Genomic DNA, 72,089 nt, shown 5'->3' on the forward strand with positions numbered 1-72,089 from the left:
TATGAGAGTTTGCTTTTGGCCTGTTTGGGGGTGTTATACTTCTTGGCGGGTGGGTTGCCGGGTCTTGGGGCATTCCTGGGAAGGTCTAATACCGGGTAGAAGTGGTTGGGACTAAATCCAGGCCGATTTTTTTTTGGGCTATTTCTGACATTTTGCTCTATGTAGCGTTTTCGGGGGCCTGTTTGGGGGGCTTCCTGGTGTTTGCGGGTGAGTTTCGTGGTCTGGGAGCACTGCTGGGACACTCTAATCTTGATTGCATTTGCTTTTCAGGAAATCCGTCGTGCCAACCCCGACTTATGGCCCAGCTACGCAGCGCGTTTGGACCGAAGGCCCAGAAATATTGCAAGTATGAGAGTTTGCTTTTGGCCTGTTTGGGGGTGTTATACTTCTTGGCGGGTGGGTTGCCGGGTCTTGGGGCATTCCTGGGAAGGTCTAATACCGGGTAGAAGTGGTTGGGACTAAATCCAGGCCGATTTTTTTTTGGGCTATTTCTGACATTTTGCTCTATGTAGCGTTTTCGGGGGCCTGTTTGGGGGGCTTCCTGGTGTTTGCGGGTGAGTTTCGTGGTCTGGGAGCACTGCTGGGACACTCTAATCTTGATTGCATTTGCTTTTCAGGAAATCCGTCGTGCCAACCCCGACTTATGGCCCAGCTACGCAGCGCGTTTGGACCGAAGGCCCAGAAATATTGCAAGTATGAGAGTTTGCTTTTGGCCTGTTTGGGGGTGTTATACTTCTTGGCGGGTGGGTTGCCGGGTCTTGGGGCATTCCTGGGAAGGTCTAATACCGGGTAGAAGTGGTTGGGACTAAATCCAGGCCGATTTTTTTTTGGGCTATTTCTGACATTTTGCTCTATGTAGCGTTTTCGGGGGCCTGTTTGGGGGGCTTCCTGGTGTTTGCGGGTGAGTTTCGTGGTCTGGGAGCACTGCTGGGACACTCTAATCTTGATTGCATTTGCTTTTCAGGAAATCCGTCGTGCCAACCCCGACTTATGGCCCAGCTACGCAGCGCGTTTGGACCGAAGGCCCAGAAATATTGCAAGTATGAGAGTTTGCTTTTGGCCTGTTTGGGGGTGTTATACTTCTTGGCGGGTGGGTTGCCGGGTCTTGGGGCATTCCTGGGAAGGTCTAATACCGGGTAGAAGTGGTTGGGACTAAATCCAGGCCGATTTTTTTTTGGGCTATTTCTGACATTTTGCTCTATGTAGCGTTTTCGGGGGCCTGTTTGGGGGGCTTCCTGGTGTTTCTGGGTGAGTTTCGTGGTCTGGGAGCACTGCTGGGACACTCTAATCTTGATTGCATTTGCTTTTCAGGAAATCCGTCGTGCCAACCCCGACTTATGGCCCAGCTACGCAGCGCGTTTGGACCGAAGGCCCAGAAATATTGCAAGTATGAGATTTTGCTTTTGGCCTGTTTGGGGGTGTTATGCTTCTTGGCGGGTGGGTTGCCGGGTCTTGGGGCATTCCTGGGAAGGTCTAATACCGGGTAGAAGTGGTTGGGACTAAATCCAGGCCGATTTTTTTTTGGGCTATTTCTGACATTTTGCTCTATGTAGCGTTTTCGGGGGCCTGTTTGGGGGGCTTCCTGGTGTTTGCGGGTGAGTTTCGTGGTGTGGGAGCACTGCTGGCTATATATACTTTACTTTGCAAGAGGTTTGAAGCAAATCCATGGTGGCTGAGGGGACTTAGGGCCTAGCTGCAGAGCGCGCGCGGAGTGATTTGGGAAATTTGTGAAAAAGTGACTAAGTCCCCATTTTTGTACTTTTGCTCTTTGGCTGTTTGGGGGTCTTCTACTCGTTTTCTCCTGGGTTGACGGCTCTGGGGCCATTGCTGGGAAGCTCTAATACCGGATAAAAGTGTTTTGGACCAAATCCCAGGCGGAATTTTTTTTGTGTTTTTGATGACTTGCTTGCCTTTGAGGTGCTCTTAGGGGGGGTTCCGTCTGTTTGCGGGTGAGTTTCGTGGTCTGGGAGCACTGCTGGGACACTCTAATCTTGATTGCATTTGCTTTTCAGGAAATCCGTCGTGCCAACCCCGACTTATGGCCTAGCTACGCAGCGCGTTTGGACCGAAGGCCCAGAAATATTGCAAGTATGAGATTTTGCTTTTGGCCTGTTTGGGGGTGTTACGCTTCTTGGCGGGTGGGTTGCCGGGTCTTGGGGCATTCCTGGGAAGGTCTAATACCGGGTAGAAGTGGTTGGGACAAAATCCGCGCGGAAAAGCCTTTAGTTTTGGCACTTTTTGTAACTTAGGGTTCGTTAGGGTTAGCCCTAGCAGCAGGATTGCATGTGTTTCGGGGTGTTCTAGATTTTTCAAACTGAGTTCTGGGGTCTTAGAGCACTCGTGAGAATGTGTAATTTTGGTTGCAAGTCATTTGAAGAAAATCCATGGTGGGAAAGGGGGGATTTGGCATAGTTAAAGAAAGCCTTTGCCACTATTCTTAACTTAGGGTTCGTTAGGGTTAGCAGTATTTCTATTGCATGTGTTTGAGTGGGGGGGATTTCGAGTCTTGGAGCGATGCTGGCTATGGCTACTTTTGCTTGGTTGCTTGCAAGTGGTTACAATGCAATCCACGGTGGGTAATGGGTAATTAGGGTACTTCGGCCTACTTTTACTTTCAAAGTAAGTTTTGTCACCAGTTTTCTGCTAGGCCTCGTTTTTTGAGATTTGATTGGGGGTCTTCTACATTTTTGCGACTGGCTTTAGTAAGGGTCTGGGTGGAAGCACTGCTAGGAAGATCTAATTTTGTTCTAAAACACAGTTTACAGTACACCTAGCTTGAGGGGCAAGATCCGATACATTAATTTGCCCATACATCCTTCAAAAGGTGACTCAGAGTACGCACTTTCAAAAACATTGTACTGTCTACTAGGAAAAACAAATTGTGACTTTTTGCACTCCACAGCCTACATGCCTTATATTTATTTATCAGTGGTGTTGTAATATTATATCACTTCCTGTTTTTCGTTGAATAATTACAGGCCGGGTTTCAGTCTCTGCAATGGGGAAAAAAGGATGGAGTCAGGCTTCACAGTAGCGAGCCACAATTCAGCATCAGGCAGGCAGTGGACAGGGTGTCTTCTGGTGACCAACATCGATGGACGAAGCGTCGGCTGCAATGGAGGAGTGCCGCTAATAGGAGGATTTTTTTTCTGCGGGCAACTTACTTACCACTTCCAACAGGACCACTACAACCACATAGATACAGTATCCCTTGCCTTTTTCTCTGACTGTGACTGCATTTCTTGGCTCTCTCTCTGCTTCTACATTGATCCCTTAACACATCACTTAGTCCACTCCACTATCACATCTGCACCACACATAGTCATTTGTAAGTGCTCCTACGTAATTCGCAAGTCGCAGCACGCCCCAGGCCGTAGAGGACTGGGATGGCCCCAATGATGAAGCATGTCACCAAGGGGCAACCCTGGTGAGTGAGGGGACACCTAGAAAAAAAGCAATTTCTCCTTTTCTATCTACTATACCTTCTGTCAGGTTACGCAGCCCCTAAGCGCCTACCGTACTATGAAACTACATTTCCCATGAGTAGGCGGGAGACTTGCAGACTATTTAGTGAGACTATATGAGAGTACCCTTGTATGTTAGGACAGCACTTCACTGATGCCTGTCTTGTCTTCTGTTACAGGTATCCTTTCCCTGCTGACCCTACCTTTACCCATCCCACATTTTTTATTTTAGTTTGTTATTTTTCTCCCCCGCCTAATGCCTCGAACACCCTGTGTTTACACTTCTGGGTGTTGGTGACATTTGGAAGTGGAACCATATTTGCATCGACTGGATCACGGGGAGTAAACCTGACACCTTCCAGACCAACCCCATTGAGTGTTGTTGTGAATGGATTTATAGTGACCAGCAAGGCTCTCAGGTATCTGGCTACAGAGACCTTATGTTGAATATAGTTATCAATATTTCCACCCACGCCCTGTACTGTCGCATTCTTTCTTCCACAGTTGTCGAAAGTACTAATTACTTTTAACTGACATGCATGCAGTTACAGTAGTGTATGCACTTTCAAAGATTGATGGATAGGTTTGTACCCAAAGATTTGTTTATGTTCACAATTGTTCGTCCATGCTGTGCTACTTTTTCTTGTCTCCCAAAACCTTTCCCAAAAACCCCCGTACCCATCCATTTTTCAAACCCTAACCCTCTTCCCCCGGGCTGTGTGGTTTTGATTGATGTGTGACTAAATTACAGCAATAAATCCACACACTTGCTGGGGAGGATAAGGTGATAGCAACAGGCTGGTGAAGAAATCCGATGATATATTCTTACTCTGCTTGACAAAGACCCATGGCTAATGTCAAAGAACTTCAACCGAATTAGTTATACTTTAACATTTGTTAGGCTACAACGTGGCACTGTTCTAGTGTACTTCTGTCACCTGCTATATTCTGTATTGTACCTTTGTATTGCTCAGGAGCACAAACCAGATTTCATTTTCTTTTTTTCATAGGCAAGCAACTGCCACTGTGTCACACCACTAGTACCACCGCTATGAGGAAATTTTATCCGCCCAGGATTGCCAACCTTATTTGCTGTTTCCCGTGGAGCCAGCCCTGGGCCTAGCCCTACTTGCAAACAGAAATTACAGGTAAGATAGGCGTTTGGTTGGAGGTAGTATAATGGAGTATTAGGAGAGACGAGAGATTTGATTGACGGTAGTACTACTAAAGTCCTAGGACTATTCAGGAAAACAAACTTACTGTTATGTTAAACCCCCACCCACCAGACTCAAAAGCGTAAAAAACAGGTATGGTCAGATAAAGTTTCAAAAAGTATATTTTTATAGCCCTAACAAAAGAATCTCCCGCAAGACCCTCCCTAACCCCAACGATTGTCCTTCAAAAGTCCCCAAAAATCACAACTCCCAATTCCCACCCCCCAAAAGTCTCTAAAAAAGGGGCAAGGGACACTATGGCAGGGTGCTGTTTGGAATTAGCAGCCAGGGCATCATGCTCCTTGCGGAGGGTGGCAAGTTCGAAGCGGAGGCCCTCCACCACGTTCTTATAATTATGGACCTCCTGCTCCAGGTAGGACAGTCTGAGGGATAAGCGGCGCCGGTGTGCCTTGCAATTCCTGTGAGGGGCAGCTGCTTTCTTTGCTGCTGGGCGGTGGCGTTTGGCTTTGGTAGCCCGGCTCCGTACCGCTGGAGCACTGCGCTGGCTGGCAGCCCGCACGGAGGAGGAGGCAGCTGTCCCAGTGGACGTTGTTGTTGTTCCAGACTGCGTCTCCTCCTCCTCCAGGGCCACCAGCCGCCGATATTCAGCAACAGTGGCATCCAGCCTCCGTTGCCGGGCCATTCGAGCCTGCTCCTTCCTCCTTGATGGTGTCTTGGATTTGGAAGGAGCAACTACATGAAAAAAGAAAGACATAGTCTGTAACCAATGCTCCTTAAGATTAACACAAAATGATTGAGCAGAAAGTTGTCACAGTACAAGTAGCAAATTGAAAGCACAGTGCATAACTATTGAGGACAGTATCTATGTAACCTCCGACTTCTTCATCCTTGCTCTAACATTAGTGGGAGTTTAAGGAACAAATTCTACGAGCACTATGGACTTCTATTACAGTCGACTATGACAGTACACCACTCTTATTCTTCTTCTTCTCTCTTGTTTAGGACAATTGGTACGTTATCTTATGCAAGCCGGCATAATGCCAGCGCAGTGAACTTGCACCCGAGAAAAACAGACGCACACCATGGTGAGTGAGACAGACTTGCGTTACTGTACCGGTCTAGTACATGCAGGTGGTGAAGCTCTTACTTTTCTATTACGGGTGGCACTGAGAATACTCTGTTAAAAGGGCTACTGCTTAATTAATTTAGCTTTCACCCTACAGTGCAAATGAGTATTAGAAAAGGAAAATGAAGAAGCTAAATTATCTGATTATCTATCACTTCACATGGGATGTATTTGATGACATATGGGATGACTTTAGGTGCTTTGCTTATTATTGAGTGAACAGTGATACCCCCACACATGAATGACGTACTACTACTAAACTAAAGTTATTAAGGGAGGTAGGGAGTGCCCACCGTAATAACTGGATATATGCTGTGCTTGCAGTTGCAATACAAACTACTGCTACTATTCATGGTAGTCTTTGGACAACGTTACAACTTCTTTTCCTTGCCTTTCCTACACTGGAACGGACGTGCGGGTGCGGTGTTACATGCTCTTCAAAGTAACACTTAGTTCATCCAGTGACCGTCTACTCTCTCTAGATTCACATATGCTATCTAAGAGTCAGATAGTACCATGAATGATCCAGGCATCCATCCATTCAAAGTATATTGCACACATACAGTTTCTGTCTCACCCACCCAGGCTGTTCTCCTTCCACCCATCCTTGCTTCATCATTCACCCAGCCATGCACCATACCATTTTCTTACCTTCCCAGCCACCTCGGGGACCAAGCAAACACATATCATTCTTCTTTGCCAGTCATCATTACATTTCTCGTGCTTCCACACTTACTTACACCCTTCTTTCGCTTTTCGTTCATCCCATCCATCAAGTTCACCTCAGATCTGATTGGGATTCTTCTCGCCAAAAACTTCACAGCTAAGTCGAAGTACATTTAGAGGAGGCTACTACCTGCTTTTTTTATAATACACCCGTGCAGAAAGCACACTCTGCAGTCTTCAATCTCAATGACTAAGGAATGTATAGCTTACCTCTGCCCGCCACCACCGTGTGAACCCTCACAGGCATGTCCTTTTCCGGCACTTGCACCGCCTCCTCCCCAGAGTTGTCCTCCTCGTCCAATGCCACCACCTCCGCGCTGGCCCCGTCTCCAGATGTTCCACCTACAAAGTACATTTAATAATGTTAGAATACACCACTCACTACTATATAATATTTGGTCTAGGAGGAAGAAAGAAATGTGAAAAAAGTGTACAATTTAATAATTTTTGACTGTCTACTCTAGAGTAAAAAGGTCCCTTTTTCCAGGGAAGGCTGTTGTCTTGCTGCACTTTTTGGCACAACTGATGAATGTTTGCTTTTTACTTTTTAACACGCACCACTTTTTCTCCTAACAGACAGAACCTTGACTTCTAAGAACACGAGCAGGATCAAGTTCAAACCAGGTGAGAGCTCGGCTCGACCACAAGAAATGTGTCCAATTAATCGTCAGCACTAAGCACTTTTCCATTTTCAGTTACACGTTCACTTTTATGACAAACTTGAATTTAATAAATGTGTTTACTTTTAATAAAGCTTTTAAACTTAAATAGAGTCTGTGGTTTTTGGTCATCCAGACTAGAGTGGATGAGCTAAAGGTTTTCGAATTTTTGCAAGCATGAGTCCGTGCCTCTGCCATCGGTGACTTTGGGAGCTAAATGACTCTGCCACACTATCTAGTCAGTAAGGAGATTGGGGCCGGGGTTCAACTACAAAGTCTGTTATCACTGAGGTATGTGGAAAGTCTAACAGTTACAGCACCTATTATAATTGATAAGCTAAGCGATGCATTATTTAGTGTCCATAGTTCTGTTTGTGCAGATTTGTCCCTGCAACAGTAGTAGAATGGATTGTCCTATCCAAACCAAAAGTAAAGTAGTATCTTATTATTTCTTGGTGGTGGTCATTCACCTTTTTATTGTTGGCAATGGTCAAAGCATAAACATTTAGAATACTTGAAAAGACAATATGGACAATCCCAGAGGACTACACTCAGTGCATAGAGCTATTGCTGACTAGAATGGGAGTCCAATGGAAATGCCAAATGTGCAATCTTAGTTAGCTACACAGACAGACTAATAAGAATAATCTAGTAATACCACACGGAGTCATAGGGATAAGAATTTAGATCCTGTCTACAAGAAGATCAAAGACGATTTAGAAAAAATCGAATGAGGAACGCTAGGAAAAAATAAGTACTCTATATTAAAATTAAAACTTACTGGGGCCAGCAAAGGAGCCCTCGACTGCCCGGTCCTGGCCTGCATCGACAACAGCACCCTCCTCCTCCTCCTCCTGTGTCCTCCTCTTGCCCCTGGGGGAAGCTGATGTACAACATGAAAGAAAGAAAAACAGAAAACATGGATGATATTTATTTCTCAACCAAATCAAACATTTAAAAAAGAACTAACAAAGTAACAAAATATTTTTGCGAAATAGCAAATAGGGAACGACTCCACGGGATATATTATTGACCAATCTCATGTGGTCGACTACGTCATTACTTTAGTATTGCTTGATTTGCGGACCGTCGAATTGGAAACTACCCTATGTAACTCACTAAACAAAGTACTAAAAAGGTTTGCCTAGGATTGGCAGGCAGCAGTCCGCAGCACGCAAAGTGACAGCCAAAGTCCATTGTGATTGAAGATCAGCGACAACACTAAAGTTTCCTACTACATTCACCAGTCATTAAAATACTCAAACTATTAATCCACCACCACTATTTCTTCTTATCGCCATGTGTACAAAGGAAGGACTGGACTTGAGTCTGTAGGGGCTGATTTATAAGGCCCTTGCGGCTCTTTTGCTCCATTGTTGCGTGACTTTTGTGACGCAGCGACAGCACATAAGAGGCGCAATGGTGCGGCGTATATTAACAACGTGACGCATCTGGGAGATGCATCACGTTGTAAAGCCCTGCGCCAATAGGGGTGTTCCGGCGCAAGGGAGGGCGTTCCTGCGCAGGAACGCATCCTAAAAGTGGCTGAGGGAAATCTACAAGATTTCAATCAGTCACTTTGAGGACAATGATGCGTGACTCAAACCCTGCGCCTGCTTGAAGCAGACGTACGGCTTGACGCAGCATTGGGGAGATAGGGCACCCCAGAGAATTGATGGAGCTGCACCATCGTTGCGACGCAACTCCAGCAATGCGCCACCTTTACGGCACAGATGCGTAACGCTTTGGTGACGTTTTGGGCCCATGGCGCGCCGCATTGTAATACGGCGCACCATGGGTGATGGTGGCGTGACGCACAATTACTGGCGCATCCCTGCAACTTTGCAGGGATGCGCCGGTAATTAAAAATCTGAACCTTAGTGTGTAGCATTGCGCAGTTCTTTCAACTACACTCATACATAATTTCACAGGCCAATGAAATGAACACAAAATCTAAAACAAATAAGCATAGTAGCAACACTACTGAGAAGGAGAGCAGTGTACCTGAAATGCACAGAAGATTTTGAAATAAAATGTACCTACAATGTAATGAGCAGCATTATTGCTCTTGTAAAAAAAACAAAAATTTGCAATATAATAACACAGCAGGAGAAAACATAGTAGTAAAGACATAGCTACTACTACTCACCAAGCCCGGGGATCTCAAGGCCAAGGAGGTCGAGCAGATCTCGCTCACGGGTCAGGACATCCGTCCAGCGGTGGGTGGCCTGGTTGTAGGTGCGCCAGACCCGAGAGTGGTGGTAAATGGCCTGGCACACCTTCTCCCACCGCTTCCGGCGCTCCCGGGCCCCGTACCCGGCACTGATCTTGCCGCCTCCCATGATGGTCCTGGGGAGGCGGCGCTGAACATAAAAAATGAGCTGGCCCACCTCCTCCGGGGTAAAGATCTCCCGTGGCATCACTAGCTCCCCCCTCAAACGCCCGCACGGGAGCCGGACACGGGGTGCGGGACCCTTCCCCTTCTCGGGATGCTTCCCGGCTCCCTTCACCATGGTCTGGGCGGAAAGGAATAAAGAAAATAGAATAGGGAAGAGAAGAAAAGAAAAGAGTTTACAAAAGTAGTTTAAAATTAACCAAAAGTAGCAGTAAACACAAAAATATAGGGCTAGAAAAATAGAGGGATAGATAATAAGTAAAATAGATAAAAAAAAACTTCAAACAAGCAAAGGATGGCAGAGATTGACAGAGGATACAAAGACCATGCCCAGAACCATAGCAATGAATGAGAAACAAGATGGCCGCGCCCGTTCACGACCGCGCGGGTAAGTTCGCGCGAGATTTTCCTTGCGAACACGCGCGAGACTGTACTGGCAAACCGCGGACTTTGCGAGATTACACTTCGCGCCCGGAAACGGAAATACGTCAGGCAAACAAGATGGCTGCGCCCATGCACGACCGCGAGGGTAACTTCGCGTCTTGCGCTACGAGCGGCTCGCAAAAACGCACAAAACCTTGCCAACTAACACGCTGCAAAAAAAACAAATTGCATATTCGCACGAATTTGCGGCTTCCGAATCCGATCTTGCGCGTGTTCGCACCCCGCGAACCCCGCGAAATTGCAGAAAAACGAGTTTTTCAAAAGTGAAAGCACTCGGCAGGGGCAAGAGTTCAAACTCATCATTAGTAACAATTCCCGGTAGTGCTTCCTGACTGGGGCCCCTCCAGAATTCAGTTGCTAGTTGCAACAATTGTATGACCCTGCTCTGACCCTCACAGCAGGCTCATACAATAGCTACAAGTAGGCCACAAAGAAGGTCCTGGGGAAAAAAAATGCACTGCAACAGAAAGCAAAATTACAGATAAGGAAGCAGGTGCCAGACTGGAATTTTAAAACAGTGACACATTAATAAACTAACCCCAAATTAATTCATCTGAGTTGAAGCAGGGATGGTGTGCTTGCTTTTCCCCCCCATAATCTACAGTAATGATGAACCAGAGGGTGGCATTGATGTAACAGAGGGTTGCAGTGGTGAAACAGAGGGTGCTGGGAACCTGTGATGATGAACCAGACGTAGAAACAACATAATTCGCGACCGTTGCGCGACGAAATGTAAGTTCGCAATTGCGAACTGGTACGAAACCCTCGCGAACTGGCAGAAATCCTTGCGAACACAAAAAAAAAAAAAATCCGCAAATTCGCAAGAATTCGCGGATTTTGCGGATTGCGAGTTCAAAAATCCGCAAATTCGCGAACGCGAGATCCGCAAAATTCGCTCATGCTTACTCGTAACCCACTTCTCTAAGATCTTTATCGCGAATGGTAACAGCGAGATAGGCCTATAATTGGCTGGACAGAGGGGGTCCAAAGTAGCCTTTTTTAGCAAAGGTGTTACAATAGCCAATTTCCAGCAGTCTGGTACAGTTGCAGTAGCAATAATTCAAACTACAAAAGTGCCACGTTTCATTAAATGTTTTTCTTGTTTGCTTTTAGGTGCACAAGAGATATCACCCACAGTACTGCCAGACAGAAGGCCGGCCCAAAGTGACACCACACCATGCCACATGAATCTTCCTCTGCTTCTGCTTGTGCAGCTTAGTGCCAACTGACAGAGTTTGAAGATGGCCCCAGAGAAAGGTGTTCCTGCCAAGAAAGTAGGCATAGAGGACGAGAAGAAGATGCAGATTGCCACCACTGGCGTTCCACCCTCCACCTTTTTCAGGAAACATGGTTGCATGCAACATTGTACTCCAGGCACCAAGCTGGTAGCAGGAATTTCACATCAAAGACACAACCCCAACCTGAAACCATGTCTCTCAGTGAGACAGCCACTACAATCATGGCGATGAGCATTGAGTCTGCATTAGATTCGTCTCAGGCGCAAAATACCAAGTTACTACAGGAAACTGAGCAAAGTGGACAACAGGAGCCGCAACCAGCAAAAATTCTTCCAGAAGGAGGAGCAAAACAGGAGATTAAGCATCCTACTTAGCAGATGTAGCTCTTGACCCATTGGCTTCATGATCTCCAGCAAGAAAAAGGAAGGTTACTCTACCATTTTCTCCAAGCTCCCTTCTAATTATATGGACTTGGATTGGACCCTGGCTGAGTCCAAGACCCGCAATGAGAGACAAAGTAAAAGGAAAATTCCTGAAAGCCTTCAAATTATGGAATGTGACAATGATGAGGATGAGCCAGTGATTGTCAGTATGGAAGGTGGCTCAGAGGACCCCGAGATGACCCATCTTATTCAACCTGCCCAGAGAGATGTGGCTCTGGTTCCAGCACCACCACCAGCTTCCATATTTGTAAGGCTCCCACTGAGACCTGCATCCTCTACTAACTCAGTCAACATACTTACTGCAGAGAGGCAAACAACATCTACGCATTGGCAGTGGCACATTAAAAAACGTTCCCCTCTTCTTTTTTGATTAGCAAACAGGACTCCCAAAAGGGCAATCAGCGTTCCCACCAGAAGAAGGAGAGGGAGAAAAAGAAGGAGTTCTCTGAAGGCCCCAAAATAATTCACAGGGGAAATGTTTTCATTCCCAATCTGGCCACCAGAAAAAGAGCTTCCCTGATAAGAATCCTAATGCTATGAGCCCCTCAAGTAGGAGCATTACATGGGCGATCTCATTTACCCAAAAAGAGCACAGCCACCCACTGGAGTTAAGACACCAGGGGTGGCAAGTATAGTGCAGTTTGTCCCAGTAAGTGGGGTGGGGGGCTCAGTGAGGTTAAATTAGTGTCCCTGGGTGATATCGATATGGTTTCTAAAACCCAAGTGCCCTACAATGCTGCAACATATAAGCAGTGGGATACCATCAATGGACAAGGTGTTGAGGCTCTGAGGGACACAGGAGCCAGCATGACTATTGTAGGGAGTCAGTTGGTGGCCCCAGAGCAAGTTATGCCCAATGCATTCCACCAGGTTGTGGTGGCTGATAACCGTGAGGGTCACTATCCAGTGGACCTTGTTTCATTTGAGTGGGGGGGTCTCAGGATCTGAAAGTTGCTCTGAGCCATGCTATGCCTGTGGGCTGTTTGTTAGGAAATGAGGATGAGCTCACTTCCTACCACCAAGTCTGGTCCACCAGGCCCCATCCGAAGTCTGTTTCAAGCATCTGCTGAAAACCTGGCTGTTCACCCAGCCACGCTAGTTGCCACCCTCTTCCTGCCTCTACGATCATGACATCTTGTTCTCACAGCGCCGGGACACCTCCTCGTGAGCTAACTGATCGCGCTATACAAAATTCTGTATTATTATTATTATTATTAAGTCTGTGGCTGCCCAGGAAGGTAGTCAAGGAGGTCTGGAGTGTGGAAGAATGGCCCAGATGTCGGCCCAAAAGAGAGATGGGTAAGGGGCATGGGAAACTTGCTCCAGAATGTCTCCCAGCTGAGGTGGATGGGGCACAGAGGAGGCCGCCCTGGAGCCCACTGAGAAGGACATTTCCTTCTTCGGCCTGTCTGAACTTGCTAATGGCAAGTAGGGGGTGACCCACCAGGAAGGAGTTCTGCAAGGCATAGAGAGATTGCCAAACCCTGGAGGGCATGAGGCAACAGGCCAAAGTCCAGTCAGCAGGTGATGCCTCAGGGAATCACTGCATTTAATGAGAGGGAGACATTCTGTAAAGTGAGCCTATGGTAAAGTGAGCCTAAGGCACCTGTGCATGGGGCAACAAGGGCTCTAGTCATTTCCAAATGCTACATGGCCTTCCTACTGGATCTGGCTCATGAACACTCCTGGCAGGACATCTAGGGCAAGACAAGACCTTTTCCAGGCTTATACTTAATTTTTATTGGCTAGAAAGTGTGGGTGATGGAACCAGTGGAGCTCAGGGCCCTCCAAGATTGGTGGACTGGGCCCTATGAAATAGTTGAAAGGAAGGGGGAGGTCATCTACCTGGTAGACCTCAAGACACCCATGCAACCCCACAGGGTGCTTCATATCAACCGTCTCAAACCACACTTTGAGAAGCCTGATCTCTCAGCCTCCAAAGAGAAGGATGGGTCAGTGGAAGCTGTGAAACTCTCCCCTACCCTGACTTCAGAAAGGCAGAGGGACTGTCACCAGTTGCTGGAACTGTTCTCTTCTCTGTTTTCCCTCAATCCTGGGGCTACACACCTCTGTACCCATAATGTGGATGCAGGAGACAGCCTCCCTGTCAAGAATAAAACTTACAGGTTGTCTGAAAAAGTGAGGGCCAACATCAAAGATGAGGTTTCTAAGAGGCAGAAGTGGGAGGTGATTAAACCCTTCAGTAACCCTTGGTTTAGCTCTGTGGTGCTGGTATCATAAGCTGCCAACTCCAGCCCCCTTCCCCCAGCACTACACCAGAACTCAGGTCCTATCTAGATTACAGGGGTCTGAATTCAGTCACCAAGAATGATGTTCATCCTACCCTCTGGCTGATGAGCTGATTGATAGGTTAGGGACTGCCCAGTTACTGAGTACCCTTCATCTTACTTCAAGGTACTGGCAGATTGTCCTAACTGAAGGAGCCCAGGAGAAGGGGAGACTGTTTCACTGTTTCACTTGAGAGGGCCACTATCAATTCTGAGTGATGCCATTTGGAATAAAGAATGCCCTGCCACCATCCAGAGGCTGACAAACCGGGTTTTGGCTGGTATAGAGGCCGTCAGTGCTGCTTACTTGGATGACATAGCTTTCTGCAGTACCAGCCGGAAATACCACCTTTTTCACGTGCAGGAAATGCTTCAGGCCCTGCAACGGGCAGACCTGACTATCAAGGTCAGCAAGTGCCAGATAGGGCAAGGGTCTGTTGTGTACACCTGATGGACAGAGGTAAGGTGCAGCTCCTCCAGGCCAAAATAGAGACACTCATGGGCTGGGTGAACTCCCCCCCCCCCAAAATGTAAAATAAAGTGAGAGCCTTCTTAGGCCTCGTGGGGTACTACAGGATGTCTGTCAAGGGATATGGCAGCATGGTTGCCTCCTTGACAGAGCTGACTTCAATGTGCAGCCCAGAAATGTGATTTGGACAGAGGCATGCCAAATAGTATTGACTCCCTAAAGCAGGCCATGTGCACAGTCCCTGTGTTCAAGGCCCCAGACTTTTCCAGGGAATTCATTGTACAACATGGCATATGGGCAGGGACATTGTACCCCATGGCATGGGGCAGTTCTATCACAGCTAAATAATGAGGGCCTAGACCAACCTGTAGTTTCCATCTCTAGAATGTTTCTTCCCAAGGAATAAGGTGGAGTGCTATTGAAAGGGATGACTTTGCTGTGATATGGGCACTGAAGAAGTTGAGGCCATACCTGTTTGGAATTCATTTCCTGATTCAGACAGACCACACCCCTCACTTGGCTAACGCAAAGGAGAAGTGCAAATTTAAAATTGTTTTGGTGGTCGATCTCCCTACAGGGAATGGACTTTACGGAGTAGCAGATACCTGGGGTAGGCCATGCCAATGCCTATAGTGTTTCCAGGTTCTTTCACTTTAGTAATGAGAACTCCAAAGAGGTTGGGCAGCTCTCCCCACTTTCAGCTGGGAAAGGGGGGAACAAATGTTAGACATGACTGCCATAGGGTGGTTTTTCCACAAACTCTTTGCCTGCTTGCCTCCAATTTTGTTGCAATCTTTTTGTTGGCCTTAGGACTCTGATAATTGCCAACCAGCGTTAAAGTGCATGTGCTTCTAAAGCATGACTTATCCACAACTGGCCTTTTTATCTATAAGTCCCTCGTACAGTGCGCGTCCCTTGTAAAGTACGCTACCTGAGTCCAGGGCCTGTAAATTAAATGCTACTAGTTGGCCTACAGCACTGATTGTGCCACCCACACAATTTGCACTTTAAACATTACATAGTCCTGGCACTGCAAGCCTGTGTGTTCAGTTTACACTCTCTCCGTTGTGACCAAGATCAAGGCACTTTTGTACAGCTGGCCATGAGTGGTCAGCCTAAACTTTTTACTTTCCCCAGGTCCAGTGCGACCATAGAACTCCATAAGCACTTATTGCTTGAAAGTGCTATTTTTCACCTTTAATCTTTAAAAATTCTTATCTTGACATCTACTTATTGGATTTTTGTTATTTTAGTCTTGTTTATTTATAAAATCATAATCTATTTTTCTAAACTGGTGTGGAGCCTATTTGTTGTGTTTTCTCTGTGTTACTGTTTGATGTGTTTCACAAATACTTTACACATTGCAACTTAAGTTAAGCCTGCCTGCTCTGTGCCAAACTACCTGAAGGTGAACATAGGTTAATTTATGCTGAGTATCTGATTTACCCTGTCTAGCATTGTGGTCCATGCTTGGACAGGCTACATTCCTCTGCCCACAAAAAATACCAATTCATAACACTCTCCTCGAATTGCAAGTGGAAGGCAGTCCAACCTACTCATTTTTTAGATATAGTATTATTATTTTAATCTGTACTCTGGTTTTCTACATAGGACAATTAGGCCTCACACAGTGAAAATAGTATTCAGGTCCATTGTGGGGACATGGTAACATTGATTTTCTGCATGTCCTACTTTTAAATTCAATGCAACACACCTTGCGGACTACAAGTCTTACGTTGGGTTGGCTTACTAATATTTAAAAGGGAAGGTTTTACCTGTTAAAGAGGGTTATTCCAACTGCCTACCGTGCAGGTTTTACACTGCAGCAGGTAGGTTACAATTGTAGACGAGAAGATATTTTTTCTATGCTACACTAGTAAAGGGCACAATAGGTGGTGTCTCAATCTCACCTTTGATGTTTCAAATTCCCCTTCTTGTAGTCAATTTCCAAACACCAAAATGTGCTTTAGGGTCTGCAGATTTGAAATTTTATTGTGGGGGTTCTACTTCTTTTGAAGTATCCACTTCTCCTTTCTTCTTTCCTCATGAAAGACAGTCTAAGTAGGCATGACTCTGAATCTGACTGACCCACAACACAATTCATAGGAGTGAACAGAGTTTACACCTGGATGTCAGCCACAGTAATATGGGCATCAAAGTGTTAATCCCAAACTCCCAGCCCTATTCAATTATATCCTATTCATGTGTTTTTATAGAGCGCTTGGCTACCCGAAATGGGTTACCCAGGGTTAACAGCCCTTGCTTGAATAGTGAGTGTTTAGGTGTACAGATGGGTTTTAAGTTGCTTTCTTAATCTTAGAAGATTGTCATTGCACCTAAGGTTGGTTGGTAAGGAGTTCCAGAGTTTTGGGGCCAGATTGGTGAATGAGTGGCCTCCGCCTTTCAATTCTGAGGATGGCAAGAAGGGATACATTGTTTGACCTACGTTCTCTGTTGTCATGCTTGCGCTTAATCAAGTGATGAAGGATATGCAAGCCTACTTTTTATATGCTTGATGTGCTAAGCAGAGGGTTTTGAATTGTATCCTCCTGTCTATTGGCAGCCAATGAAGCTAGGCTAAGCGGGGTGATTTAGGAATGCCTAGCAGTATTCGAGGAGCAGCAGTTTGGATGACTTTCAGCTTTCTGATGGTAGAGAGTTAGCTGCATGAATAAAGGGAATTGCCCTAATCAAGGCACAATAGTATTATGCCTAGAACCACTATTCTGCATGCGTCAATGGGAAGTCATTTAAGAGTCTTCTTTGGTGCTCTAAGGAGGCCAAAGCAGCTGGCTGCTGTCTTCTTTGCCTGGGAGGCCATGGTGAGATGTCTGTCCAATGTGGCATGCAGACTTTTTACATCTGGTTTGGGGAGGGGATAATCACTCAAGGACAGGGCCAGTTAAGTTGGTCCCACAATAAGGTTGTTTCCAATTTCAAGGAACTCAGTTTTATCCCTGTTTAGTTTTAAGCAACTGGCTTCCACCCCGCTGGTGACCTGCTCAAGACATAGGTGTATCATCTACATATGACACCACAGTGAAACCTAATGAACAGATGATGCCAGATGTGGGCGAACATACAGATCAATTAGTGTGGGAATCAAGGAAGAGCCCTGTTGCACTCTGCATTTTAGCTGATGGTTTGTAGAATGAAAAGGCCCCTTGCTGACTCCTATTATTTAGTAACAGAGCAAGCCATTTTAAGGCATTGCCTTTAATGCCTACTTCATCCAATCTGCTTTCTTGCCGCGTCCTGTATACAATGTGGTGCTTTCCTGCAGTGCGCTGCATAAAGTGTGGCATTTCTTGCAGTGTCCTGTATACAGTGTGGTGTATCAAGCAGTATCTGACTGTGCATTACTCAAAGGGCTCTGCTGCTATATTAATAATGACAGGGAGCAGACCTCAATTGGAATATTGATTGATCATATATAATGCAGCTACATAATTCACACTTTTCCATTGGCGTACAGCTCTATCATTCTCGATAATGTCAGGAGACTCATTACTTATTGATACAAATGAATAACCAGTGATGCAGAATAAGCCATCCTCTTCAGATTGGTGTTTATGAAGAAAGTGGCAGGCTTATATTTCCAAATCCTTAGGTGATGACCAAGGAATCCTCTCCATTATCCATATACTTTTAATAAGAGGCCTTGTTGCTATTTATTATCAAGTGAAACAGAAGCACTTTGCAGCTTTTTTATTAACTAAATCAGTAAACAAAAGTAAAAAAATGAAAGGCTCTTTACTCACCTTGCTCTAAAAGCCCATCTGTTCCAGTGACACTCCGTGTATAGTAGAAAGTTCAAGACAATGGTCAGGGTTAGACAAAGGCTGGGGTAACAAGGAGTTTGAAGAGTAGACCTACCACACACAAAGCAATTAAGTTTACAAGCAAGCATTTCGTCACCTGTGTAGTTTTCTGGATTGTTGTTCCTTGCATACATTGAAAAGTTGGCACTTAATTTTCAACTATTTAAGTTTCCTGCTCTCACTCGAAGGTTTATTTTGTTACTTTTCTTCGACCACAACAGCTAAAGCAATATGATGTAAACCATTGATCCTATTCATGGAGGCATTTTGGAGTATGTGAGAGTACTCTTTCACAAACTTCTGTATGCCTTTGTCATTTATCCTCAACACCCCTAAAATGGGAATAAAAGGAAATGTTCTTTATTCAGGGAATATTCATATACAATTAGCACAAATTGAATGCAATGTGCAGTGACGGCTCATCCGCTAAGGCGGAGGAGCATCGCCCCACTGCTTTTTAGTAGTGAAGTAAAAGGAAAATAAAATGATATTAGCTTGCGCTATTATTATTTTATTTTTGCCCTACTAATGCTAGCTTTGCGAAAGGAGGGGGGCAGGGGAGGAGTGGTACCACCCTCCTAAGTGTGCAATGACTGCTGGGGCCGGCCAAACAGTCAATCAATCAATCATTTGACTTGGTACCTGCCCCCCCGGAGCTTGCGCTCGTTGGGGCAACACCTGGTGAAGGTACCACATACCAAACTATGCCGTATGGGTGGTCGCTCCTTCCGGTTGTTAGCGGCTAAATTATGGAACTCTCTGCCGGGCCACATTCGTGGAATGGAGAATTTGTTGGCTTTTCGGAAAGCCATTAAGACCATACTTTTCTCACTTTCATAGGCTTCTGTATTTGCCTGACTGTCCTTGAGTATCTGTTTTCTCTGATCTAGCAGCGACGGGATGCCTCTTTGCTGGGGCAGCTGTTGCGCTTTACCAAATTCCTAACATTAACATTAACATTAACATTTGTAAAGCGCACAACATACCAGCGAGGATCTCAAGGCGCTGGGGGTGAGGGGGTGCTACTGATCGAACAGCCAGGTCTTGAGTCTCCTCCTGAAGGTCAGCAGGTCTTGGGTCTGTCGTAGGCTCAGTGGGAGGGTGTTCCATGTCTTGGCGGCGAGGTGGGAGAAGGATCTCCCACCGGTGGTTGCTCTTCGGAGGCGCGGGACGGTGGCGAGTGAGAGGTCGGTGGAGCATGTCTTGTGGTTGTGGATGTAGAAGGAGAGCCGTCTGTTGAAGTAGGCTGGGCCAGTCTTGTGGAATGCCTTGTGTGCATGGGTGAGGAGCTTGAAGGATATCCTCTTGTTGACGGAGAACCAGTGCAGGTTTCTCAGGTGAGTGGTGATGTGGCCGTGATGTGGTATGTCGAGGATCAGTCATGTCGAGGCGTTTTGGATGCGTTGTAGTCGCTTGATGAGCTTGGTCGGGGCTCTTGCGTAGAGGGCGTTTCCGTAGTCAAGTCTGCTGCTGACGAGGGCATGGGGACTGTCTTTCTTGTATCTGTCGGGATCCAGCTGCACATCTTGTGGAGCATGCGGAGGGTGTTGAAGCAGGAGGAGGAGACGGCGTTCACTTGCTTGGTCATTGAGTGCGTTGAGTCGAGGATGATTCCCAGGTTGGGTGCAGGGTCGGTGGGTGTCGGGTCTGCCCCAAGTGCCATCGACCACCAGGAGTCGTCCCAGGCTGAAGGGTTGGAGCCGAGGATGAGGACCTCGTCTTGTCCGAGTTCAGTTTCAGACGGCTGGTCTTCATCCAGTCGGCGACGGCCTTCATTCCTTCGTGGAGGTTTTCTTTGGCGGTGATGGGGTCCTTGGTGAGGGAGAGGATCAGCTGAGTGTCGTTGGTGTAGGAGACTATGTTGAGGTCGTGCTGTCAGGCTACGTGTGTGAGCGAGGCCATGAAAATGTTGAACAGCGTCGGGCTGAGGGTGGCTCCCTGGGGTACGCCGCAGATGATCTTGAAGGCTTTGGAACAGAATGGAGGAGGTGGATGCTCGGGGTTCTCCCAGAGAGGAAGGAGGTGGATTCAGTTTTTTTCGAGGTATTGGGTTAGCTGTCTGTTGATGGTTTTCTCGATGACCTTGGCCGGGAAGGAGAGCAGAGAGATGGGACAGAAGTTCATGAGGTATCTCGGGTCTGCCTTAGGTTTTTTGAGTAGGGCTTTGATCTTAGCATGTTTTCAAATCTCTGTGAAGGTCGCGGTCTTGAGGGTGAGATTGATGAATTTGCACAGGTGGGGTGCGATGGAGCTGCTTTCTCTGTTGAAGACGTGGTGCGGGAATGGGTCTGATGGAGAGCCGGAGTGCATTGTGCGCATGGTCTTGATGGTGTCATCGATGCTCACGTTGGCCCAGGCTAGCAGAGGGTCATTGTTGATGGTGTGCGGAAGGTCTGTTGTGTTGCTGGGTGTTGAAGCTGTCGTGGATGTCTGCTATCTTGCTGTGGAAGAAAGTGGCGAGGGAGTCACACAGGGTTTGCGATGGCGGGATGTCATTGGTGTTGGAGCTGGGGTTAGAGAGTTCCTTCATGATGTTGAAGAGCTCTTTGCTAGTGTGTGCATCGTTTTCGAGGTCGTGTTTGAAGGAGGTCCTCTTGGCCACCCTGATGAGGTGGTGGTGGTTGTGGATGGAGTCCTTGTGTGCTGCATGGCTGTCCAGAGTTTGTTCACTGTGCCGTTTCTGGCAGGCTTGCTTGGAGGCTAGGAGTTCTGGGATAAACCAGCTGGCCCTCTTGCTGGTGTCTCTGTGTGGGGGGTTCTTCAGCGAGGCGAGGGTGTTGGCGCAGTCCTTGATCCAGCGTCTGAGGCTGTGGGATTGTTCGGTGGGTGGGCTGAGGACAAGGTTTGCATGTAATTGGTCTTCGGTGATTTTGCTTCTGCTGCGGCAGGGGATCTGTTGGGTGCGGTGGTGTGTGGTGGGTTTCTGGAAGGCGAAGTGGATGCAGCGGTGGTCGGTCCAGAAGAGTTCGGTGGTGTGCCTGACGTAGACGTGCAAGCTTGAGGAGAAGACGGGGTCGAGCGTGTGGCCGGCGGAGTGGGTGGGCATTGTGATGAGTTGCTTCAGTCCAAGGTTGGCGAGGTTATCGATCAGGGTTGTGGAGTTGTTGTCGTTGTTGTTCTTAAGGTGAAAGTTCAGGTCTCTGAGGAGGATGTAGTTGGTGGAGGTCAGGGCGTGCATGCTGATCAAGTCAGCGGTGGAGTCGACAGAGGCGAAATACACAATACAGAAATACAGGGGCAGCTAAGAACAGAAGGCAGAATGAGGAGGAGCGAGGCACGGGGCAGCGAGGGGAACAGAAGGAAAAACTGGGCAGGGACACGGGGACAGCTAGGAGTACAGAAGGAAGGACCGGGCATAGAGAGCGCAGGGACAGTGAGGGGAACAGAGGGAAGAAAAAGGGGCACGGACCATGTACAGGCAGTGGGGGAAGACAGACAACAGCAGTCACAGACACAACAATGAAAATACAGGCAATACAATAAAAGCAATAAAGCGGAGGATGTACAAACCTACCTACGGCCTACCACTGACCACCAGGGATGAGGCTCAGGTGGTAGCCTGCGGGTGGTGGAGGGCTTCGAGCTTCCTCAGCAGCAGCAGCTGGGGCATGAACACACAGGCGGTGCTGTGGGGAGCGACCTACCTGGTAGGGTCAAGGGTTGCTTTCCTCACCGCGCAGCGCCGGCCTATATGGGGAAGTGGGAGGGAGGAGCAGCTGGGAGGTGGGAGGCGGGGGCAGCGGATGGGCAGTGGGCAGTTGGGGGGCGGTGCCCAGGGGCAAAGGCGGTGTGGGACAACGAAGGTAACAGAAGGCAAAAGGGGCACAGAAGCGAGGGAGAAACGAGTGGCACAGAGGGCAGAAGTTCACAAAAAAAACGAGTGGAACAGAGGGCAGAAGGGCACAAAATGAGTGGAACAGAAGGCAAAAGGGCACAAAAAACGAGGGAAAAAAGAGTGGTACAGAGGGCAGAAAGGCACAAAAAACGAGTGGAACAGAGGGCCCAAAAAAGGAGTGAAACAGAAGGCAAAAGGGACACAAAAACAAGGGAAAAACGAGTGGCATAGAGGGCAGAATGGCACAAAAAAAGAGTGGAACAGAGGGCAGAAGGGCACAATAAACAAGTGGAACAGAAGGCAGAAGGGCACAACAACAAGGGAAAAACGAGTGGCACAGACGGCAGAAGGGCACAAAAAAACGAGTGGAACAGCGGGCACAAAAAAGGAGTGGAACAGAAGGCAGAAGGGCACAAAAAACAAGGGAAAAACGAGTGGCACAGAGGATAGAAGGGCTCAAAAAAACGAGTGGAGCAGAAGGCAAAAGAGGCACAAAAAGGAGGGAAAAACGAGTGGCTCAGAAGGCAAAAAGGGCAAAATACAGAATACAGAAATTCAGGGGCAGCTAAGAACAGAAGGCATAACGGGCGGAGAGGCACGGGGCAGCGAGGGGAACAGAAGGGAAGAAACAGGGGCACGGCCCACGTACAGGCAGTGGGGGAAGACAGACAACAGCAGTCACAGACACAACAATGAAAATACAGGCAATACAATAAAATCAATAAAGCGGAGGATGAACAAACCTACCTACGGCCTACCACTGGCCACCAGGGATGAGGCGCAGGTGGTAGCCTGTGGGTGGTGGAGGGCCTCGAACTTCCTCAGCAGCGGCAGCAGGGGCAGGGAGACACAGGCGGTGATGTGCGGAGGGGGAGCGACCTACCTGGTAGGGTCAAGGGTCAACAGTCTTGCACACTACGCATGTTATGCATTACAGCCTGCATGGTAAACACGCCCATGTTCCATGTCTTCGTCTGAGCACCGAATCATAATGCTCAGACCAATCACAAAGCTGCTAAGGCAGCTTTGTGACTGACTGCCTGGGAGCCTGCTTGTGCACCCTATTGAGGCCAGCAAGCGAGGACTACAGAGAAGAGACATGTCGAGGAAGCAGAGAGAAGGTAAGTTCTTTATTATTATTTTATGTTTTAATACCCTCTTAACCCGCATCCTCACCCCCTCCCGCTCCCAGCCCCCTACCTCTGATCCTTACTCGCCACCCCTGGGAATGTTTCCTCAATGTATTGTTACTAAAGGGGAGTTTGAAGTTTTAAGGCTCACTAACAAAATAATGTGTTATAAAATTGTATATTTGCAGTAGTGCTTCCAAAACTCAAAAATGTTTTTGTGAATTGGCCCTATATGTGTAGACTTTGTCCACACAACTCCTCTCTGTATTCTGTAAGCTGAAATTAGATATATCAGTTCCTTGTCTATGGTGGAAACAGTTTTTTTCATATGAAACCATATTCGCTCTTTTCAGGAATTCTGGTTGAAGGGTCCTGGACAGTCAGGGCATACTGGGCCCCAATTGTAACAATCAGGGGTCTTTCGCTATTGAGGGGCCCGCACTGCAGAGCCGTTAACTGTGAACCAAGTATCCCTTTTTAGCACTTGACTTTCAGGGTGCCGAGGACGAGCAGTTCAATGCTTACTCGGGGGGGGGGGGGTTGAGGGGGGTTAGCTGTGGACTAGAAACTCAGCAATACAGCAAACAAAAATTAACAAATCCTTATACAGTAAGCCATTTTTCTTATAAAGGGAAAAATGCTTCATTGTACACAATACAAACTAAATACTATGCACACGTATACAAATATATTCAAAATATTGTACTCAATACTAAATGCTACGCACAAGCAAGTATACACATATATTTAAAATGACTTTGCTGACATGTTCTATAAGGCTTCAAAACCAACAGGGTGCACACACTAAAGACAGTTTCTACAGATCAGGTACGCTGTACCCAGTGTACCTGAAGCATTTCTAAACGTTTACACACCAGGGAGCCCTCAGATACCCCCCTCGGGAAACAACCTTTATAACACAACTTTTACAACGCACTACCATTAAAACGAAACTTTTACAACGCAACATCCATTACATCGCATGCCATTACAATGCAACCATTACAACGCATGACACTACAACGCATACCACTACATAACATGTCATTACAACGCATTCATTACAACTCGTACCATTACAACGCATACCATCACAACGCTTAGTACCCTTACACTATCCAACACTTACCCTACTGTTGCACCCCCTGGACTTAGAATAGTAATTTTTACCCCTACACTATCCAACACTTACCCTACTGTTGCACCCCCTGGAGTGAGAATAGTAATTTTTACCCCAACACTATTCAACACTTACCCTACTGCTGCACCCCCCTGGAGTTAGAATAGTAATTGTTACCCCTTCACTATCCAATATTTACTATACATGCAATATAATGGTATGCGTTGTAAATGGTATGGGTTGTAAAGGTAGTATGTGCTGTAATGGAATGCGTTGTAAAGGTAGTTTGTAACAATTCGTTGTAATGGCGTGCGTTGTAATGGAATGCGTTGTAATGGATGTTGCGTTGTAAAAAATGTGTTGTAAAGATATGCGTTGTAAAAGTATGCGTTGTAATGTCATACACCCCCCCCCCCACCCATGTACCTAACACAATATGATGGATGCATAAAGTTAGACCTTACTATTAGCTTTCCCAGGGTGTCAACAATCAATGCAATAAATACTGTTGCATTTCAGGATAGTGTTTTTTTTATTAACCTTCAACATACCCGTAAGAATTCACTGTTAATACCACCACTGTCAATAAAAATGAAATGCTTAATACTGTGGCAATGTATGACTCTTTCATCTAACTTTATATTTGCTACAAATCACCTACCGGGCTCAAAAACAAAAGTCCCTACAACTCAGGCACTATGTTTTATCTCCAATACAAGTCAGAAAATGATTCACCCCAGCATAACGTTCTCTAGTCCGGAGACTTAGGGATGCCCTCACAATTTAGAAACAGGTCTCCTGTGGAGGCCTGCCGCCATCTTGAAAGCCCATAACCAGTTTTATGATTGTGCCCCTGCCTTCATTGGTATTCACTAAACGAAATCAAACCAAACATGCGTATTTTGGGCACCTGCACAAGGGCTGATAGAGTGTTCCTTTGGTCTCTGAGTGACTAGCTTGGCCCAGTGGGGCAGTTGAAAGCGCAAACCTAGTTAAACAGAGGCTGGGAGAAATACGACCAAAATTCACAGTACATGAAGGAGTGTAAATATGGTGAAATTATTATTATATTTTCACATGGGACTTATGTTAACCTAGGAAAGCCAACAGGAGACCCTAAAGATCTCACTGTGAAATTTAACTGGTCACCTCCTAAGCACATGCTGTCATCTTCCACTTTATCCAGCCCAGGGGCGACCCCACCCATAACAGCTGAGTAGATGCCTGGCAAACCAGGACTTGTGACGGGCCTCAACGCCTTTCACCCCAGGTCTGATATATCTAAAGTGAACCATGCAGTAGTCTGCCAAGGCAGAACCCTCTGCAGCCTGTCCTTCAAACATTTCAAGGTGACAATCCCTAACAGGAGTGTCTAGCACCAACACACTCGGATACTCAGGATACCTTCTACCCTGGGTCCGACATGCCTGTCTGTGGGCTGATTTCTTAGCTGTTTTGGGCTGTTTTCTTAGCTGTTTGTGGGCTTATTTTATGGTCTGCTGCGCTGGTTTTCACTGGTATTTTTCTGATTTTGAAACTAACATTGCTTGCAGCAAGTTCAAATCCATGTAGTCTTCCATATCTTGCAAAACACAAATACAGCGAGTCTTTACAGGACCAAATTTGCAAACATTGGGCAATTTTCACTAATGGGGACCCCTTTAATTTAGGTGCCTAGATCAATGGTCTGTCCTTGTCCTACCTTGCCAACTTCCTGCTTGTGGAAATGCAGGCTCCCCCTGCCTGCTATTACTCCTTATTCTCATAGATTTCCCCTTCTGGTTTCACATCAGGATCTGGAAACACAGGCTCAAGCATGATATCCTTCATTCAACACTGGTAGTTTGCCCTGCCCTGAATACCAGTGTCCACCATAACACATCCTGTGAATCATGTGAATCTAGGAAGTCCGCCACACCCTAGCTTATCTCTTGGCGGTCAGTAAGCAACTCACCTGGCAAACTATGGCACTCATTACCCTCTTGTTTATCTCTTTAGAGGCTAGCATGAAACCCATCACTTCCTCCCGAACAATTCACTCAGTGGGCCTCATATTTCCATTGGTCTTGCTGGGCAAACTCCTGAGCCCACCAGTTAGCCAACGAGGACCTCAAGACCTGTGATTTGTTCTCTAGCTCTCATCATAGAAATATTTCTCTGGGGAAATTCCTCAGGGACCACCTCACCATTCTGATGGGAACCACCAGCAGTACCACTTTACTTCCCGGTACTCTCCTCCCCCATTGAGCCAATTGACCCTGTGATTTTGGCCTATGTCACTGATAGGACAGTGCCTCCAGAACAGTGACAGCATTGCAAGTGCAAACATTTACCAGAGTCTCCCAACCGTCTCCCACAATCCAAGAAGCAGGGACAACCCCTCTTCAAACTCTGTGTGATGTGGGTCCTTCTTGTAGCCACTAAATGAATATGGAAGTACCTTCTTCATACAAGTATAACTTGTAGTATCAGGGTCAAATGACACTACAGCCTCTTGCCCATCCAATGCAAAACGGTGCTCTCACTGCCTTAACTACATCCAAAAAAGTACACTGGCTGCATACTGTGAAGTCTAGGAACCATTCAACGATGTCTTCGCCTGGAATATATGGCTCGCAAGGTTTCCTAGCTCTGTCTTGAGTTCCCTCAACCAAATATTTGAACTTCTCTTTGCACCCTCTGCTCTTATATCTGCACTTCTATGCATGGGTAATGTTTGACAAAACATTGGACCTGTTAAATGTTATTAGTGTTATTAGTGTGTCCTGGAACTGGAAAGTACTGATCGCAGCACAGGCAACAAATATCAGAAAGGCAATGCAGCAAGAAGACTTGTGGCTCTTTCCTACGCCAATTCCTCATAAATGAGGCACTAAGCACTGGCTAGCGAGGCAGAGCAGTTCAAGGTTACTCAGGGATGGTGCTGTGGGCGAGAGAGTCAGCATTCAGCAATATAAAAAGCAACACTTGATTAATCTTTGTCCAGTCAGTGCTTTTTTATGACAAGGAAAAAAAATGTAATGCACACACTATTAAATACGGCACAGACTGCTGCACCATGGTGCAAAGTTTGGGCGTGGCGCTATATAGGCTATGTGAGCCAGCACAGGAGTAGTGAGCAGCAGCAGGCCAATTATCTAAATATGGATCTACGATGCCTTTTCTCCCTTGCTCAACGCAGCATAGCAACTTTGGTTGCTGAACTGTTTTGCTCTAGAAAGTTATGAACCTGCCTCTTTGTCTTCTACTATTGGGAGTACCATAGCTGATTCGGCTTGCAATTGAGGCAGGTGGGACATCCTTACAATCCACATATTGGAATGGTTCTCCTCCCCGCAGCATTAAAGCATAATACCAAAATTGTATTTTTACTTCACAACTTTCCAAAGAAATTCATCAGTAAGCCCTAGATTTTAGAGACAGTTCTTAAAGCAGTCCACATTTGTACACTACGTTATGATTTAAATAGAGCAAAACATCATTAATTTACATCAGTGGATACACAAAGAAAAATATTTGTCTCACAGGAGAAGTTGCCACATATTTTTCAGGTTATTGCCCAATAAAATGTTTGCCAGAAAATAAAATTCTACTAAATTGATTGCTGATATACTGTAACTGCAGCAAATCTGGTGTAATTATACGTTCAGGCAGCCACAATTATATGTAAACATGCTTCCATCAGTTCTTCCAGCTGTGCATGCTTCCTCTATACTAGCGCAGGCTGAAGTAGTGCCAGCTTTCCACACAGAGAAGACAAACAATAAGGTTAGTGCTTAAGCAAACCATCTTTGCACAAAACAGAAATATCCATGGATTTAGCAGTGCAGGCTACCTTCAGCCGAATCAAGTGCACCTCGAGAAAAACTTTCAAGTCTCCCTTAAACAAAACAAGCATATCACGGCAAGTAGCAGTGACAACTTTCACAAAACAGGGAAAACCTGCAATAAATTATCTAGAGTACACTCCATCACACCAACCAGCTTCAGCAAAGGAAGCAGGAGTATGAGTCTCCCTTCACAGGAAGCAATGCAGTGCATGCATGATATATAAGGGTAGCATGGGCAGTAATAGTGCAAGCCTCACTCATAAAACAGGAGCAGTCTAAAGGTCCAATTAGACTTTGGAAGGCGGAGTAAAGGCAGTAGGGTGCCAAGCAGTCTTTACTCGGGACCTTAACACGAGTTTGGCGGTCCATGGACCACTGTACCAGCAGCGACGGTTGGACCATGGTGAACTCGGCTTACTGACCGCCGTATTACGAGTTGTGCAGATTGAGTTTTCAAAGACCACTGCTTAACCAATGACACCACTAAGTAACTCCGAGCGTGGAAGCCACGCTGATGCTGATGGGGAAATTGATGCTTGTAACAAGAGGAATATGCTAAATGCACAAAGTATGACTCTGCCCAATGCTCACCGCCTCCTAGCTGCTCCTAGCTGCTGTTGGACCCTCAACTTCCCACCAAGCTCCGGCTAGGCGACCGCCAGGGTGTGAGCCATTAGGGGAGTCAGTGTCCGGCACGCCACTACTACTTTGGGAAAACATCCCCAGGTGGACCTCCATGATCCTCGGGGTCCAGCATCCCAGGCCTTCCCACCTCTTCCTGCAATGGACCACAGTGTATGAGCAATGGCTTTCCACAGTCCCTGCTTCTAATGAACATTGGCCTGTATATATACAAGAGATGAAGAAAAACATTGCAACTACAAGAATATAGATCAATGTCGTGCTCACACACATTTTGGAGACATCTTGCTCAAGAAAGTAACAATCCTTAATACAGCTCGTTGCTGGCTGAATCGTGGCAGGATAAGAAAGCGCTGCCCTGTGGCAGGAGATCTATGGTAACAAGGCTTAGAGATCAGGTTCAGAAAATGAAAATACTCTTGGTGTTATATAGGTAACAGCGTAATTTTCTCCTTATCTATTCAGCAGCATAGAAGGTCCTACTTGCTGATTAACTGCGGTCCTGATTGACTCTCTAAACATCCTAGGACAAGATATCTGAGGTAACAAGGCATATAGATTAGAACCAGAGAATAAAACGTTCTTGGTGATGATAGGTTTGTTTGTTCCTTTCTTACCTAGGCAGTAGCAATCCCTGTTGGCCAAGAAATTACAACTCTGAACAATTTGCTAACTTTTGGAGTTTTGATATTTCATACTAAAGACTTAATAAAAGTATTGACAAAGTATGACCAAATGTAAGGTGTAGAGAGAAAGAAGCTTAATGTAATGAAAAGTAACATGAGAGCTATGATGATGTTTATAGTACCCTAAGATATAGTTAGAGGAGTAAAAGAATGTCTCTTTGCCCCGAGTAAGTGGGGGAAACAAAGCTAGTAAAATGTTATTACTTCTGTTGATGTGAATCACAGGTGTTTTTTTGGAAAAAGGTGGCACTGTTGGTTGGTGTTTTTATACATGTTGTGAAATTGTTGATTGGTCCAATCAATGTCTTTTTATTGGATATGTCATGGGCATAAAAATGTATTGTGCATTTTTTATATACATTTTTTCAGGAAACACCAAGGTGTGGAGAACAAGTGTTGACATATCTGGCGGGTCCTGATGACGGTGGCTTCTATTGTTGCCATTTGCCACCGAAACGCGTTGACCAAGTCTTTGTAAAATCCTACTATTTGTAGTGGCCCTGTAGTGGGCAATAGACGTGAACCAACGAAACGTGTAAACTTGCACAGATAGATTGAGATGTGAATGTGTATGAGGTATGAGTGAGTGGATTGATTGTGTCAGTTCTCTACCTGGTAAAAATGGATTATAGTATGAATAATGAATTGTATATTATGGATTATTGATGACAAATTATGTATATTTTTGATGTAAATAATAATGTGGAAAGAAGTAATAATGAAAAAATAAGTTAAATAAAAAGAAAATGAGGAAGTAAAAAGTATTTGATATTATATTTTGGTTATGCCCATGTTTGGATTTGAAAATAGAGAGGTCTTGAGGGAGTTTTTTCATAGTGCTTGTTGTTTTCTTCCCCTCTTCTCACTGACCTGAAAGAAATTATATTAGAGGGGGTCTCATAAAATTTACCTTGTAAGGACCAATGGGTCCTCTGAGTCTTACATTATCAACGCTAGGCAGTCCACAAAATATATAAGGGAAGAGGAAAAGCTGACTAAAAAACCAGAAGAAAGCAAGCTACAGACAGACTAGTTCAGATAGAGACAGTTTGAGGTAAAAATGTAAATACAGACACTAGAAACATAAAATAACTAAGTTAGTAAATATAATAATGCTCGGATAACACGAATTTAGAAACAGAAGATGGATCAAAGAGGATTTGGGAAAAAATAAAATTAGGAACTGGAAATAATGGTTCAAAATAGGAAGCTTTAAAAGTTAGGGAAATATGTATATTAATATTAACAACAGGAGGACTTACTGGGGCCAGCAGAGCCATAGGATGAGGAGCATTCTTGGAATGCACCTCCAGCTCTTGCACCTGCCTTTGACGACCTCGTCTTGCCCCTGGATGCTGATGATCGTTCTAGACATAAACGAAGAGAGATAAACTTTTTGGTATTAAATAATCACTCCAAAAAGATTTTTTGACAGGAGAAAGCAATTGCAATAACATTGACCTTTCCTAAATCAGATCGACTAGTAGAAGACTAGATTTGCGGTCGCGGACCATCCTATCTTTATTATTCCAGTTACAAACAATCTGATTCCTAAATCCTAAACCTTCCTAGCATGCGTATTCCCAAGACTATGGAATGAATTGCAAATAAATTATATTTGCTTCTAAGTTCCGATCTCATTCATAATAATCTTACCCACCTTTGATGGGCCAATTCACTAAGTCTGCATTTAGTTTTTAAATGCATAGATGGGTGCATGCATATTGCATACACCAAATTGGTTGGTTGCCAGTCACCATACAAACTACAAAAAAGGGTCTACTAAGGACTGAATTGAGAGGACAGGGGCCGCTAAATTACTAATACTAAGTAAGTAACTAAATACTGCTATCTTAGTGACAGGACAAAGGAAAGGAGTCTCTCTAGACTGCATTACCAAACTTAGGGGCAAGTGTAACAAAAAACAGATTTGCGAGTCCTTAATAGTGTTTTTTTGCAAATCGCTATTAAGGACTCGCAAACTGCTTTGTATGTAGGAATTACAATAAATATTGCGATTCCTAGGCATTCCTTAATTGTGAGTCGCAAATTGCGAGTTACAATTAAGGAATCCCTTACCTTTCATTCCTATGGGCCAACAGGCCCATAGGAATGAATGGGAATTGTGGGGCAGATGTATCAAAATACCTATTTGCGATTCTCAAATAGCGATTTTTTGAGAATCGCTATTTGAGAATAGCAACATGGTATGTATGTAAAAATTCGCAATTTTTTTGCGATTTTTTAAAATTCCTTAATTGCGATTAGCAAATTGCTAATCACAATTAAGGAATATTTTTCTATTCATTTCTATGGGACAGGAGGCTTGTTATGTCCCTGCCTGTAAGCGAGAGAAGAGAGGGCTGGCCCAGCGTACACCAGGCCAGCGTAGGGGTGTGAATAAAAATCACATAGCTCTTGGCGTGGTTCTCTTCCGGAATGCCCAACGTGTCTGCCAGGGTTGCGCCTCTCACCCCGCAATGAGGTCGAAACCATCACCGTGAGCTGTGTTGCCTGCGATCCTGTGCGCCTGCTGCACCCCCGGCCGCTGGACCCCGAATCTGTCTTGCCCGCCCCTGTGCACTCAGGCCTTACTTCTCACCTGGCAATACTAGCATGTGTCAAAGAGAGCCCACCACCTGCCGGCGCAAGCTCCAAGCCCGAGGGCTGCGACCTTGGCAGCCTTCTCAGACCATCACAGCCTCCCGACACAGGCCTGTAGTACTCCTTTCTCATTGATGTACTCCACCGCTGCCTCAGTCACACATTTGGAACTGTGTCTTGATATCCCGAGGGCTGAGGTCATATGTTCATGGGACGTTTGATATCACTGTACTCCCTTCGATGTGGTGCCACTAACTCTGTGCATAGTATTCCAACCACACGTGTCTGTGGTCCCTCGCCCACACTGCGGTCCAGTAGGTCACACATTTGGAACTGAGTCTTGATTTCTCAATGTCAGAGTTCATATCATTGCACACAAGAAGAGGTGTCAGAGGAAGACCCGTTTCAGTCCGTAGGAAAAAAGGATCATCGTTCTGGAGGTGATTGAACACTACCAACAACTGCTCTGGTGCCACTTACTCTGTGCATCGCAAGCCAACGACACGTGGCTGTGTGCTCCTGCTGTCCGCTGCCTCCGAACTACACTGCGGTCGAGTAGGTCCCACATTTGGAACTGAGTCCTGATTTATTTATGGCAGAAATGATAACATTGTATAGGCCTCAAAGCAGACTTCATCCCCTTTCAGCTCCGGTACCACTGACTCTGTGCCCTGACATTCATGGATACTCTCTGGTTGAACTTTGGTGGTGTCTGATTCTATGGCCTGGGGGCCATAGAATCAGCTGATACTGACTTGGTGGTAAAAATGAGGCTGAAGCATTCCACTCCTCGATTTGCCAGTTTCTGTCGGCTTCTGCCCTCTGCTTCATGTCCAGGAGGACACCTTCCACTGTCCCAGTAAACCTCCAAGACTTTCACCTTCGACACCGGCGAGGACACGCTCAGCTTGTGGGGCTTTACCTCAGTGCACCTCAAGTAACCGTCCTGTGTTGATGTGCCTGTGCTGGCCACAGTACATCCAGGGCCACTAACTCTGTGCTGCTCAAGTAATGGGCCCTTGCAGTTTGAAATTTGAACTTCTGATTATCTGATCACTATTGTAGTTGTTGCCAGCACCAACGAGCCCCTGAGGGGTGGCTTACACTCACCCTACACCCATCCAGCACAGGCGTCACTGGACATGTGACCCTGCCAATAAAAGGGTCCGGGCGCACGTGTCCATAGCCAGTCCCACAAACTAAGTGTGTCCTTGTGGTCAGTATGTATAAATAAGGGCTGAGGGCCCTACCACATTACATTGTGCTGTGTACAGCGGACGCAAACACGTCACCTTGGGCAGTGGGGTAGACCTGGGCCATGTAGCTGTGTCGTAGCCCCCTGTGACCGTAAGTGAAATGGACTTGCGTATGACAGACCAACGTAGGGGTGTGGTTTATCAACCCGGGGCTCTAGGCTTGGTTAAGTTTAGGCCTTGCCAAGGAAGTAACTAATGCATGTGTCTATGTTGTAGTGTCTGAAACAATGGCCCAACCCGTAATCGATTTTAGGCTCAATCAATCAGTACTCACAGTTCATCATTTTTAAGACTGAATAGGTGTTTAAAGTTATTCACCTCTTAAAACTTTAAACACCTATTCAGTCTTAAAAATGATGAACTGTGAGTACTGATTGATTGAGCCTAAAATCGATTACGGGTTGGGCCATTGTTTCATATACCAATATTGACTACCCAGGTCCAAAGAACCGTTTTGGGTTACCCCATTTTTTATAATGGTTATGTTGTAGTGTCGGCGCCACCAGTCCCGCAATGGACAATGTTGCTATGTAGCATGCCCCCGGAGTGCGGGCTCGGCCGAATGGGTAAATGAGGGAGCGCAAGCCCGCTCGGGGTCAGGGATCATACATGCCAACTGTTGGTGTGCCGCTATTACCCCTAGCATAAGCTAAAGGTCTACCCTCAACCACATGGCGAGTTCAGACAGCCATGAACTCTACATCTCTGTCTGCCCTATCGTTACCATGGGCCACACACATGTGGTCACCCACCTTCAGCACAAAACATCACAGTGTCTTTGTCAGGCTTGAGGACATGTGCCGACAGGCATGACAATGGTGTACTATAGGAGTGCAAGTGATGCAACTGCGCTATGCACAATTTTAGTTAGGCCCAAGGGGATGGCGAAGCATCAAAGATGTTAGGTAATACATATTGATTACGCACATTTGCTACAAGCAGTACATGTCAAACGGAAATCACACAGTCACACACATCACACACCAATGTACCAGTGAGCCAGCTAACACATCATGCAGAACAAACTATTGACTCATGTCTCTCTGCACTGTCACAGGTGATCAAGGATATGCACTCTGCACTTGGATGATGACACCCCTCTGAGCCCCAAACAAACGGGTCCAGAGACAGTACAATGTGGCCCACTAATGCACCAGGGGCATCGTGAAATACACATTTGGTGTGTTGAAGTCACGTTTCAGGTGCCTGGACATCACAGGTGGAAAGCTTCTGTACAGCCCAGACATTGTATGCAAGATGAACGTTGCATGTTGTGTGCTGCACAACATATGTGTATGCACCAATGCCCCATGGATACAAGTGCCAGATGCACCAGACAATGATGATGAAGATGAGTCAGGTGGACCATACCCCACTGCAGCCGCAGCAGGAATTGCCCGTAGGAACACCATCGTTGACAATTTCTTCACTTGAGCACGACACATTGTGACAATCCTTAGCAATCATGGGACAGTACAAAATAACCACAGGCACAGCATGTGCAAATAAATGCATTCCAAGAAACATTACCTGCAAGCATGTCACTCATCTGTACAAGCACATCACTCAGACAAGTATACGTGCAAAATGTAGTGCGTACAATTTCATAATTAGATGATAGATGGTGGTTGTGTGACCTCTGTACAGAGAGGCTCTTTTGGGTGTCACGCATTTGAAATGCCAGTACTGTGTGTCACAGATAGTACAGAATAACACTCTTCCCGTGTCACATGTGTCCCAAATCATTACATATAGGCTGTCATTTGTGACCTACAAGTTACAACAGGGCTTCTTTTGAGGTCACATGTGTACCACCATGATGCAGGGATGCACCTTGTGACTCATGTCCCACAACATGAGCAACATTTACATAAGGGGGAGTCACTACCCCAGCATTCGTCCATGCTTTCACATTTGATTGATCATGGACATGACACGTTTGTATGCAGGAGGTGTTGATTGTGCCTCTGCGATGTGAAGGGGAGATGCGGTTTCACAGAGTGTTAAAGTATGTTTCCTCATTGGCACAGTTAACATGCAGACTGCATGTCAATGTACATTTTGACTGTTTGTGAGGAGACGTCTATTTGATGCGAGACAATGGACATTTGTTCTACATCACAGATGTGGGGTTGTATTCGTACATTGTCATCTCACCATTTTATTCACTATTTTCTGGTGTATTTTCCTGCATGAGACATGGGAATTGCCGGCCTGTTCCTGGTTATCGCTGATTTTTGTATCACGGTTTGGGACATCACTGCTTTTTTTTGCATTTGTGTTTCGTTTTTTTCCGTAATCGCGTTAATTTTAACAGTCATTTGATGCATTATCGTGAGACTATCGCATGGTTCCTTCATTTCCTGGATTACAGTCAATGCCTGGCCCATGACACTTTGGTAATCCTGGTAGACTCAGTCCTAGAAGACTCCCAGGAATTGAGTGATGGCAGCCTGGGTGTCCTTGGCCTCTGTTGGCTCGCTCTGTGGGCACACAGTACCCTCCCATGGTGCCTTCAACCAAGGCCCTGTGCCCTTGACACAGACTACAACCTCCAACTGGGTCCTGGTTCCTCAGTGACTGGGGAGGTGTTAGATATCTGAGAATCCAGGACTGGGGGGCACAGGATGGGACTGACTGTGCTAGGTACACAGGTTGGGGGGGACAGTGGTTGGTTGTGATGTAGCAGCTTTGGTGGGAGGTGTTGTAGTGGGCACAGTGAGCCCCACTGTTGGTGTCTGCCCAGGTTGAACAGATGAGCCAGGACCCCCATCCACGTCCACCTCATCAGGAGCATTTGAATCACTGAGGGCATGATCCTGGGGTGAAGAGGAACTCTGTTCGGTTTTCAACCTTTCTGCAGGTGCAGTGGTGGATCAACCTGTTGAGAGATAAAGAGCATTGTTAATGCTGTAAATAAGATCCAAGGTGTTTGTGTTAAGGTAAATGGAGACCTAGAATGAAACAAAATACGTAGAGAATACTACTGTCTTGTCTTCACATGGATTAGATTTTGGTTACTATTTATTTTTTGCCATTGAATAGATGTAGTATATTGTATCAGCTTATCAGATGTGCAGATATGTGGCATTTTGGCTATAGGTAGACATGACATCACCAAATCTCTGCTACAAACACATGTAGTCATAACATGTGCATTGGTCCATTCCAAGGCCTAGTTGTGTCTACTACAGGCAAACACCAAGCTTGGTTGTATATTTAGCATTGTTCATCTTGTGAGAAGTGCAGAATCAAGGGATCACCTGACACTGCCAATGAGCTGAGTTTCCTTCATGGCTGAGATCTATTAGGGGTCCACCGTTGTTATTGTGTCACTCATACCATCAATAGTTTAAGTTGATGGGTCCAGGTCACTATAAAGCAAAGTATGCAGATGTATATCTGAGTGGAGCATTGTCTGTACATTGCAGAGTCCATGACTTGTGTAGATCAGTAGCGACATGGGAGTCAAGTGAGTAGGGGCAAAAGGAGTGCAGCATCTTGGCTAAAGTTACAATCCCAAGACCTTATGGTAGCTGTTGGCAATATGCATTTGGGATGGATCATACATTTACATTTTAACCCTTTTCCTCGTTCCTAGATTTATATTTTGATTGTAATGCACCTACAGACAGCATTGCGATACGTGGCATGTCATGGAATTAGATGTCCTCTTATATGCCGCAATACTCATTGACACGACAAACCAACATCTCAGATACTTTGAGTATTGCATGTTCGAAGAGTGGATAGAGAAGACAAAGGCAAAAGCAGATGGTGGCTCCAAAAATGTGTGGCTCAACTCTATTGATTTCATCCACCATGACTGTCAACTCTTGCTGTGAAGCGTGTTTTTCCCTCAGGCATGGTGCAAAAATAAAAGGATGTGAGTGAGAATATTATTTGGAAGTGATGGAGATGAAAAGGTGCAAAAAAACAAAATATTACAGGTGGTGGAGAGTGCTAAATGGGAAGAAGAAATATTGGTGCTGTATCAAAAAATGCATAAAATGCTGGTGCCTGTCTTGCAGTGCTGCAGTTGTAAAGCAAAGGATGCTGGTTTGGGGTGGGGTGTGTTTCATAGTGAGATTTGCAGGCATGTCCACTTACCAAGGCACATAAGGTGGGTAGTTTTTAAATCCATCCAACGGTCGCCATTGTGTTTTGTTTCGCTCATACCGCTGAGGCCAACTACTGTTGGGTGACTACCATTAGTACACCGCCATTGGGAGACCCCGAGAACGACTGTTCTTCAGAGTGCTGTGGAGTGCCAAGTGAGGCCACTCCTTCCAATCAGGGCACTGCTCACATGCTGCATGTGAGCAGCACCAGGATTGAACAAGGGAGTTTCCTTGTGGATGGGCTATTGTGGAAGGAAGAATACGCCCGCACCAGAGGACATTGTGTTTGTTTCCTTGTATTTTTTTTTATATATATTATTTTCATGGGTGGGCATGCTCAGTTCCCATAGATGCCAGCCGCTGCTGCTCAGGTGGCCGTACGTCACTTTTCCCATGTTAAATATAACGCAAAAATGGTGCGAGGGGCTTAGTGTTTATGCCATGATTCAGATTGAACTCTGGAGCGAGCGTGAAGGCACTACGACTGTAGGCAAGAGGTATGTGAAATCTTGCCAATTGTACTCTTGTTGGCATGTCTGCCTGTTTCTGGAAATCTGATTGGCAATCGAATCAATCAGTCAATTATTTGCCGTCTCCTTAATTGACGCATGTCTGCCAGTGTCAATGACTGACTGGTGACTGGCAGTGTCATTATTTGAAACACTTTTAACACTCTAATTGCCTCATGTTTGGCTTACTCATTTATTAGCCTAGGCATTACAGTCTCATGTATTTGCCTGTTATCGTATGTATCAGCTATTTCCCTCTGATAGCTGCCTCACTAATCATTGCTGTCATTTGAATTAAATTCCCCATTGTTGGCCTGCTCACTAATTGGTCTATTCCTTACAGTTTCACACATTTTCCCATCATTGGCAGTCTCACAAACAGGGCTCTGATGGTAATTTGACCCATTTACATCCTTACAGTGTAACTAATCAGCACCAACATACAGCAAAGGACAATTTCTAAAAACACATGGAAGCGACGTGGATGCTGACACTGCTCACGGCCAATGATCTGATCTTCGCAGGCAAAAATAACTCAGGAAATACCCAAAGAGTAGATCTTGCTAGAGCGAATTCTGGGCACAGCAAACAATAACTAAGTAACTTCATAGAAAATGCTGGGGCATATTAGCAAAAACCTGGTTAAAATTATCGCAGTTTTAGCGGCAGGAAAAGCGGTGATAATGGGCTTGCTAATATGCGTTATAGAATTCCAATAGAAGCCTAGGTTAGATGTCCTGCACAACTAACCTAGGCTTCTAAGTGGCTTCCTGCCACTAAAACAGTGATAATTTTAACCTTGTTCTTGCTAACATGCCCCGCTGACTTTAACTCTGAACTTCATTAGAAAGACAGATGGTGCCCAGAGAATACTAAGGATGGAGATGCTTCTGATTGTTACTCCTGACCAACCACTGCTGCCAAACATCCCCTTAATGCAGTACTGCTGCCTATATTTTACGCCTCACCATTTTTAAATGTCACTAGCCACCACTGGGGAAACCCCATTACTTCATCCTTGTTCATTCTCATTTGACCAAACCCTGTGTTGATGTAGCAGCTGTTCCTATTCCGGACTGCAAATTGATGTGTTTTATTGATGGATCAAGTCTGAGAAATAATAATTGTGTCTTAGTTGCTGACTATGCAGTATATGCCATTTTTCAAACTGTGCAAAGTTATTGTTTTTTAAATGTGAGATCTGCTGAAGTAGTGGAGCATGTTGCTCTCATCAGAACAGCATCCTGGCACAAAAAAAGATTGTGACTGTGTACCTGGACTCATAGTATGTGTTTGGAGTGACTCATGACTATGGAGGGAAGCAAAGTAGGTTCTTAACATCCAGATGAACCTCACTTAAGACTGGCTAGTATTTAGAAACCTTGTAGACACACTGCAATTACCTGGTTAAGTGTGCTGCTCACCAGAATCCTCATGATGATGTCTCCAGGGGTAACATCATGGCAGATTCAGCTGCTAAAAATACAACTGTATGTGAAACTGATGATGTTGCTATATATGAAGGACTGGGTTTTTCTAAGACCCAGCGGTGCCAGGGAACAACACCTGAAACCTTTGTGGGTAACCTGTTCCAGCGTACAAATAACAGAGACACGGGACACTTCCTTCGGCGTCAAAGATTCGAGGTTTATTACTGCAGGGAACACAGAAGTCACGAGAAGTACATCACATGTAGGTTCACGGAGCCAGATTCGAATTGCTACTGTGGGTCGCTCCTTTTATACAAGTTTCTTTCATAGATTAACATGATACACAAAGGTTTACAACTTGGTTCCCATCGTAAAGACCAAAAAGGGGTTGCTTTCATGTATTCAGGGCCCGGAACATAAGTACAGAAACATTCGGTGGTTCCCAACTATAAAAACCCATCTTCCCACCATTAGTACATTCCAATCAGCAGTAAACAGATCGAAGAAGGAACAGAAACAGGTGTAGAGGAAGGCAGAAACAGTGGGGAGATCGGAAAGGGTGTAAAAGGGGTGGTATCAGGAAACACGAGCTGCAGGCATCAAAGGGACGCGCCTAATGAGATGCACACCTACGACAATAGACCGGCACGGCAAGATGAGCCTCGAGCGGGGCCATCTGCCTTACAGTGTCATCCCCCTCATCATAAAGACACTTTCAAAGGAAACGTGTCTTCCGCAAAAGTCTTGGGAATCCCAGGGTCGCGAAGCGGACAGCGTCCGTTCGCTTGCTACTTGAGGGCAAGAGACAAAATGGATGCCGTATCTAAGATAGAACCCGTGGGTACAGATAGAGAAACCCACCAAACAGACGAACGGTTTAGGCTAGCACAGCGAAAACGCGTACACCCACTAAACTCGTCATTTGCGGTTCGTAGATACCAGACTCGACCATATTCGTGTGAGTCGAAAACACCACTTACGATCGTCACGGAACCTCATATATATATATCTATATATATATATATAAATATAGATAGATATATATACACACATATATATATATACACACATATATAAATATATATATATATATATATATATTCGTTTCTCAACAGAACTCCTTCCGGGTCCCTTGACCCATGAAAGGTGGCGTGGACGTCGGCGGAGTAAATCCGACAAAAGTATGCTATCTGTAAACAAAGTCCATATCCCACGCTCTCAGGAAACAACACGGAGACACCAAATTGAAGCCAGTGCTGTTTTAATTCACAAGGCGTTTCGCCGACAAACGGCTTGATCACGTGAATTAGCGCTATCGTATCAGTGCCATATAACACAAATCAATGGAAATGAACAGAGGACTGTACCAGCAATTCATTATCAGAGTAAAGTTTTCTGTTTTCAAACACACTGCACATAATAAATAAAGATGAAAAAGTGTTCAGTTAATCACATCTTTTTCACACAGAATTGTCAAGAACACTGCGCACACATGTAAAATTAATACATAAGAAAGTAATGCAGCCAGGAATTGGCAAATTGCGCAATGCAATGAAAGAAAAGGCAAATGGAGCCAGTTGATCACATCTTTTACACACAGAATTGTCAAAAAACACTGCGCACACATGTAAAAATAATACATAAGAGAGTAATGCAGCCAGGCATTGGCAAATTGCGCAATGCAATGAAAGAAAGGCAAATGGAGCCACTGAGTATCAAAACGTATCGCTCTGCCTGCACATCCAGTGCGTGTGAGGCAGGAGGGCTCACTCAAAATTCACAAGCGTATGATAGTGATTACGCGCCTGCGCACAAAAATCAAATAAAGGCACTTGTGACAACGAATGGGTGTTTGAGATAAACAGCCACATGGGAGGAGCAGAGGGAGAGAAAATTAATGGCAAGTGCCCAAAGACATAGTCTCCAAAAACTTAATCCAGGCACAAGAGCAATAACACAAGTGCTAGAAAGTCACAGACTGTGCAGGGATAAAGGTGATCTTAATGGCAAGTGCCTAAAAATACTCTCACAGCAAAGTCAGTCCAGTCAAAATCCAATACTTAGTGATGGCAGATCTATAACGCAAAAGTGCTCATGTGATGAGAACCGGATAAGGGGAGAGGTCCCGTGAAGTGAAGTGCCGGTGAGTTGGGCCCCATATCCCGGTCCTACAACAAAACAAATAACAAAAGACAATTAAAATCAGTTTCATCAAATTGAAAAGTTACATGAAGCTAAAAATTGATCTTAAGACAGTCAAACATGGTAAAAAACGAAGAACATTATTCCTTCAGGTGTACGGCTAGCTCCTCATCCTGATTAAGACCCCCCGGAGTCTTGGTTTGGAAGTCTATGATGAGTTTGGACTCCCTTTGACGTAACTTGAGGACTCTGTTACCCCCTCTGGGATTTTTTCTTATCTGTTCCAGGATGAGAAAACTCAGATCTTTGACATCAGAGAAATGTTTTTCTCTAAAGTGTCTTGCCACCGGGTATTTGGGGTCAAAGTTACTGATCGCTCTAGTATGCTCCAATATTCTTTTTTTGGCCATACATGTCGTACTCCCTATATACCATTTGTTGCATGTGCAAGTAATGGCATATATCACAAAAGTCGAGCTGCATGTCAGGAAAGGTGTAATCTTTTTCTGGACACCGTTATACATCACTTCTTTCACAGATTTACTATTTGCACAGGCTTTACAGTGCCCACATGGGAAGAAACCATCTAGTCCCTGAATGTTACTGGGTGGGTACACTGTGATATCACTGTGAACTAGCATATCCCGGATACTCTTACCCCTTCTGTATGTTATGCTAGGTCTGGGAGGTAGTTCTTTCCCTATAACATTGTCAGCTTTGAGAATGTCCCAGTTTTTGGCTACAATTCTCTTGATGTCTTGGGAGTCTGTGTTATAGGTGAGGATAAGTCTGCTAATATCCCCCCTTCCTCTTCATTCTCAGTGTTATCTAAGAGGGTATCGGGTCTTTTGATGTTGTTGGCTCTATCCTTGGCTCTTTTTAGGACCCAATTCGGATAACCTCGCTCCCTGAATCTGTCAAGAATGATACCACTCTCTTCCAAGTATGCTGTCTCGGTGTTACAGTTGCGTTTGGCCCTCAATAGTTCTCCAAAAGGAATACTCCATTTTAGCTTGTCTGGATGACTGCTGAGGGCATGGAGCACACTGTTGCCAGCAGTCGCCTTGCGAAAGAGTGAAGTATGGATTTCACTGTTCACAATCTTGATTTTGACATCAAGATATTCAATGTCTGTATGACTTTTACAGCCACTGAGAACAATGTTCCTGGAATTGCAGTTTAGTTTCATAATGAAATTATCTGCTTCCTCCATGGTGCCTTTCCACACAATAAAAAGGTCATCGATGTACCTCAGCCACATCGATACCTTTTTGAAATCCTGTTGTAGAATGGGGTCAGATCGAATATCACTTTCCCATTTACCCATAAACAAGTTGGCAAAGCTGGGCGAAAAACACGAGCCCATGGCTGAACCGCTGACCTGTCTAAACAGTTCTCCATTGAATAGGAAGATATTATTTTCCAGACAGTACCTCACCATGTTGAGCAACATCCGAGTATGTTCTCTGAATTTGATATGTCTGCTTTTCAGAAAATCTTCACAGGCTTCCACACCTTGCTCGTGATCAATAATGGTGTATAGACTCTGTACATCAAGTGTTATGAGTACAGAGCCTGCCTCCCAGTTGAATTTCTCAATCTTATTGAGAAAATCTTTCGTATCACGAACATAGCTCTCTAGTTCCATGACATGTTCTCTCAGAAAATGATCTATATATTTAGAGACTCTTTCAGACACACTGCCACGCAAAGACACAATGGGTCTCCCCGGTGGCATAGTGGCATTTTTATGTACTTTGGGTAGCAGATAAAGTACCGGCAACACAGGAAAATCACATTTCAAATATTCATATTCCTCCCATGTCAAAATACCCCTCTCTTTCCATTCAAACAATAGGTCCCACAAAACACAAATGCTTTTTTCATAAATTTCCATTTCAATGCATTCATAGAACTTGCTATCAGATAATTGTCTGTTTGCTTCCCCCAAGTACATTTCCCTGTCGAGGACAACAATATTTCCTCCCTTATCAGCAGGGCGGATGACGATAGCTTCATCTTCCATTAATGATTTAATGGCCTCTCTTTGTTGGTATTTAAGATTTTGTTTGTTTTTAGTTTTGTGCCTCTGTTTGTGTCGTAGATCGTTTAGGTTCTTGTTGACACATTCATGAAAAGAGTCAATATTGTCATGAGGTAGGATAGGTATAAAGTTAGATTTGTTCTTAAACTTGGTATTAGCTGCAGCGTCTGTACATATATCCAAGTCTGTGAGCATTTGTGTGGAACTGCAAGGGGTACCTCCCTCCCCATCATTGACACCCAATTCCATTACAGTGTCTAAACTATCAACATCAGCTATGTTAAAATTATATACATTAGAGATGTCAGTAATGTTAGAAGGATTTACACTGCGATCCCCCTTAAGTTTATACCATTTCTGTAATTTCAATTTTCGTGTATATTTGAATAAATCTATGCGATTATCTGTATATCTAGATGGGAAAGAGGGACAAAATGACAATCCTAAACACAGGGTTCTCTTCTCGTTCATGTTGAGTTTTCTTTTAGATAGGTTCACTATGGTCATATTTACCATTTGGTCATCCATCAGTATTTCTTTTTGGCGCGTCCCTTGTTGGTTCCCATGTCGCCACGTCCCTTGTCGCTTTTGCCATCTTTGTCTGATCCGCGTTCTTCTATTGCGGCGTTTCCCCTTCCTCGCCCTCTTCCGCGAGTTCCCCGTCCCCTGGGCTTCGGTACCGGTGTCTCCCTGGTTGTTAAGCGCCCCCTTCTTAGGGTCCGGTACTCGTCTAAAAAAGTCTGCTTTTTTCCTTTGGGTGGTCCTGTGACACTGACCAAGGAAATATCTGACTCACTCCCGCTGGTGATGGTTTCTTCAGTACCCCCTGTCGCTCCCAATTCCTCGGCACCTCCCTCTTCATTTCTATATAAGTGGTCATACTTGTGGCTGAATGTAAGAATGCGACCACTGTCATAGTCAGCATAATCACGATCAAGTTTCCTCTCTTTTCTCGCTTTGATGTCTTCCTCATGCTTGGCTAATCTCTCTTGTATAGGTTTGAGTTTAGCCTCCAGGTTATCAGCTGACAAGCTTTTTTTCAGATCTTCCATGATATCCTTGATTTCTTTCATTAACTCCTCTCGGTCTGACCACGCATATTTGATTAGAATTTCTAACATTCTGCGCGAGCTGTTAGCAGAGTTGGTTGACCATTCCTCTAACATTGCCGGGTTCGGTTTCTCATAGGTCGGGGTCGTGAAGATACGTAAACCTCTAGGTACCATGTTTTGCTCCACATAGTATTGCAGGGATGTCGCTTCCCACCACTTAGTTATTTCTGTCTTTTTATGTTTCTCATACAGTTTCAGTTTCAGCTCTACTGGTTCGGTTTTCTTGGTAACATCACTCACTTTTGTGGCAGTTTTGTTAGAGTTATCTTTTCTCACAAAAAGAGTTTTTGCAGCTCTAGTGCGTTCTTCGTCTTCTTCCATGCTGTCTTAGTAAAACAGCGTCTGTTATCCTGGCTGTGTAGTTTTTTAAAGGTGTCTCTCCGTTGTGTCCCCCCAGTAATTACCGGGTTCCTTTTGCCAGTTGCAATATCCTGAAGGCAGTGTAATCGCCACGATACTAGTGTCAGAGTGCTGAGACAACGCGAGCACTCGGCAAGTGTCACAGAGTGTGTCGACCCCCACAAGCAACCGTTTGCTTTAAAAATAGATCCAGGGCGGTGTGCAAATAATCTCCCGCTGCCCCGGAGTGTCTAGGTAACGCCGAGCAACCTCCGCTGCCCGTTGTTCCCCCCCACACGCCAAAGGACGGAAAGAAGAAATGCTCCCGCTTACCTGGTGATGCGATTGCTGGGGTTCACAACTCCACCACTGCTCTCTTCAGGAAAGTTTGCTGGCCGGTCGAAATGGGATCCTCCATACGTATTCGTTTCTCAACAGAACTCCTTCCGGGTCCCTTGACCCATGAAAGGTGGCGTGGACGTCGGCGGAGTAAATCCGACAAAAGTATGCTATCTGTAAACAAAGTCCATATCCCACGCTCTCAGGAAACAACACGGAGACACCAAATTGAAGCCAGTGCTGTTTTAATTCACAACGCGTTTCGCCGACAAACGGCTTGATCATGTGAATTAGCGCTATCGTATCAGTGCCATATAACACAAATCAATGGAAATGAACAGAGGACTGTACCAGCAATTCATTATCAGAGTAAAGTTTTCTGTTTTCAAACACACTGCACATAATAAATAAAGATGAAAAAGTGTTCAGTTAATCACATCTTTTTCACACAGAATTGTCAAGAACACTGCGCACACATGTAAAATTAATACATAAGAAAGTAATGCAGCCAGGAATTGGCAAATTGCGCAATGCAATGAAAGAAAAGGCAAATGGAGCCAGTTGATCACATCTTTTACACACAGAATTGTCAAAAAACACTGCGCACACATGTAAAAATAATACATAAGAGAGTAATGCAGCCAGGCATTGGCAAATTGCGCAATGCAATGAAAGAAAGGCAAATGGAGCCACTGAGTATCAAAACGTATCGCTCTGCCTGCACATCCAGTGCGTGTGAGGCAGGAGGGCTCACTCAAAATTCACAAGCGTATGATAGTGATTACGCGCCTGCGCACAAAAATCAAATAAAGGCACTTGTGACAACGAATGGGTGTTTGAGATAAACAGCCACATGGGAGGAGCAGAGGGAGAGAAAATTAATGGCAAGTGCCCAAAGACATAGTCTCCAAAAACTTAATCCAGGCACAAGAGCAATAACACAAGTGCTAGAAAGTCACAGACTGTGCAGGGATAAAGGTGATCTTAATGGCAAGTGCCTAAAAATACTCTCACAGCAAAGTCAGTCCAGTCAAAATCCAATACTTAGTGATGGCAGATCTATAACGCAAAAGTGCTCATGTGATGAGAACCGGATAAGGGGAGAGGTCCCGTGAAGTGAAGTGCCGGTGAGTTGGGCCCCATATCCCGGTCCTACAACAAAACAAATAACAAAAGACAATTAAAATCAGTTTCATCAAATTGAAAAGTTACATGAAGCTAAAAATTGATCTTAAGACAGTCAAACATGGTAAAAAACGAAGAACATTATTCCTTCAGGTGTACGGCTAGCTCCTCATCCTGATTAAGACCCCCCGGAGTCTTGGTTTGGAAGTCTATGATGAGTTTGGACTCCCTTTGACGTAACTTGAGGACTCTGTTACCCCCTCTGGGATTTTTTCTTATCTGTTCCAGGATGAGAAAACTCAGATCTTTGACATCAGAGAAATGTTTTTCTCTAAAGTGTCTTGCCACCGGGTATTTGGGGTCAAAGTTACTGATCGCTCTAGTATGCTCCAATATTCTTTTTTTGGCCATACATGTCGTACTCCCTATATACCATTTGTTGCATGTGCAAGTAATGGCATATATCACAAAAGTCGAGCTGCATGTCAGGAAAGGTGTAATCTTTTTCTGGACACCGTTATACATCACTTCTTTCACAGATTTACTATTTGCACAGGCTTTACAGTGCCCACATGGGAAGAAACCATCTAGTCCCTGAATGTTACTGGGTGGGTACACTGTGATATCACTGTGAACTAGCATATCCCGGATACTCTTACCCCTTCTGTATGTTATGCTAGGTCTGGGAGGTAGTTCTTTCCCTATAACATTGTCAGCTTTGAGAATGTCCCAGTTTTTGGCTACAATTCTCTTGATGTCTTGGGAGTCTGTGTTATAGGTGAGGATAAGTCTGCTAATATCCCCCCCTTCCTCTTAAAACAGCACTGGCTTCAATTTGGTGTCTCCGTGTTGTTTCCTGAGAGCGTGGGATATGGACTTTGTTTACAGATAGCATATATATATATATATATATATATATATATATATATATATATATATCCAAGAACCACAATACTCCTTCCGGACTTCTGGCGACCCTCGAAGGGTGGCGTGTACGCCGGCAGAGTGAACCGGAAATTCGATAGTCTTTCCAAAGTTTCTGTAGTATAAACACGCTAATTGCAAGAGCAAGTTTTCAAGGTGGAAACAATCCTGGATCAAGCTGAAACGTAAAAGAACCCCTGTGGGGTAATGGAGAGACAGCACTGAGCATGTTTTGCGCTGAACACTCTACCACCCAACTTCGCCAGATTGTATCAGTCAACAGCCTGTGTCAGTTGGTAGGGCATTCTTCGTGTCACAGAAACTTATTAGTATGTACCCATCTTTTTTCATAGTCCATATCTATTGCCATTCCTGTGCCGTCTGCCTATCCCACAATGTCATAAAGGTTATTCGGAAGAGTCCTGCTACACCCCTGACCTTTGGGGCCCTTTATGTATCTTCAGATGTATTTTATCCCAAGGCAAAGGGGTGCTGCTTACTTGAATGCTTTAGTGATTGTCTGCATGTTTTTCAGATGGATGGATGTGTACACCTGTGCAGGTGCAATTTCAGCAGCAAGTGATCATTCAAAGACTTTATCCATGTGTTCCGGTACCAACCGATTCTCATGTGACTACAGAACACACTTTGCTTAAGCAGTAATTTATGAGGTTTGTAAGGCTCTGGAGATACACCAGCATTTCCACTGTGCATATCATCCAGAATCCGAACAAATGGAAGAAAGGAGAATTGGCACCCTGTTATACCTGGCATCCATGGTGTGGTTCCCCAAAAACCTTTTCCTTCAGACCTTCCGTTTTGCTGACTACACTTTTGCTGGCTTTAGGACTCTTCACACTTTACCACTGATAACCAGTACTAAAGTGCATTTGTGCTCTCCTTAAAATATGGCAAGATTGGATTATACTGTTTGGTATATTTAATGTACTTGCAAGTCCCTAGTAAGGTGGCACTACCTGTGCCAAGGGCCTGTAAATTAAATGCTACTAGTGGGACTACAACACTATTATGCCACCCACTTAGGTAGCACTTTAAACATGTATCAGGTTTGCCATTGCAGCCTGTGTGTGCAGTGTTAGCTAGCCACTTTGGCCTGGCAAAATAAACCTTTTGTCAGGCCCAAACCTTATTTTTAATACATATAAGTCAATAAGTCAACCCTACAGTAGGCCCTGGACAGCACAGAGGACAGCATGCTGTGCATTACAAAAGTTGGACATGTACGTTTAAGTTTTACATATCCTGGTAGTGACAAAACTCTTAAATTTATTTTTTACAACTGCAAGGCCTACCTCTACCATAGGGCAGCATTGGAGTTACCTTATTACATTTAATAGGCTGTGTTTTCCAAATGGGAGCAGGTGTCCAGTTCAAGTTTGGTGTTTTTGAAATTGTAATCAAACATCCTAACTTAGGGCCTGATTACGATGAGGTTAAGAAGGCCCCCTAACAGCATTTACTCCATCCGAATCGGATCAGGAATTTGTCTTTCCAATTGAATCAGAAAGGTTTCCAACTGACCGAGTACGATGCAAGTTAGGTGTTAGGAACATTCCAACCAGAACCTGACGGCATGTGGAATGACCGAGCCATACAGAGAAGAATCATTCCCAAAGTCTGCGTTTCCAAATAACTAATTATGATGCTGGATTCCGACAGCCTTTCCGAATCGTGCTGTCCGACTCGAATCCGGAGTCATAATCAGACTTTTGGGCCCATAGCGGATCCCCCTGCACTCGGAGCCTTCTCAATCTGGCCCATTGGTACCCCTTACCAGCAAAGCAGAGTGTGGCAGGCACCATGAGGTACCTGCCACATGGTGCCAGATTTCCCCAGCCACCCCTTTCTTTAAAGGGAGCTTATACACTCTGTCAGAACATAGGATCCCATTGAAGTTAATGGGAGTCCAACCAAATCGTATCGAAAGCATCGTACTGGGTCGGTAACCATTTTCAAACTGATTCGGTGGGAATGATTTCCTAACCGCATTGTAATCGGGCTAATGTGAAGTTTAATTTCTAATTACAGTTTTGAAAATGCCACTTTTAGAAAGTTGCACAAAAACATTGCTGCATTCTTTGCTGTTTCTGTACAACTTTGCTGCATTCTTTGCTGTTTCTACTTTGAGAAAGTTGCCATTTTTCTGCCTTAGCAATTTGGTGCCTGCAGCCTGACTCTGGGTCTCATGGCTGGGTGTAATTGACAGTTGAGCTTTGTGTATTCCTCCTAGACAGCCACACACAAAAGAGAGCTTAGGTGTGCCTCGATGGGCTATCAATGGCAGGTTGGTAAGGAGGGTGCTGGGCCCAGCCTTTATTAGACTTTAATAGGCTGTGTCCTGCCTCCAAACAAAGCCCCGAATACCCCTTATAGTTAGCCTGGAGCCGGGGCCAGAAAGGCAGGGCACCTGTGCAATTCAAAGGCTTATCTCTTAGAAGTTTCTCCCCACTTCAAAGTCACAACTGAGTATAAATATTGGACCTCAGTAACCAACTCTTCAGTACACTTCTGGACCTGTGGATACCCTGCCAGGAAGAAGGACTTCTGCGCTGCTGAAAAGATTCCCACTCTGCTGGACTGAAGCACTGCTGCCCTGCTGTGCTGACCTCCTGCCTCCTGCCCTCTTGCCTGGGTGAGAAGGACAGGAGCTCCATCTTTTGAACTCAGGCCCGCCAGAGTGACATCAAGGGCTTCCAGGCTGGCCTCCTGACTTGAGTCTCAAGGACAGGAGGCTCCAATAACCTCGACCCCAGGACCTGGACTCTGCTATCTGTAAGTCTACCCTGCCAAGTTGTGATGTCCCAGTGTTGGAGCCTTGGAAGTGGGCCTAAGGTGTATGCCTGCATCTGTGGTTCCACCCAAACCAACGCCTCGCCTCTGTTGCATTGCGCAACCCCGAGCAGAACCAACCCATCGCCACTGCTGGTTAGGTCAAGGTCGGTGTGCCCATATTAATTTAATTTCCTTGTATCAGCACTCGGGTGATGTGTATAGGAGGTGCCTTGCTCCTGGGGCCGCCATTTTGAATTGGGGTCATCACGTTATTAATCATTTTCTCAGTTATTTTTTCTCATCTTTATTTTCATTATACTTCACTTGGCAATAGTCTTGAATTGTGGGGAAGCCTGCGATTCTGGTTGTGGATGGCTGGACCCCAGTTATTATTGTTCCCCGCCTGTTTAGATAGCGCTCAGAAGAGCTGCAGCTAACCACACACCAAGACACGCCTATCAGAAAAACGGGCTGCTTAAATGCACCTAAAGTGCGTTCGTGCAACTTACGTGGTGTTCCCATAGTCATTTAATTTCTTTGTATCAGCACTTAGGTGCTGGTTTTGGGAGGTGTCTGGTTCCTGGGGCCACCATACTGAATTGGGCTTGTCCCGTTTTTAATCATTTTACGAGTTTCTCCTTTCTCCTCTTTATTCTCATTATACTTCACTTCCCAGTAGTCCTGAATCATGGGAAGCCTGCGATTCTGGTCGGGGTTCCAGTTAGATTTTATTTTAGCCTGCCTGTTTAGATTGTACTCAGAAGAGCTGCAGCTAACCACACCCTCTGACACACCCATCTGCAAGGGGCTACTTAAAGACACTCAAATCACGTCTGTGTAGTGCACATGAGCAGTGGGCGTGTCTCTGCGGTGCCAAAGGCAAGCACGTCTGTCCCCACCTGCTCCCAGGCGGTGCCCGGGGCCCGTCCCCCTGGTTCTTCATCCCCAGTATGATTATCCTCATAACCCTCACCAACAAAGAGCTCTATCAACTACAAACAGGCGTAAAATGTAATTTCAAAACATTCTATCCGCATTTATTGGATATTGGATAGGTATTTGTATAGCGCTGACGTTCGCTCCCAAGGGAGCATCTTGGCGCTGTAAAACCTAGGACCAGATCACCGGGGGGGGAAGTTTGGGGGACTAGATCGCTGATTTGGTCCAGTCATCGGAGAGATTGAAAATCCACGTTTTGAGGAGCTTCCTGAAAGGCTTCTCCTGCGTCTGAAGTCTGAGATGCCTTGGCATACTGTTCCAGGCTTTGATGGCAAGGAGACTGAGTGTTTTTCCGCCCTCAGTGTTCAGGTTGAATTTGGGGGGAGTCATGAGATTTTCTTGCGAGGATCTGAGAGTGCGACCCGGGGAATAGTGAGGGAAGCGTCTCGACAGGTAGACTGGGCCAGATTTGTTGAAGGCACGGAAGGCTACAATGAGAATTTTGAAGAGTATTCTCTTGTGTAAGGGGAGCCAATGTAAGAATTTGAGGGCAGTAGAAATAGAAGATTTCCGTGGCAGTTTGAGGACGAGCCGAGCAGCAGTGTGCAGGACACTCTGTAGTTTCAGTCTGGTGGATTTTTTGGTCCCTGCCAGGAGGCCATTACAGTAGTCTACTCGGGAAAGTATGAGGGCTACAGCAATGGTCTTTCTGGAGTCGAGCGGAAGGAAATCAAAACATTTTCGCATGGATTTAATGATTCCGAAGCATTTACCTGCTACTGTCGCGACGTGGGTATCAAAAGAGAGATCGGAGTCGAAAATTACTCCGAGGTTTCTGGCCGATGAAACTGTCTGCGGTGGGGCGGCAGAATTGTCGGGCCACCACAGGGCTGGACTAAAAGAAGCATTCTTGCCGATAGGCAAGATTTCGGTTTTGTTGGAGTTGCAGCGGAGGTGGTTGGCGTCCATCCATTGAAAGACCGCTGTAAGGCAGTGCTTAAGATTAAGTTCAGCCAAGTTTGAATTAGCGTCAAGAGGGATAACAAGCTGAGTATCGTCAGCATAAGACGTGACAGTTATGCCGAACGATTCTATGAGAGTGAGCAGGGGGATGAGATAAATATTAAAAAGACTAAGAATGGAGCCCTGGGGAACTCCACAGAAGATCTTTTTCTCTTTCGATTGGAAAGGTCCCAGTGAAACAGTTTGGAACCTGTCACTGAGGAAGGAACTGATCCAGGCGAGGGCCGAGTTGGTTACGCCGATGTCCATAAGCCTGTTAACCCCTTCAGCGCGGCGCGAATTTTCGCGCTGTGCTGAGGGTTCTAAGGTTCTAACGGGCTCATGACGGAACGGTTCCGTCATCAGCACAGCTCACCCGTAGCTGATGACGGAACCGTTCTGTCATCAGCATGGAAGGGGTTAAGCAGAATAGAGTGGGAAATAGTATCGAAGGCCGCCGTGAGGTCAAGAAGGATCAAAATGGCCTTCTTCCTTTGATCTTGGAGACCTTTGATGGTATCGGTCAAAGGTCTCCAAGATCTATATTCTAACAATTCTATATGTAAAAATTGTCACCTTAGATGCCTAAACACTAAGATCTGCGTAGGTGAAGCTAACAATTGAGAGCAGAAGAGAAATGACATCTGCTGCGCTCTGTTGCAAGGTCTCTGGTGAAACACTCAATGAAATGTGCAGAGTTCTTTAGAAAGCCATTGTGTGGATATAGCTTTTATTACTGAATCTGAAACATTACCTGTAATCTTGACATGTTGGCTGCCATACAGCCAGGGTATGCCATCCACAGGCTGGACAGAACACACAAGCAAGGGGGGGATTAGAATCAATCTGAGAGATACATTCCCTGTCTCCTGTTCGCCAGCCTCATTTAAAGACTGCGAAGCACTACATTTTGGCATTGAACTCTCTAAAGATCAATCTTTCAATGGACTATTGTTATATCGACCACGGGGCTCAAGATCAATGTTTCCACGGGACAGGATTCTGTTGGAATGATGTTCCCTTAAAAGTGATTTCTTCAATCTTTGTGATTTTAACTGCTACTTAGAAAATACCGTAGAAAAAGGCACTGAGGATCGTATTGACAAAATGATTAGGTTTGTTTTGTCTCAAATTATCTGCAGCTCAACACACTCAGAGGGACACACTTTGGATGGAGTGTTCACACTTTGGATGGAGTGTTCACACTTTGGATGGAGTGTTCACACTTTGGATGGAGTGTTCACTAACAACCTGAATGTAACACTTTTAAAGGCTCTTGACATAACCTGGTCTGATCACAAAACTGTGATTTTCACATTCAAAATCTTTTCCAATAGTATTTGTACTTCAAATGCCAGTAGCTCCAAACCCGTTCGTCTACGGCATAAAATTCAAGACTCAGATCTGAGGACCGCCTATAGTTCCGGTGGTCTCAACCGATTCTGATACAGCCTCTACAGAATATGAACAGTGGATTCAGTTAGGGGCAGATGTATCAAAGTCATTTTTAGTCGCAAACGCTGAGAATCGCAAAAAAGCAGCATTTGTGACTAAATAATCGCAATTTGGAATGTTTGAAGCAAAATTAAGGAATCGCAAAATTTGCGATTCCTTAATCTTACGTAAGCATTTAAGGGACCGCGATTCCTTAAATGCTATGCATTAGCATTTCAAATTAGCGATTTTTCCTTAAGAAATCGCAAATTACCACCATCTTGTAGTTGGTGGTAATTTGTGAATTCTTTTACAAATGCACTTTTTGGCATTTGTAAAGGTGCCATGTGGCGCTAATCGCAATTAAGGAATTTTAAGCAATTGCTCAAAAATAGCGATTTTCTACATACATCCCAAATTGCAATTCTTAAATAGCGATTTGTAAAAAAATTCTATTTAAGAATCGCAAATGATGATGATGATACATCTGCCCCTTAGTCACTGATAACCTTGCTCCCCTGAAACACAAAACGTTAAAAAGAATCAATCCTTCATTTCCATGGTACAATTAAAATCTAAAAGCTTCTAAACAACGCTGTCGTAGACAGGAGATAATATGGAGGAAGGAATATAACATAATATAAAAAGAAAAATATAAACAATGCTTAGCTAAATATAAGTGCCAAATCAAACTATTACACAAAAAGCTGGAGTTAGTTAAAACTATACTAAGGAGCTTTTTCATGTGAGTACCAATTTAACTACCAATCCTATTGCTAAGTCTAACTCAGCCAACAAAGACTTCTGTAATGCAATGGCTATTTTCTTTCAAAAGAAAGTTCAGAACATTTCTGTTAGCTTTGCTACACTTAATCAATCCAGCAAGCAGCCCTTTTTGACAGATCTCTCAGTAAACGACCAGTCTAAGTCCATTAGAGAATTTACCAACCAATCGGTGGAGCCAGTCAGACAGCTGATTATGGTTACTAAGTCAGGATCTCCACTTAATCCGTGCCCTCCCATTGCTATCTAGACGGTCCCGTATATCATTGCTGGACAATTTGAAACATTTTTCAATATTATGTTTCTTATAGGCATATTTCTGAACGATTGGAAAAAGGCGTCATTCTTAACACTTATAAAAAAAGCCAATATTGAGCCCCTTGAAACAAACAATTACCACCCTGTAGCAAGGCTTCCCTTTCCAGCCAAACTGGTGGAAAAGGTTATGAACTTACAGCTAGCTTCCTTTATTGAACAGAATAGCCACTTGGATGTAACCTAATTTGGGTTCCGTAGTGGGCATGGCACTGAGACTTCCCTTATTATCACTTCAGAGGAAATCCTTTCCACCTTGGAAGGAGGAGGCAGAGCTGCCTTGGTCGTATTGGACATATCTGCGTCTTTCTACCCGGTCGACCATATATGTTTGGTCGACCGGTTGAGCAAGCTGGAGATCTAAGACTTTGCTTTAGTCCTTTTTAACTAATAGAGTTCGATCAGTAAGCTTGGATAACTATACTCCAGAACTTTACATCTTACCCTGTGGTGTTTCCCAGGGTTCGTCTCTAAGCCAATTCCTGTTTACCATTTATTTCCCCCCTCTGGCGGCATCAGCTCTTTCGGGTTTTCATTAGTGTCTTACCCTGATGATACCCAGATAGTAGTGTCCCTTCCCAACCCCAGTTATGGCATAGAATAATTATTTTCAAAACTGCATGTCTGCAGTTAGTATGGGCAAAAACTGCCTCAAATTAAATTCAGCCAAAATAGAGGTGATGCTGTTTGGGCACAGTGTATCCTTCTGGACTACGTCTTGTTGACCGCAAGACATGGGAACTCTTTCAGTTCCAAAGAACAAAGTACAAAATCTAAGAGTTATGCTGGATAATAGACTAATTTACAAAATCCAGGTCAATGCAGTTACTTCCTTTTCCTTTTTCATTTTAAAAACCTTGAAGAAAATTAGAGGCATATTACCAAGGGGGGTGATAGGCAATTATCGCCGATTTAGCAGCCGTTTTCGGCTGCTAGAGGCACTAATTCTAATGCCCTATTAGCAAGCTTTCGCTAACTGATGTTAGCGACAGCTTTTAGGCGATAGCGAGCGGTTTGGGGCCCGCTCTGCATGCCAGCGATGTTTATCGCTAACGACATGCAAAGTGGGCGTACTCAACCAGTTAGCGACTGCTAAAGTCGCTATCACCTATTAGCAAGGTAGGCGGAGCATTGGAAATATTCGCGCTAAGCGCGAATATCTCCAAATACTAACACCTGCCCAGACCAGTTCTTAGCCATGTTATCCAATGGGAGGTGGATAACATGGCTAAGAGCATTTTGTCACTAATGCGTGATTATCGCTGTATTCTCAGTGATATTCACGCATTTAGCCGCTATCGCTGGATATTTTAGCACAATGGAGAAAAACGTTGCTAGTAGCATGTTTTCTCCGCTAACATATCCAGCGATAGGCAGCAATAAAAAAAATCGTTGCTAAGCCTATTTAGCGATAAATATCGCTACTTGTTGGTAATATGCCCCTTAGTCACCTAATTCCATTTGACCTACTAAAAACAGTAGTCATTGCAGTGGTTCTTTCTCACCTTGACTACTGCAATGGTTTGCATCTCAATCCACAAGTAAAGCGTATGCAGAAGCTACAAACTGTGCAAAGCTCTGCAGCCAGAATGCTCTTAAAATTACCTAAACTCCAAGCCCTGAATTAGCTTTACTGGCTCCTCATACAAAAGTGAGCCGCTTTTAAGGCAATATGCATTGCTTTCAAAGCTTTAGTGGGAACAGGCCCTGTCTACCTGAAAAATAGGTTCAGATGGTATATTCCTAATAGATCCCTCTGATCTAGCTTAGAAAAAAAACTAGTTGTGCCCCAACATAAGCTGGTTTCCTGGGGTGGCAAAAGCTTCGTTAGAAACACTACACTTCATTGGAACGATATGCTTCCATATATGAAAGCGGCCCCTACTCTTCAGGAAACAATTACAAACTTGGCTTTATTGTAAGTAAATGTGCAACATTCTTACTTTCAGGTGAGCACCAAGACGCCTCAGGGCAAATGAGTGCTCTATAAAACCCAAAATCAAATTACTGCTGCATGCATGGGACCCATCGCAAAGAGCTGCATCACCTCTGCAGCCTCATCAGATCTTCAGTTGCGTTACGCATCCTGTGCTCTTGCTCTTCCATTCCTCGGTGACTGCAGCCCCAATGATGACTTTGGACTCTACATCGCAGCCTCACAGCTCCTCGGAACTGATACATCCCCCCAACTTCGGATCGGAAGTCCTCATCGACAGGATCCTCGCTCACAACGCAGGATGTCCCACAGCGGGCTCACTGCAAATCCTGAACTGATGCATCGCTTTGGCTGTGTGACGCATCTTTGATTCAGATCCTCGCTGCAGTCTGCAAACCAGGATTTTAAGGTACTATGTTCAGCAGGCATAAGCGGATCCCTGATGCTGGCCCGCACTCCATTGCGGTTGGCCTGAACGTGCAATTCCAGCATGACCAGATATTCACAATTGACGATTGGTGTTTTTTGGCACTATTTGTAATGACATCTTTAAAATTGTGTTAGATTTGGAGGTCTCTAGTTGGCAGAGGTAGGTACCTTTGACCAAATAGGGACCCTTGTGTCTAGTCAGGGTAAAGGGGTACACTCCTAAAATAACCCCTGCTCACCCCTTGGTAGCTTGGCACAAGCAGAAGAGCCTTATCTCAGAGGCAGTGTGTAAAGCATTTGTGAACCCATACAGTCCCCCAGTGACAACACCACAGATGGACACCACACAAGTTGTAGTATAAAAATAAATATTTTTATATAGACTTAACACAAGTCCACAAGCGACAAAAATCCACAATACTTTACTTTAAAAACTTAGTTCTCTTTAAATGTAAAATACAACACTTTGAGTTTAATGTACTTTTGTGAGGAAATAGAAATTTTTAGGAAATCAATGTGTCCCCCACTCGCACCCTATCCATGCACCCATGTTCCATGTATGTCGTGTAACTTCCTTTCTGTGCATGCCATGAAGACGCATATGCATTTGCGTCCAACGTTAACATGTCAGTTATTCAGTCCTCCAAGAAAAACACGTTAATTTGGCTTCTAGGCCTATGGTGCCAACGTCTTTACATGGTGCACTTTTAAATAAAGCGAAACACACGTTTTCCACGTTCTCTGGCTTAGTCGAGCTAGGCCCTTAATTGAGGCTCCGAGTCACTTCTGTCTCTGAAAGCTGCAGTTTAGGTATGCATCCCTGACCTCTACCTTACTTCCTGCCCAGCGAAGCGGTGCCCGGAGCCTGGCCTGCCTGCCAAGACAGTATTTTGCCTACAAGTTATCTGCTCAGCCTCCTCGAAAACACATTCCAGTCTAGTGAAATAGGTAAACATATTCCCGGCTGCAGAGCAAAGGGCCCGGCCTTCCTGTCCCCCTTGCAAGTGATTTACAGAACCCGTTACCATGGTAGGCCCATGGCCCCGCGCATTGCACCAAGACACGTATGCACGCACTAGCATTCAGTATTGAACGGCCTCTGCCCGAGAGACCTTTTACTTCAGACAACACATCCTCCAAACATGAGATACCAGATATGCTATAGGTACAGGTTGTTCTGACACCCCAGACACCAGACTCCTCTACTAGTGCTAAAAGTCAAGCCCCCAGTTCTCCCCAGTAACCCGTCTATACCACGTCATGCTCAGTTGCGCACGCACCCATGCCAAAGGATTCTGCTGACCCTGCAGAATTTCATTATGCATCCACCCACTTATGACACTTCTGTAACGTTTCCAATGCACGCCTACGTGTACGCCCTCTTACACGCCTCCTGTTACGCACATGTGTTCTTATCTTTCTCTTTTCACTTGTTACGCCTACTGTATTCATTTCAATTATACTGTTTTACTATATATAATGTGTGATGTTAATAAAACGTTGAATGTCCCTTCCTGAACCTTAGTGGTGATGGAACTCGATGTCACGGTTCTCGAGAACCTGAATTAAAGCCCGTATGACTCAGATACCACGGACTCTGCCTCTCATTTATTGAGCTATCCTTTATTGTCATTTAATGTATAGAAAAATAGTCCGGTAAATTTTATTTACCACATAAATCTGGCGCCCGAACAGGGACCCCTCCCCTTCATCACACGCCGGTGATGTACGCAGGCCCCTGACCCCTTCTACAGCCGTGACGGATCCCTGTGCACACCTGCGGGTTTTCCTGCTATCTCCCTCAGGCCCACGGAGGAGACGGAGACTGCGGTCCAGCATCCAGACGAGGCGGTGAGGAATGCGGATAGTCCCGACCAGAGCCCCAAGCCGAGAGAGCAAGGTCCGAGGTATCCAGGAGGCCCACCTGTTCCGAAGCGCATGCGGCGTAGTAGCAGCGTAGACGTCGTAGCAGTCCAGTCCAGTCCAGTCCAGTTTCCGAGGCCTTCAGTTTTGCTTCCCGGTGAGTACCGTTGTTGGGAACGCATCTAGACGGGTTCATTAATTTGTGCCCGGTCAAGACGGGTCTGGGTACACAGACTCGGTCCAGACGTGTTCACTTAGGTGGATGCGGTAATGACGTGTCTCTTTATGGGACACGTCATTGTCTGTACTGTTTTAGCAGTGCATCTAGTGATTCAGTATTCTAGTATTGTTTCTCGAGATTTTCAGAATTTGTGTCTTCTATGTACCAGGTAATATCAGTCTGAAATGTTTTAATGTGTTTTAATGTCGTGGTATGAATGATTGTTTGCTATTCATTACTGTGTTTATTGTATTCACGTTCAAGTAAGTTCAAAAATGCCGCTGTTCTCGAAATTACGTCAGATAGGAACTAGGAAAGGGATACTCGAAGAAGCAGTTCCCGTCCCGCCTAGGGACACTCCAGGACATTTTATGTACCACAAGCATGGCTTAGATGCCATACTGTACTTAGACTTGTGGGTTGATTATACTAGGGATCTGGGTGAGAAGTATAGATGGCCTGTCTGGAGTTCTGGACTTTTTGGTTCCGTCCAGAGGTGTCAGGGGACAACACCCAAAGACCCCGGAGTTCCCACCTGCCTTGGTGCACAAATGAACAGAAACACGGGCTTCTCGATGGTGGCGTCAAAGACCAAAGGTTTATTACTGCAGGGACACAGAAGTCACAGATACTACACACGGGCAGAATCTAGGAGCCTGTTCGATTTGTACAAAGAGGGCTGCTCCTTATATACTGTTTTTTATGCTAGGGGCAAATTCTTTACATGTAATACATTCCCAAAACCTTTGTGTCTAAAACAATAAATATTTGGCGTTACACAGGAACCGTCGATAATATCTGAGGCCAAACATTGCGAAGAGAGGGGTTCCCACTAGTTTGTCACAATTCCCTGTCAATATTGCATTCAGGACCCGGACCGCCTCATCGTAAAGTTCGTTACCTCCCCCTAATAAAGATTCAGAAAGAAAGAAACAGAGCCAGGTGTAGAAGATAGAAAAGTGGGATAAGGGATGTTTGTGGGTTGTAAATGGGCAAGGCTACCGGCTTCGGCCGCCTAATCATGATCAGGTACAATGGACACGAAGACCAGTTTGGCAGGGCTGGCCTCGGGCAGAGGAGGTAGCCTTTGTCGAGTCATGCAGCTACAGCGTGATCTGGTTTAAGGTGCACGTGTCATGAAAGAGGTGAATCTCCGGCTAAGGTTACGTGTCCTTAATCGAAATGAAGTGATCAGAGGCTATTGCATATGTGAGGGCAAGAATCACAAAATGGCGGCCATGATCTAAGATGGATGCCGTGGATAGATCAGAAATATGTCAATAGAAGGAGTGCTCTTGCTTGTAGCATAGCGAAAACACCAGGATATACTAAATGGATCATTTGCGGTTCGCTGATACCAATATTATGTATTTCCGACAAACTTGAAAACACGGGTTCAAATTGTCACGGAACCGTCACGGAACCTCAGCCCTCCTTTTGCCCTTACATAGGCAATTACTTAGTCTATGTCAGAATCTAGTTCTATGCTCATCAGGTCAGTGACATGCTGTTGTATCATCATCCTTTCTCGTGTCTTTTCTCCAAACGCAGGTGGTTTTCTGAGACAAGTTGCAGCACAAAGACTACACAGAGCAGGACCACACTGGATAATCAGACAACATGAGAATAGGAATACTAAGATGACACCAATGACCATCAGAACCTTCCATCCCCACGCTGATATTAGAGTCCAAAACCACTCCATGAAGGACCAGTTTCCCTTGTCTACATGTATGGAGTCTGAAATCTTGTGCAACTTAGAGATCGCCTCATAGACTGTTGGAGCATTATTAGGAATAAAGACACAGCAGCTCGATTGGATCATTCTGCATACCCCACCTCGATCTGCAAGTATAACGTCTAGAACCATACGGTTCTGCAACGTCATGAGCCTATCCGCCTGAAGCTCAGCTGTCAGATTGCTAAGGGAACCAGCAGTTTCGGTAATAGTAGATTCAACTACCCGTGTTAGCTGACGTATGTTTCTACTATTGGCCATAGGTCCCCAGAACGGAAGGAAGCCTTTGAAGAAGTCTCCAGCTTCCTGACCAGCGGTATCTTCCTTGCTGAAGACACCTCTCGCTACTCTGGTTCTGTGGTAATCAGATGAAGCAGTGTATGTCGGAGGCAACAATCGAGCAATATAACATGATCCTGAAAAGTCGGCAGGCAACCATGTATAAGCTCTGTCTCGACAAATGAAGTAGGTACCCCTAGCAGTAAGAAAGGCAGGGGAAGAGTTAGCCGGAAACACGTAAGTCTCTACGCACTCACTCCTCCCTAGCTGAGCTCTCGGATTTCTCCCATTACCTTGCAAACAGACCTGACCTCGGTGAGGTACGACCCAGATTGGAGTTGAGCTTTTACGCTTGCTTTCTCCTAAACTAAGGCGATACTCTGAAGTATTCCAACTTAAATATACTCGCAATTCGTCTCTAGGGTAAGATGGAGTATTATTGACGTCCTTGACCATGTCAATAATTCCCTGGACTAAGGCTTTGTTGGCAGAGTTATATTTAGTGGAACGCGGTGGACGTGGAGGATAGGTTTCAAGGGCATAAGCAAAGATGGTTTGGAAGGCCTGAAATGATCCATTATAGCTGTAAGGCAAAACCAGATATGGAATACCTTTATCCATAGTGTGGGGTATCAAGCCACACACCCAGCAGTCTGTAGTGTTAACTACCAGTTGGTGTTGGTGCAAGAGCTGTACAAAAGTGTTGTTGGTGAATTCTGAGCGTCGGGCTTGCTCATGTTCTGGAAACGAGTGAAAAGAGTGTATAGAAGAAACAGTAGAAATAGCAAGATCAAGGGGAGGTACTGTAGAAACTGGCACAAAAATCAAATTTATGCTAAAGACGATTCCACCCACCAATGTTGCTAAAACAATCAAAAATGTAATGGCACATTGCATCAGAAAACATTTGCTATGAAGAATTCTATTAAGTCTGTTTCTGCGAACATAAATCACATTTTCTCGTTGCAGCGCAGGAAGCTCCATCTTCTACAATCCGCTCGCGACCACTGATGATGTGTACGTAGATGAAAATGCCTCTATCAGCCCTGGGAGTTCCCAGAACCAACAGAAGGATCGACCTTGTGTCAGACCCCTGCAAATTCAAACTAGGCACACAGCCACGACCCTACGGCTACCCAGACGGCAAGGCAATTTTAAAAACAATAAACAATAGCAAACTTCCTGGCTGAAGGCAAAAGTTCAATATATATCAAAATCACAATATGCAGTTGCCTGCTTTATTTGTCCATTTTATGGCTTCTTAGGTTGTATCTCTGCTTCGCTGGTACTGTCTGATCGGAAAATAGTGTATCGCTAGCAGCTGTTGCAGAGTTTAAGTTCGCAGATAGCAAAGTTTCTTCTGATGCTGGAGGCAAATGTTCAATGTTCAAAGGAGTCTTTTCAGGAGGAGAGTCAGGTTTTGAAGTGTCAGTAATCAATTCGGCATCGCTGAAAGAGATGAACTTCGGTGTGTTTTCAGATTCGGAGGCACCAATTCCCTTTTTCACCCAGTCGTCGTAAGGGAGCGGCAAAGGAACACGCTTAACATGAGAGGCGTGTATCCAGTGCTTGCGGCCAGCTACACGAACTGCTGTCCTCGTTGCCAGTAAGATCTGAAAAGGCCCCACAAATCTTGGCTGAAGGTTCTTTGTCCTCGCGAAGTTCTTGATGACTACCAGGTCTCCTGGTTTCAGCTGATGCCCTGGACTCTCCGGAGGTTTTGGCAAAGCATCGAAAACCTGTTGATGAATAAGACTCAATTTAGCAGTCAAGTCGTAAAGGTAGTCTATCAACATAGGATATTCAATGGAGCAAAACTGTTTAGGCCTCGGCACACCCCAGATATTTGCCGGGCGACCAAAAACTATCTCATAGGGACTAAGCCCTATTCTAGAATGTACTGTTGCTCTCGTTGATAACAAGGCCAAGGGAAGTGCGTCTGGCCAGGCTAAACCTGTGGATGCTTGTATTTTGGCTATTTTCAGCTTGAGGGTGCCATTGTAACCCTCGACTAAACCAGCAGACTGGGGATGGTTTGCACTGTGAAATTTCTGTTTCAATCCTAGGCCGGCACACACACTCTGCATAACTTTCCCTATAAACTCACTTCCGTTATCTGACCATACAATCCGTGGCATTCCATACCTAGGGAAAAATTCCTTGAGAAGAATTTTGGCAGTAGATAGGGCAGTGTTGTCCTTTAGTGGGTATGCTTCTATCCACCTGGAAAAAGCACAGACTACCACCAGGACGTACTTTAAATTGTTGCAGCGTTCCATGTGTATGAAGTCTAACTGAATTACTTCAAAGGGACAGGAAGGAGGAGTGAAATGACCAGCTGGAGTTGGAGTTCCCTTGCCAGGATTATGCATCAAGCATACCATACAATTTTTCACCACTCTCTCTGCACACTTACTGATTCCCTCATTCTTCCTGACCGGAGCCAACATCTTACATATCCCTTTAGAACTTATATGCGCTACTCCATGCGCCATCGTCACTACTGCAAGCACATACGCATCGGGCAACATCCAACGCTGCTGTTCTGTCAAATCAATCCAACATCCATTCGAGTCCAACTTGCCCGTACTTTCTCTCCATACACGTTTCTCTTCCTCAGTTGCTTCTTTCTGAATCTCTTTCACACTTTCCATAGTATCCTCACACATTCCAGACTCAGCAATCCATCTTGCAGACGTAGCAACATACATTCTACTCATCGTGTCTCTAGCTGTCTGTTTAGCAATTTCATCAGCAAAAGCATTCCCACGACCAACATCATCCGTGATTGCTTTATGAGCACTGCACTTCACAATCGCAACTTCAGTCGGCAAGGTTAGAGATTCCAACAAGTCGTTAACTAGCTGACCATGTTGGATCTTAGTCCCATGGGACGTAATGAAACCTCTTTCTCTCCACAACCGGCCAAAACTATGGGCCACGCCAAATGCGTACTGACTGTCTGTAAACACATTCACTCTCTTTCCCTCAGCTAAAACACACGCTCTCGTTAGAGCTATTAATTCTGCAGCTTGGGCAGAATTCTGACTCACTCTTGCAGTCTCCACAATCGTCTTCAAAGTCGTTACTGCGTAAGCAGCAGTCACATCACCATTCTCCAATTTAAAACATGACCCGTCCACATACAGCGTACCATCCGGATCTAATAACGGAGTATCTTTCAAGTCGATACGTCCTTTTGTCTCTTCCTCCGTTTTGAAATAGCAGTCATGTGGCTCGGAATCACTCGACTCTTGATCAGTCGGCAACAGCGTTGCTGGATTCAATACATTACATCTTTTGATCTGAATATGACTCGCTAGTAATGTCAGCTCGTAACCAGATAATCTCGCACTAGTAAGGTGTTGTGTCTTCGTTCGGTTCATGAGTGTATCCACTGCATGAGGAACCATGACCACTAGCATATTGTTCATCACCAAACCAGCAGATTGTCGAATGGAAGCTGCAGCTGCCGCTGTAGCTCTCAAACAACTAGGCAACGCTCTGGCTACCGGATCTAATGTTGATGAGAAATACGCACAAGGGCGTTGTTTATCACCAAACTTCTGTGTCAGAACACTCAACGCACAACCTTCTCTTTCGTGAACGTAGAGCGTGAATGGCTTACTGTAATCAGGTGTACCCAATACAGGAGCTGAACACAATGCTTTTCGTAATTCAGTAAAACTCTCTTGACATTCATCAGACCATGGCACCGGACTCAGAACATTTTTCCCAGTCAAAGCTACCAATGGTTTCGCTAAAAGAGAAAAATTTGGAATCCACTGCCTACAGTAAGAGGTAATACCTAGAAAGGCACGTACTTCTCTCTGTGTGCGTGGAACACTCATCTGCGTAATTGCTTTTATTCTTTCTGGGGTCAACTTCCTTCCCTCCTTTGACAAGAGATGACCTAGGTAGGTCACTTCTTGGCAGCAGTACTGCATCTTGGAAGGAGACACCTTGTGATTCAAATTAGACAAATGATGCAATAGGGAAATTGTAGCTGCTTTGCAAGTTTCCTTGTCATCGGCAGCCACTAAAAGATCGTCTACGTACTGTACTAGGGCAGAACCTGGAGGAAGGACAAAAGAATCTAACTGGCTTTTTAATGCTTGACTGTAAATGGATGGACTTTCACAATAGCCTTGTGGAGCGTGTTTAAATCTAAAACTGCGACCTCCTAGACAGAAGCCGAAAATATCCCTACTTTCTTCGGCTATCGGAATGCTGAAAAAGGCATTCTTTAGGTCAATAACTGAGAACCATGTGGCTGTGGCAGGAATCAATGTTAACAAGGCAGTAATGTCTGGCACTACAGGAAACTGCGGGACTACAATCTTATTAACTTCTCTAAGGTCTATGACAAACCTATAAACTGGAGGTTTTGTAGGATCAGTTCGCTTCAGAATCGGTAATACAGGACTGTTACAGACATTTCCTCTAGTTTCTTCAACCACACCTTTCTTAATCAAATCTTGCACAATCAATAAAAGTGCGCGCTCACCTTCACTCGATATTTTATATTGGGGAATTCTTGGAAATTTCACATTCGCTTTCAAAGTTACCACATACGGTGGAATTTCTAGGAGACCTACATCGTTAGGACCAGTCGCCCAAAGAGAATCAGGGAGTGAATGTAGCTCCGGCGGGAGTGCATCCATTGACAAGTACATCGGAGAGGTGATATTTTTACCCAATGTAAGCTGTACTCCTTCCGGAGAACAGTACAATGTCGCATATAGTCGTTTTAACAAATCTAAACCAAGCAGATTTTCATTACAACCTGTCGTCAAAATCAGGGGTGCTTTCAATTGGCACGGTCCAACAGAAATAGACAAAGGACCAGATATCGGGTTGTAAACAGGGGCGCCTGAAAAACCTACGGAAACATTTGTTGAGCCGGACAAAGGTGCGCCAGGGAGTTTCGCATGAATGATAGAACTTTTTGCGGCACCAGTATCCAACAGAAACGGTTCGACTACACCTGATGTTGCTACTGCGACATAAGGCCCACTCTGATCCACTGGAACTGATACTACTCCCTCTCTCTGTCCATGGCTGTCCTAGTACCCATTTTGCTGAAAACCCTCATCTACTTCATTATAGTCCTCAACAAGATACTGTTGAGATCTATTTTGCTGAGCAGATTGTCCATTTCGTTGATCAAAGTGATTGGAGGGGCGATCATTCGTTTGTGGAGGCATAGCACCTCGTCCTCGACCTCTAGAATTCTGCACAAAACCACCACGACCTCTCTGAGCTGCTGCTGCATTATTTTGCGCTAAGATCGGACATTCATTTTTATAGTGACCCTCTTTCTTACAGTACGCACACTGATTCCACTGGTATTGAGGTCTTGTTGAACCATAATCTGTCCTTTGGTATGAACCTTGCTGCGTATTAGTCTGATTCGTGCGAGGCGGATACGCCTGCTGTAAAAGAACTTTAGTTTTTAAATCTTTCGTTTTCTTCTCTGATTTTTCCTTTTCCTCTTTATCCCTATTTTCATAGTACTGTGCAGACGCAAGTATTTGCGCTGTCGTGGATACAGCCCACGCACTTTCTGAATCCTTTAATTTATTGCATAATTCAGGTAACAAATTATGCACAAATTTATCGACAAACAGTCTCTGTCCTCCTTCTGTACTCATGTCCTGACCACTATGATCCACAAAAGTCTCTTCAAACCTCGTGAAGAAGTCGGAGACACTTTCGTCTTTCTTCTGCCTGCATGCTGACAGCTTGTCCCAATTAACACGCAATGCTGGCATCAGAGTCTTCATTAGATCAATTATTCTACCTGGCAGATTAGCAATTAGAGGTTCGGGTTTCGCACCACCTATTTGCTGACCATCTGCTGCAGTGATAGCTGCCCAATCACCACCTAAAGCAGCTTGATGATCCTCTCTACGAATTTTAGCCCACACTGGTTGCGGAACTACGTTACCAAACAACATATCGATGTCGGCTAAGTTCATTATACAAGCCTCAACTGTCTGTGTTAATTCCTTGTAATATCCGGCTGGATTCTTACGTGGATCTGGCAAGGCCTGTTTCACCGCTAACACTTCTGCTCGCTTCCATGGAATGTGTATCCACACTCGTTGGAACTGTGCTGGAGCAGCTGCAATTCCTGCATTATCATCACGTTGTATTGCTTCGCGCCAGATTGGAGGAACCTCCCTCATAGGATATTGGCGACTTAGCTTCATTTTACCTTTTTCTAAGTCTCTCGGTGAACGAAGAGATGGATCATTCCTAAAACTTAAAATAAGTTCCATCGCTTCCTTTATATTCTCACCCACTATCATTCCAGCAGCAAACTCTTTTTGAACGCTAATTAAATCTTCCAAATCTGATTCGACATCATCTTCTTCTATCTCCTCACGTAACAACGAGCACATCTCATCAAAGACGTACCGTTGCGTTGGTTCCCCCCACTGCATAAATGTGTCTAGCACATCTCTCGTACTATATCTTCTACCCTTCGAAATCCATCTGAGAGCCGTGGAATCTAAAACTCCCCGTTCCTCAGTACTTGGAAGCTGACTCCGTCTCTGAACAGAGTCAGGAGTAGGAGTCTTAATCAAAGTTTTATATATAGGAGACAGCATATTAGTAACAGAATCAGTGATTCTTCGACGAACAGAAAGTGGAGTTAGCACACTCGCAGACGTAGAGAACGCAGTAGAGGTAGGAATAGATAACGGAACAGTAGGAGTATCGAGAAAAATAGTTTGAGGAACAGTAGGTACAGAAGTAGGTATAGAGGCTGGCAGTGTAGGAAGAGGAGGAGCTGTAGGAACATTCACATTCATCACAGGAGGTACAGGAGCTTGATTCTGGGGGACAGGAGCAGGAACACCAGGTTGTCCAGCAACCAGCAATTGAACATTCGGGACAAGCGGAGCCGCAGCACCTTGTGCATACGGTGGAGGTGACCTTAACAGATAAGATAGCAGAGGATCGTTTTCGGAATCCTCCAGTATCTTAGCCATTTTCGATGGCAAGGCAGGATAGCACTTGTCAATCGCTAGATTATGCTCTCTAATGGCTACATCTATGGCCTTCTCACACTCGTTAGCCTGCAACTGTTTAGCCGCTTGCTCTAGAGTTAACTCTTCTTGTTCTTTCTGTTCTTTCTTCAACCTTTTCATTTCTCTCTGTTTGGATTCTTTTCGCCAATAACGGAAAGAATCAAACATTGCCGGCCGGGCTTTCTTCTTAAACAATTTCGCTTCTAAGTTGTCGAGAATCTCTGGTTCAAAACTACCATGCAGTGGCCAACTAAGGACACCATCCTTCTTACAATAACGGACCCATACCTCATTGTAAGATATAGGACCCACGCCATGTTTACAATATAAATCATATAGGGGAGTCCCAATCGGAGGAACCAGACATGAGTCCTCCAATCGTGAGTCACTGTTGCAACTAAAACAAGACAACATTTTCCGACTTACCATTTTCAGTCCGGAACACAAAACAAACAAAACACGGAACAAATATGTGCACTCGAACCAAGAACTTAGGCCTACCAAAACGAACTGATGTATCGATACCCAAACTAAACCAAATAGATTATCGTAACTAGAACAACCAGTGATAATCTGACAAAACCAAACCAAACCAAGAACCGATCAAGGATTTTTTTAACAATCCTCACAAAAGTAACCAGCTAGCTATCACTAAATACTTAACTGAGTCACTGAAGACGTCACCAAGGAGAAACCCGTCACGTTTCGCCGTACTAAGGACTGCACCACTTCGGGTCCAAGACAGGGCGACGGTCAAGGCAACGGCCCACTGCAGCCGTCCTGAACGGGAAACCCTCGTGGAAGAGAACTTCGGGCCACTTTTGCGATATGCCGGGATCGATGAAGTGGGGCGCCTCCCTCAGGAATCTTCACACGAAGCTTCTCGAACTCTTCAGGCTTTTGGACCGGTACCGAATGACGTCGCCCCACGTTGGGCGCCAATTGGAGTTCTGGACTTTTTGGTTCCGTCCAGAGGTGTCAGGGGACAACACCCAAAGACCCCGGAGTTCCCACCTGCCTTGGTGCACAAATGAACAGAAACACGGGCTTCTCGATGGTGGCGTCAAAGACCAAAGGTTTATTACTGCAGGGACACAGAAGTCACAGATACTACACACGGGCAGAATCTAGGAGCCTGTTCGATTTGTACAAAGAGGGCTGCTCCTTATATACTGTTTTTTATGCTAGGGGCAAATTCTTTACATGTAATACATTCCCAAAACCTTTGTGTCTAAAACAATAAATATTTGGCGTTACACAGGAACCGTCGATAATATCTGAGGCCAAACATTGCGAAGAGAGGGGTTCCCACTAGTTTGTCACAATTCCCTGTCAATATTGCATTCAGGACCCGGACCGCCTCATCGTAAAGTTCGTTACCTCCCCCTAATAAAGATTCAGAAAGAAAGAAACAGAGCCAGGTGTGGAAGATAGAAAAGTGGGATAAGGGATGTTTGTGGGTTGTAAATGGGCAAGGCTACCGGCTTCGGCCGCCTAATCATGATCAGGTACAATGGACACGAAGACCAGTTTGGCAGGGCTGGCCTCGGGCAGAGGAGGTAGCCTTTGTCGAGTCATGCAGCTACAGCGTGATCTGGTTTAAAGTGCACGTGTCATGAAAGAGGTGAATCTCCGGCTAAGGTTACGTGTCCTTAATCGAAATGAAGTGATCAGAGGCTATTGCATATGTGAGGGCAAGAATCACAAAATGGCGGCCATGATCTAAGATGGATGCCGTGGGTAGATCAGAAATATGTCAATAGAAGGAGTGCTCTTGCTTGTAGCATAGCGAAAACACCAGGATATACTAAATGGATCATTTGCGGTTCGCTGATACCAATATTATGTATTTCCGACAAACTTGAAAACACGGGTTCAAATTGTCACGGAACCGTCACGGAACCTCATGTCTCAGGGACATGGGATGCTGAATGCATCATGAGAGTAGAAGAAGCACTATGGAAAAAGAAAGCCAGACAATCCCAGAAAGATGCCATAGAATTGTGGCGTAAAGAAGCGCATAGAAGAACAGAGAAAGAAATCAGGAAAGCAGAGAAAAGTAGAGAAGAATCTGAAAAAGCAAAAGAAAGAGAGTTACTAGAAGAAGGAGAACGAGTTAGAGCAGAACAATGAGACAGACAAAGAAATGCCCTTATTACAGGCATGTATCCCGTTCTCACCGAGGGCCCGCCCAAAGCGACCCCGGAAGTACCCCGAAACTTGCCGCCACCATTGGTCCCGACTAAATTACCTCACAAACAGACCGCCGCGGAGATTTTCCTTTCTTCGTATTTAGATGACACTGTCCCAGAATATGCAAACAGAAATCCTCCTCCAAATGCTCATTCTCCCAACCCTGTTCACATTCCCGCTGATGACACGACCCCTCCCACTGTCTCATCTGCCACTGTTCCGGCCACTGGTCCTAGTAATCCTTTTAAACCACCTGCAACGCAGGGCCAACCTGTATTACCTGCATTACCTGCACCTATTTTACCGCCTACACTGCCACCCGTGACAGCACAGCCAGTAATAGTCGACGATCCCGCTTCAGGGGGAGCAGTAGGAGGTACTCCCGTCACCCCGCCTCAAATAAAACGAACCACACTCAGAGAAGCAGCATTACAACGTACACCAAAAGTAGCTACGTACGCAGCCCTTAGACAGTACATTACAGATTGTAGATATGATCCGGTACCAGGCGAAGACCAGATGATATTATATTCATTACGTATACGACGTGTTACAAACTATTTGACTATTTTACCAGACATGACTAAACATCTAGACAACATATATCATTTTATTAGAACAGGGGAGAAACCAGAAAGTATTCACGAGGCCATGGCACACAGAAAGGTGGAGACTCAAGGTATGATCCTACAGTTTTTGATAAATTGCTTGATTAGGGAACAAGACCAGCCAGGTAAAGACAAAGAAGAAATGAAACTCCTGATTAAATGGAGTGACAACATAGCTGATGGAAAACATAGTAAACAAGCTTGTATAGATTCCATGTACAGAAAGATTCGTAAAGAAATTCTAGACATACACGCAAAGGAGAAAGCAGTGAGAGAAACCGAGAAAGCGGATGATGAAGTCTCAGAAGACGATGATATAGACACTGCGAGTGCAGATAGAATAGCATATGTAGGTAGGGCGAGACCCTTTGACAGACCCATACGTCTAGAAAACCAGAAACGTTTTCTTTCTCCCATACCAGAACAATGTTCTCTTGAACATTTATTCCAAGCCACTGATAAAATACTCAAAGAACAAATTGGTTACAGTGAACTTAGTACCATGCCTGAACAGGAACTGGCCCGGTCAGCAGTCCAATGGGCTGGCAATACTAGTATATATAAAGATGACATAGTAGCGCAAACATTTTTTAATCTTTCCCCAGACGAACAGCGACTAGCTGGTATGTACATGATCCAACACCTCATTACACTGTATGAAAGTCAGCATTCTGATCCAGGTCCCCTATATAATATATTGGAAGAATTACTCCTAAAAAGATGGAGAGGCCTAGGTACCGATTTAATTAACATCATCCTAGAACAACGCCATAAATACAGAACTTTCCTGACTCCACATTTCGTTCCTGTTCCACCCCCAGTAAGGAAACCATTTTACATAGACAGACAGAATCCCTTATGAGAAGTTCATCCCGTCCGGACTACAGGAGGTGAGCTAGAAGGAGTATTCGTATACACCCCCTTGACCAAAATGGAATTATTGGAAATGAAAAAATTTGTGCCGTGTCATGATAAAGATCCAGCAGGATTCCACCGTGAATTAAAAGACATGCTACTCATGGGGGATTATACGTATCCCGATATTCTTAAAATGTTAAAGGTATTGTTGCCAGCCGGCATT

The sequence above is a fragment of the Lissotriton vulgaris genome, chromosome 4_1 (assembly GCF_964263255.1).
Source record: "Lissotriton vulgaris chromosome 4_1, aLisVul1.2, whole genome shotgun sequence".
In the NCBI taxonomy this organism is placed as follows: domain Eukaryota; kingdom Metazoa; phylum Chordata; class Amphibia; order Caudata; family Salamandridae; genus Lissotriton; species Lissotriton vulgaris.